The sequence below is a fragment of the Zingiber officinale genome, chromosome 1A, assembly GCF_018446385.1.
Source record: "Zingiber officinale cultivar Zhangliang chromosome 1A, Zo_v1.1, whole genome shotgun sequence".
Classification (NCBI taxonomy): domain Eukaryota; kingdom Viridiplantae; phylum Streptophyta; class Magnoliopsida; order Zingiberales; family Zingiberaceae; genus Zingiber; species Zingiber officinale.
The window spans coordinates 173027418-173099506 of record NC_055987.1 but is presented as its reverse complement, the minus strand read 5'-3'; the positions used below and the strand labels follow the sequence as shown (position 1 = coordinate 173099506).

General features: G+C 39.2%; 1 protein-coding gene, 2 long non-coding RNA genes and 1 other non-coding gene across 8 annotated transcripts in view; 2 read left to right on the top strand and 2 right to left on the bottom strand.

Moving 5' to 3' along the window:
* Positions 1-3664, top strand: part of LOC122038436 (probable WRKY transcription factor 47) — an 18342-nt gene extending 14678 nt beyond the window's left edge. For both annotated transcript variants that reach the window (XM_042598186.1, XM_042598185.1), the window contains one exon: positions 2575-3664. In XM_042598186.1, the coding sequence (XP_042454120.1) occupies positions 2575-3156 (582 nt within the window). In that variant the 3' untranslated portion in view covers positions 3157-3664. The remainder of the gene's footprint in view (positions 1-2574) is intronic.
* Positions 3665-24979: 21315 nt separating this feature from the next.
* LOC122039189 lies at positions 24980-25086 on the top strand. The gene has a single exon (XR_006128075.1). It is a non-coding gene; the product is annotated as a small nucleolar RNA R71 (small nucleolar RNA).
* Positions 25087-31799: 6713 nt separating this feature from the next.
* On the bottom strand, positions 31800-33764 carry LOC122012482. The gene is made up of 3 exons (XR_006120230.1): positions 32532-33764; positions 32367-32438; positions 31800-32252 (listed from the first exon to the last, which is right to left on the bottom strand). It is a non-coding gene; the product is annotated as an uncharacterized LOC122012482 (long non-coding RNA).
* Positions 33765-50457: 16693 nt separating this feature from the next.
* LOC122038435 lies at positions 50458-59296 on the bottom strand. Of its 4 annotated transcripts, none has more exons than XR_006127869.1 (6): positions 58982-59281; positions 58800-58894; positions 57119-57213; positions 56656-56729; positions 56003-56101; positions 50458-51326 (listed from the first exon to the last, which is right to left on the bottom strand). It is a non-coding gene; the product is annotated as an uncharacterized LOC122038435 (long non-coding RNA). The 4 variants fall into 4 exon arrangements; XR_006127870.1 differs by lacking the exon at positions 50458-51326 and having other exon boundaries at positions 55697-56101; positions 58982-59096; positions 59176-59296; XR_006127868.1 differs by lacking the exon at positions 50458-51326 and adding an exon at positions 55697-55894.
* Positions 59297-72089: the final 12793 nt, after the last annotated feature.

Sequence of the window (72089 nt, the reverse complement as noted above, 5' to 3'; positions counted from 1 at the left end):
TTGGTAAGTTGCGCCGGCGTTCTTCAATCCGAACAGTATGACGTTGTAGCAGTAGGTCATGTCGGCCGTAATAAAGTTGACCTTCTCTTGGTCTTCCTTGGCAAGCGACATTTAATGGTAGCCCTAGTACACATCAAGCATGCAGATCAACTCGTAGCCCGTCGTGAAGTCCACCATTTAATCAATACACGGCAGGGGATAGAAATCTTTCTAACAAGCCTTGTTCAAGTCGCGGAAGTCGATGCAAACTCACCACTTGTTGTCCGGCTTGGAGGCCAGTACAACGTTGGCTAGCCAACTAGGGAATTGCACATCGCGAATATGACCAAGCCCCTGTGAGAAGGCACTTACTAATATCTCCGAGGTGACCGATGGGATATCCATGGTCACTTGATTGTCTCCCTTGATGTAGGCCCTCAATATCTCCTTGGGTCCTTGCTTCACAACGAACAAGTTAACATTCATCTTTTGGTAATGGCGGCTACTAGCAAAATGATGTAGAAATGCTGCTCGAAAGTCCTTGAAGCTGTGGATTGATCCGTTCGGCAGGAGTCTAAACCACTTCTGTGGTGATCCATAAAATGTGGTGAGGAAAACTCGGCACTTCACTCCATCGGCGTAATGATGGAGCATGGTTGTGTTGTCAAACTTGATCAGATGGTCCTCTAGGTCAGTTATCCCATTGTACTCTCATGAGAGAATTGCTTGTTGATCCGTTCGGGAGATTCATCAATTCATGGTGCCTTTCCCTTATGTTTGTCCCGGATAGGTGCATCGTCTAAGGAAGATCTTTGTTGTTTATCCACTCGGCCTTGTTCCTCTGAAGGGATGTGGAACAACTCTTGATGAAAGGGGATAGATGCATTTGGTGCATCCCCATATATACCAGTAGGCTTCCTGTTTGGTCCTGTGAGCTGATATATTGTTCGCTCAATCTCTATAGCCGGCCTGTTGTCCCACTGCTGGCGTTGTGGGTTCATTTCCTTGGGGCTCGGCCATCGCCTGCTGTTGCTGCTCCACCATCTTGGCCGCCCGGGCTTGTATCAGTATGTCCAACTCCTTCGTCAATGTCACAGTCGTGAGTCATCCAATGTCCTCCATCTCCACATCTTAGATACAAGTTAAGTTCCCACAGACGACGCTAATATGGTCCTGTTTGAAAACGGTGAAGACAACTGGCTAGGGATGTGGCTCAGCAGTTGGCATTGTGAAGACTTCGCTTCACTCTATAAAACCAAGAACGTCAGTGCCGAGCCGAGGAAGGGGTCCTCGACATTGGCCATCCGATGCTCAAGTCAGTCATCGAAATAGTATAAAGAAATGTTGCAACAACAGGAGCTTAAGCACAAATAACGCATATCTCCGCCGGTGCATGAACCTCCTTTATATAGTCCTCTAGTAATAGATGTGCATGCTTTCCAAGGAATATGTACGCTTTTCCAACTATTATATGAAAAACACATCAAGAAAGTGTCTCTGATACCATTCCTTAATAAGGCGTGTAAATCCCTGACATGACAGTGGAAGCTTCCGTCGTACGATTTGCCTATTGACCACGCCCTGCTATCAGTGGTACTAACTCCCAAAAAGGATGTAATGAGCTAAGCAAGAGGTCACACTATTTGGCCGAGGGGAGAGTCGCTCGGCTGGGATTCCCTGCCCTGTCGATCAAGGCTATTCTTCTCCATGGTCACTTGGCTCAGTAGGTCGTTCCTCGCCCTACCGGATAGGCGGTCTAGTCAGACTATCCTTCATTTGATCATCATAGTTGTGAGCATCTAATGTCCTCTTTATAGTCGTCTCTGCCAGATGAGTGATCTGCTATGAGCCTCCAGGCTAGTTAGACCCTTCCGGCCCGCTTGGCTTGTTGTCACCCGCTCTACCAATTCCGGTGACCCAGCGATTTCTTGCCTTTAATTACCTTGACTTGACATCCACGTCGATTGATGTTTTTGCCTGTGATTCATACTTGGTGGGTTCCCTTCTCCACCACATCAATCATATTTTAGTTACGTTGGACCAATTGATAACCATTAAAGTATGTTTTAAGACTCATAGACCATTTTAAAACAACTCAAAATAAAGTACCTACTAATGATTTAGACCTCCTAAGTTGAACATGGATAATCTTTAACACATAATATGGAAATGAGAAACTTGACTAAGTTATCTTACTACAAGTCCAAACAAATATAAAATTAAACTATCTATGTAATCTAGACTCAACCTAATTAAATATTTTTTCTATTTAATTATATATGCAGATCTAATATACCTTCAAAGATAAAATATAGTTCTTATAGGCTCTTTAAGGTAATATATTGGTATGAGCACAAGTTCTAAGCTTTACTTGTTTTCAATTGATTCAATCAAGTTTAACATCTTTAAAAAATCCACAATGAATATTAGAACAATAAATCAAGCCACACCTTGTATAAGAGATATGTTAATCTTCAAAATCCACACAAACATGGTTAGAAAATCAAGGGAGATTTTACCTTTTGAGCATCATATATTGCAAATGGATGTATGTTGGACTAGCTAATTACTTGTATTTGTGCATTGGTAAACAAGGTACAAAGATGCTCCAACGACAAGAGCGTTCTGGTGACCACCTACGAGGGCATCCACAAACACCCTCTCCCTCCAGCGGCCACCGTAATGGCGAACACCACCACCGCCGCCGCCGCCATGCTCCTCTCTGGCTCCACCACCGGCAACACCCACCACTCGTCCAGTTCTCTTATGGCATCTGCCTCCGGCACTGGCTTGATGCACATGCACTACCCCTTCGCCTCCCTCTCCGCTTTGACTCCCATCCCCACCGTCACACTCGACCTCACAAACCCGTCCGACACCCCCTACTCTCTCCAACACCAACTCTCGTCGCTCTCTACGTGCAACCTGTTTCTGCCACAGCCATCTCTAATCCAATTCGGGCCACAGCCGCCACCGCCACAGTCATCGTCAGTGATGGAGACGGTTACGGCTGCAATCGCGACGCACCCAAACTTCACAACGGCATTGGCGGCTGCCATCTCGTCTATGATGGGGGTGACTTCTGGATTCGCCAATGGGGAGGGTGGCGGAGGCACTGCAAAATCGAGTGGATCTCCTCGACTTGCAAAGTCCTGCACCACCTTCTCCGTTAACTGATACAAGCAAATTATACCACTGTAAATACTTTATCGTTCTTATTTTTAATTACTCTCTGTTAATTTCATAATTATATAAAAGGATATATATATATATATATAAAGTGGAAAACAGAATATATTTACATAATTACAGGAGAATTAAATCGATTTATATTGTTGAAAATCATCCGTTGGTTGTATTTATGTTAACATGCACAACCTGCCACTTCAAGAGACCGACTTGAGTGGATTATGATTTTTTTTTTCTTTTTTCCTTTCTTCAACAGTTTGATCTTCCACCACTTTTAGCATTATTTATTTTTCTAGAATTGTTTGTTTAATTAATTTTCATATGAGATTTTTGTAATGAAAAAGTTTCTCATGTGGAGGAATTTTACATATATATAGGAGAACTATATATGCTGCATTTGGACTGATTAGAGATCAGATTGAGGGAATTATATTTGTGTAAGATATATTGTACATTTGAACCGTTTATAATGGGAGCTAAGCCTTCAAGAAATCTATCTCTAGATGTATATAATGAGTTCTTTCTTTTAACAGAGTTAACATGTTGTCTCTCAATTACTAATTACAGCTAATTAATTACATTAAGTAGTATATTTTATCCTGTGAGTTCTGGTGCCTTAAATTTCATTGCATTATCAATGTTCAATATAAATTTCCATTGCATTGCAATGTAGATTAATAAACTGAAACGATTGAGTCAGCACTCACAGTGCTCTTGTAATGTCAACGAGGGTGGTTGTCACTTCTCAACCCATGGAGGTTAAAGATATTAATAGAGTTGAGTGCATTTAGTGAATTAGAGTCCTGGTGCAAGGTGAATTTTAGGGAACGGAGTTGTGGGTAATTTAACATTCGGAGACGAGAACGAGAGATTATGAAAGTGCATTAATTATAATCTTAGGCTAGCTGTTTGTGCAATATCATCGTAATGATATATTAACTAAATCGGAATAGATAACCTATGGTTTGCTATGAAACCCTCAATCAAAAATCGAACAGTACTATTGGTTGCAAGTTGTGGTTTACTAACTTAGCTCGATCTCAAGACTATTGACATGCGAAATTCTGAATAGGTCCTTAATCGAATACTTGGCATGTGAAATTAAGTTCAAGCATATCAAAAGTGAGCACATGCTTGATGACTAAAAGTCTTGGTGGGTGTAGATAAACGAACACTTGGCAAACAAGAAAGACCTAGAGGAAGAGCCTCTTGGCCCATGAAAAACTTGAAAGCAGAGCTTGTTGGCAAACAAAGAAGTCCTAGAAGTACTGGGACCTATTGGCAAGTAAAACTTGGTAAGTTTTGATTTCAATAGTGAAATGAACTTGTTATTTGGGATTTGTCTAGAACTTGACTTAGAAGAACACTCTAACTTAGAATTGATCTAATCCAAGGATTTAGTTGACTGAAGGATAGTATCAATCGATTGGTAAGTAAGTCAACTAAATAGTTAGCTAAGGTTGATCAACCAACAAAAATTATTTTTGTTCTTCATTGCTGAATCAACTAGGTAGTACATTACAATGGTTTTAATCGACTAAGCAATTGGGTTTCTTTTATAACAAGATGATTGTTGGGGTGAATTTGATGATGATTGGATATACAAGGTTCACTACAAAAAAATACTGTTATTTAACGATGAATATTTGCGACGAAAATTTTTCGGCACTAATTTATGATAAATTTTGCAACAAAAATATAAATTGTCGTAAATTAGTAACCAATTTTGCGACAAAAATATTTTCGTCGTAAATTAGCAACAAAATGTAATTCATCGCTAAAGTCATTGAAAATTAGCAATGAACTTCAATATTCATCATAGATTTTGTGATGAATTCTATATACATCATAGATTTGGTGACAAATAATGGATTCGTAGCAAAATTTATGACAAATCTAGGATTCGTCACTGAATCTACGACGAATCCAAGATTAGTCGCATAATTCTAATTTTTTTAATATATATTTAAACTTTCTGAAGCTAGTTGAGGAACTTAGATAGCTTGGAATGACACGAAAGTAGTTCCTATGAGTTTATATAAATCTCTTGATTATATAAATATCCTCAAATATTAATTTTACCTAATATATCGAGATCGATGATTTTTTGAATGCTATTTAGATTTTTTTTATACATATTAGAGTTTAAAAAATCACCGATTAAGTAAATTTTTTGTTTGAAGAGATTTATATAATCAAGTGATTTATAGGAACTCATAGAAACTGATTTCATATCATTTTAAGCTTTGTAGGTTCCTCAACGGACTTTGAAAGTTTAAATTAAAAAAATATCATTTTGTGATGAATTTTTGGATTCATCGTAGATTTGTGACTACTCCATGGATTCGTCATAGATTTGTGATGAATCCATGGATTCATCGCAGATTCTGTGATGAAACCAAAAAATCGTCACAGAATGTCATTTTTTAATTTAAACTTTTCGAGCCGGTTAAGGAACTTAGAGAGCTCGGAATGATATGAAACTAGTTCCTATGAGTTCCTATAAATCTCTTGACTATATAAATGCCTTCAAATATTAATTTAACATAATATATTAAGATCAGTGATTTTTTTAACATGGCTTAGATTGTTCTGACACATTCATGATCAAAACATCATTAATTAGGAAATATTAGTTTTTGAGAAGATTATATAATTAGGTGATTTATATGAACCTATCGAAACTGTTTTCATATCATTCTGAATTCTCTAGGTCCATTAATCAGCATCAGAAAATTTTAAATTATATAAAAAATATTTATCCATTCTACGACGAATCTAGAATTCATCGCAGAATGACCTTTTTTTTTAAAAAAAAAAAATCCGAACTCGGTTGACGGACCTAGAGAGCTCAGAAAGATATGAAACAAATTTTTATGGGTTTATATCAATCTCCTGATTATATAAATATCCTCAAATAATAATTTGACTAAATATATTTTTCTTCCATTGGTAAATCAATTACGTGTACTTAAAACTTAGCAAAATTCCTATAAAAAGTTATGCATTTAACAAGTTAGACTTATGTTGAAATTTTTGAAGCTGGTTAATGAACCTAGAGAGTTCGGAATGACAAAAAATTAGTTTATGTGGATTCCTATAAATTTCTAGATTATATAAATACTCTCAAATATTAATTTTATCTAATATATTGAGATCGGTGATTTTTTGAATGTGATTTATATTTTTTTTAGACACATTCACATTTGAAAAATCATTGATTAGGTAAAATTAATTGATACGGGTTATGGTGAGCGAACCCTTCAGGTGACGTGGAAGCCAAAGTCGAGAGGATGGGGTGACACCCAAACCTAGTCGAGCATAAGGCTCTTTGTATATGTCCGAACGGGAAACACTGGTCGGGTCCAAAGGTGCTTAGCCTTACCAAGTCTGTGTCACACGAAAGGGCATGTAGAGGTAGACGAACTGAGGGATTTTGTGCATGTGCTCAGACGGACATAAATCTGCCGAGACAAAAGGTATTCAACCTTATAAAGCTTACCTTACGTTCGATCGAACGAAGACAGAACAAGTGTAAGAGTCCTTGTATGCGCTCGATCGGGCAAAGCCGGGCCGAGCTTAAAGGCACTCAGTCTTATAAGTTTCTAACATACGTTCGGTCGAGCAAAGACTGAACAAGTGTGAGGGTGCTTGTATGCACTTGAATGGGCAAAGCCCGGCTGAGCTTAAAGGCACTCAGCTTTATAAAGTTCCTAGCATACGTACGGCCGAGCGAAGACTAAATGAGTGTGAGGATGCTTGTATGCGCTCGACCGGGCAAAGCCCGACCGAACTTAAAAAGCACTCAGTTTTATAATGTTTCTAGCATACGTTCGGCCGAGGGAAGATTGAACGAGTGTGAGGATGCTATTAGAACCCCAGGATAGTGTTGATGTGGTCAACCAAGTTCAGTTTGGTCCTGTTGTGTTTAATCCTTATATCTGAGTGTGCAGGAGCTTAGGAACACAAGTAGTCAAATGGAAGACGCAGCTAGCGAGAAGGATGGCATGGGAAAGGAGCTGATAGGCTCGGTGCATTAGAGAGATGAGGTGTTACGAAAGAGTACACCGATGGACGAGAAGGACGTGCATGACGTTCGAGGGACAAGAAGCCTGAGAGGAATCTTGCTGAGGAGAAGGTTGGAAAATGTATTTGGGTGAGCCCTATTCCATATGGCCAAAATCACCCAAGCGAGTAGAGTAGTGGAAGAGCCAAAGGAGAAGTTTGGAGCTTGGTAATAGCTGTTGAAGGCGCCTTCAATGGTATTGAAGACGCCCTTGCACCTTTCGGGAGGAAGGCACCTTCAATCCTTGAAGGCACCTTCGAGCCTCGATGGAAGGCATCTTCAACGCCTTGAAGGTGCCTTTAAATAGTGATCATTGCGAAGATAAATTTTATCTTCGCACGGATAGAATTCTCCATGCTGGAGGTGCCTTCCACCTTATTAAAGGTGCCTTCTAGCCTTGGATAAATTTTTCCAAGGGCTATAAAAAGACCCCTGGACGTAGGAAAAATATAACAACTTCAGTATTAACTTCCTAACAACTTTCTAAGCTTTTTAAAGAGTGTAAGAGTTTTCTCCATCTTCATTAAAGGAGATGTTTTTAGTAGAGCTTTGCAACTGTCTTGGATTAACAACCACCTAGGTTGCAAGACGATTTTTAATAGACCCATTCTTCTATTATTGTTTCTTAATTAGAATTGTGCTACTAATACAAGTCAAAAGAACAGGAAGCAGTTTTTTTTTTCTTCTTACAAGCAATTCATCCCCTCTTGTCAGACCAACTTGGTCCAATAGATGCTTGTATGCGCTTGACCTGACAAAGCTCGGCTAAACCTAAAGGCACTCAATCTTATAAAGTCCCTAGCATACGTTTGGCCGAGCGAAAACTGAACGAGTGTGGGGATGGTCATATGTGCTCAACCGGGCAAAGCTCGGCTGAGCTTAAAGGCACTCAACCTTATAAAGTTTCTAGCATACGTTCGGCTGAGCGAAGACTGAACGAGTGTGAGGATGCTTGTATGCGCTCAGACAAGGAAAACCCGACCGAGTTTAAAGGCACTCAGCCTTATAAAGTTTCTAACATACATTCAGCTGAGCGAAATCCAAATAAACATAAGGGTGCTTGTATGTGCTTGACCAAGCAAAGCCCAACCAAGCTCAAAGGTACATAGCTTTACAAGACTTTTATCATATGATCGGCTTAATAATCGACCGGGATATATTTAACAGAAGGTGTTCTCATGATACGACCGACTTAATGAATAGCTGGGATATATTCAACAAGAGGTATTCTCAAGATTCGACCGGCTTAATGACTGGCCAGTATATATTTAGCTGACTAGCAGTCAACAACTTCATAACAGTCTGGTAAACTTGCCGGAAAATATTATCTTGAAGCTTCTTCATTAATCAATTACAATGATAAACTCCTTCGCATATGTCATCAGGGGTTCAAGTCATAAACGACAAAGAGGATACATCTAGGTAGAAAAAGGATTCCTCGGAAGATTATTGCACGAAGTCTAGGTGGTACTTCTCTCATCTCCTAACAAACTCTATCAAACTGGGTACGGACCACCTCACAATCGCGGGAGTCATGTGAGGTGGTATAAAAAGGGGAATCCTCTCCACTGGCAAGGTACACAAACACAAGCACTTGCATCTGAAACCTCGCTTCTGGCATTTTTTGTTATTGTTCTTCTTCCACTTTCCAAAAGAGAGGAGACTGACTTAAACGTCGAAGGGCCTAACCAGGGATTCCCACCCCAAACTTAGGTTACTAACGCTTTGTTGGGTTGTCTGACTGTTCGTAGAATTGTTGAGGGGTTTTCTTCAGATCTCAGGAAGTTTATTGTGTTGCTGCAACATCCCTCAGGTCAAGGTTGACCTGGGTGACCAAGCTGAGTCTTGGTTTGAGTTTAGATGTTTGACAATAAGAAATTGATTGAAGAAGAGTCAAGTAGGTCAAGGTTGACCGGATACTTGACAGGGAAGTCCTGGTGAGTGAAACCAGGTGAAAACCCTAGTGAGTGAAGCTAGGTGAAAGTCCTGGTGAGTGAAGCCAGGTGAAAGCCCTAGTGAGTGGAGCTAGGTGAAAGTCCTGGTGAGTGAAGCCAGGCAAGGGAAAATCCAGATGGATCAAGGATGATCGGACATCTGGTGTTGGGAAGTCCAAGTAGGTCAAGGGAGTGACCAGATACTTGGCATGAATAGAAAAGTCTAAGTGGGTCAAAGGGATTGACCAGACACTTGGTGGGAAGTCCTAGCAGGTCAAAGGAGTGACCAGATGCTAGGCATGATGTACCAACAGGTCAAGGTTGACCGGATGTTGGTTTGAGAGGCTTGGAACTTGGTTTTGGGCAAAAACCAAGTGTTGGATCGATCAGTGGATCGATCCAGGCTTCTCCTAAGCGAACAGAGAGCCTCTGGATCGATCCGTGGATCGATCCAGATGTTCCAATCGATCAGTGGATCGATTGGGACGCGGCTGCTTCGCGCGATAAGCGCTGGATCGATCCAGGCGTTTTTCCAGAGCACAGAGGCGCTCTGGATCGATCCGTGGATCGATCCAAAGCCTCCCCGATCGATTGGGAACATTCGAATCGATCGGGATCCGACCATTGGCGTCGATAAAGGCCGCAGGCGTTCATTTCCTTCGGCATCTCTTCTCCGATTCACTCCAGATTTCTCGCCAGCTCCTCCACAGCACTCACAAAGCTCAGATCGCCAGTTCTTGAAGGATCTTGGAAGTTTTCCAAGTCAAGAGGCGGATCAAAGCCAAGAAGAGAAGCTAGGGTTAGGGTTTATACTCATTGTAAGCTTGTAAGCTTGTATTTCTTGTATCCTTTCCCTCTCTTCTTGTATTGAGTCTTGTAGGGCTTCTCCGCCCTTGGTAGTTACCATAAAGGAGAGTTTTATTTAGTGGAGGGTGTGTGTGTTGGTGTGGATCCTTGGATTAGTCACCTCTTGTGAGGTGGATACCAAGTAAACCAACCGTGTTAGCGTTGTGTGATTGTTTCTTTGTATTTCCGCTGCACATCTTTGAAGGAACAAGCAACGCCGAGCAACGAGCGAACGCGATGAGCTATTCCCCTCTAGCTACTTTTGGTCCTAACAAGTGGTATCAGAGCGAGGCCGCTCTTCACCGGAATCATCGCCGGAAGGGTCAAGCATAACAAGAAGAGCTAGAGGGTGAAGAAGTTGAAGCAAAGTTGTCAAAGTCAAAGAAATTCAAAAGCTCAACTTCTACAATGGAATTCCGAGATGGGCTCGGATTCGACACGAGGGTGGCTCCTCCTTACACTTCCACGAGCTTCGATTCTTGGAAATCAAGAATCGAAAATTTTCTTATGATGGAGATAGAGCAATGGTTTGCTCTTATGGAAGGCTTCAAGACTCCAACAAACTCAAAGGGCAAAGTTCTCAAGAGGAGCAAGTGGAGCCAAGAGCAAGTCCAAAGGTGCGAGGCCAATGACAAAGTGACCAAGCTTTTGGTCAACTTATTGCCAAGCACCATCCTTTGTAAAATTGTAGAATTTGAAGATGCAAAGGAACTATGGAGCAAATTGGCCAAGCTTCATGAAGAGATCCCCTCCACTGTACAAGATCATGAAGAATCCGGAGAGGGTGACTCTTTGGAGCAAGATCAAGAGGAGGACTCCAAGGTTGAGAGATGCTCAACCTCCGAAGAAGAAGAAATCCAAGAAGCTTCATCCTCAAGGGAATGCAACGAAGGGAACAAGGAGGGAGCATACTCCTTGTTTCATATTCAAGATGATGAAGCCTCCACCTCTAGGATTGAGGGGGAGCAATCCTTGGTGACGCCGGATCAAGAAGAAGGAGAAGCTTCTACATCCGGGTCAAGAGATGAAGAGATTGAAGAAGCTTCTACCTCCACGAGTCAAGAAAAATCAAATGGAGGAGAATCAAGATCGGATCAAGAGGAAGCTTCTACCTCCGGATCCAAAGGGAAAGATGCCACCCCTACAAGCAAAGGTATAAATATTTCAATTAAAAATAAAAATCATATTATATGCTTTGAGTGTAGGGAACATGGGCACTACAAGAGCAAGTGCCCTAAATTGGCCAAGAAGAAGGGCCAAGTGGCACAAAAGGGCAAGGCGAAGCCCAAGGAGACCATCCCCGGAACAAAGAAGAGCAAGGAGCACATTGTGTGCTTCTCTTGCAATCAAAAAGGGCATTACCGAAGTCAATGCCCCAAGGGGAAGAAGATGGTCAAGGCTCAAGGAGGCATTCGTCAAGGGGGAGCCTCCAAGGTAAAGAAGAAGGTAACATTTATTGAGCCTACCCCCTTACATTATGGTGAAAAGCATGATAGTTCTAACTTTTATCATTTTAATGCAATTTACCATAAGAATAGAAAGCATGAGGGCTTTAAGGAAAAACATGTGGCCCTACATGCCAAAACTACCCAACCTAAGGTTAGGATGGTAGATAGACACTTGGGCAATAACTCTAAAGATTTTAGATACAAGCCCAAAAATAAATATGCTCATGAATCAAATGAAAAATCTAAAACTAAGGACTTAGTGATAGAAAATCAAGTCTTGAGGTCAAGACTTGATAAAATGGAAAAGACCCTAAAAAGGATGGAAAATATCCTATTAGGGCAAAATGAGCATAACCTAGGTTTAGGGGTACAAAAGTCATCCAATGGCCATAGAGGTTTGGGATACAAACCAAAGGCTAAGAAGGATGTGCCCTCTTACCATAGAGTTCCATATAGTTATGGAACAAGCCCTAGGTCTAGTGGTCAAGCCAAAAATACTAGGGAAGTCATCCCTAAGAGTATTTTTGCAATAAATGTGACTAAGACTTCTAAGAAGTCTAAGAAAGTCACAAACAAGGTCACAAGGGAGGTTTTCCCTAGAGTTGACCTAGAAAGTGTGACCAAGGCTTCTAAGAAGCCCAACAAGGTCACTAGGAAGTTATCCCTAGTGAGTACCTAGAGCATCCAAGGAGCACCAATAGGTGTTGGGTTCCTAGGAGCATCTTCTCTACCCCATAGATGGGTTAGAGAGTGTCAACTCCGATTAGAAGGGTAGTTAACCCAACTTTGAGGAAATTGACACTCAAGGAGCATTTTCAAGGTTTTAGTTAACCTTTGAAAATGAAATGGACCTATTGATTACTCCTTGAAAGAGTAAAATGTGTCTAATGGTGAAAAATTGATTTTATCTTAAAATGACACAAATTGGGAAAACCTTGAGAAATACCAAGTTGGGATTTTGGTATTCTCTTGGAAATTTAAGGCAATCCGGGCCTTGATTTATGTAATCACTCTTGAGGAAAAATGGAATATGCCAACATTTGAGGACATGTTTATTTTCAATTGGCATACATTAAATCAAGGAAATTAGAAATGCCAATTTAGGCTTTGGCATTCTCTTGTAGCACTTTAGGGCAATCTAGGTTTAAGGTGTAAGTTTAGCTAAGACTTTAAGGATACTTAGATAGTTAATCTAGGTATATTTTATTTATGCTAAATCTTGCCATGATTGTTTGCCCATCATATGTCATGACATCATGTCTAGTTTTGCATTCATGTTTTATTATGAAAAATCCAAAAATACCATGTCATGATATTCATACATCATGTAGTAATAGGATATTTTCTTTTGAAAATTATTTTCTTTTGATGTATGCCATAACATAATCATGCATTAAGTTTAATTCCTTGTAATTAAGGACGAATGGCATTTAACGACACTTATTGACAAGTGACATCCTAGGTGGATGTCTAATATCTCTAGAATGCCTAGATAGATATGCATGATCCCTAGATTAGGGAAAAATCAAAATCCCACATCTCACAAGGACTATAAGGTGACTTGTCTGTGTTTTAGTGTACATTAGATACAAGTGAGATGTTAGGAAGATGAACAAAACTCAAGATGTTGATTTAGTGCATTCTTTTGAGTTTTAGGCTCATCAAAACACATAGTTATGTGTTTTCCCATCATTGGGAAAGCTAATGTACAAGTCATGTGCATTATGCCCAAGGAACATGATGGGATATTGGTTTTGAAAATGTTTTTAAAATGTTTTTGGAAAACCTTGGTGAAGGCTATCTTTTGATAGTAATCACCATTGAATAGTTAGACACAAACTTGAAGAAAAACACTAAAGTTTTTGCAAGTTTTCAAGTTTGTGTCAATCTTTGAAAATATGACGTATTTTCATAGAAAGCTATTTTTCCATGATTAAGTATGCCCTAAATAATGTCTACACGAAATTTCATGATTTTTGGATTTTTGTAGAATTTTCTAGGGGTTTCTGAAGTTGACTGAAATGGAATTTCAGCAACTATCAGAGCTCCGATCGATCCATGGATCGATTGGAGTGCCCGAATCGATCCGTGGATCGATTCAGAAGGCAAGTCTCCCGCGAGCAGAAGCTCGCTGGATCGATCAGCCGATCGATCCAGGTAGTCTGAATCGATCAGTGGATCGATTCAGAAAGGTTCAATCGATTGGAACCCAACTCCAATCGATCCAAGTTGCTGATTTTGGCTGGGAAGGCTTGATTTCAGCATCTTTGAACCTCTTTGAGTCTAGGTAACCATTCCAAACCCCTAAAATACATTTGTATACATACAAAGGGTGTTTTCATGTGAAAACAAGGATGGATTGGTTAAGGAAGGCTTCATTGAAGTTTAGGTTGAGGTTTGTTTCAAATTTTGAGTATTTGAACCTCAAAACTTCTAAATTTGGGTTTCCTAAAGGTTTAGGGATTCCAAGTCATTGTTGGTGCAATGACAGAAGTCACCACCATGTCTTTAGGGGAGGGACTCTTTAAAGACATGAAAAATTACTTTTCATGAACCTTGGAAGGTGGTTAACCTTCTTTAAAGAAAATGCTCATGTATGAGCTTTTGAACTTGAAATGGGGAGTGGATATCCTCATTATTTCAAGTGGGAACTCAAGTGGTTAGATAATGCTCAAGGTTGGGTATTTGTCTACATTGAGGAGAAGTTAAGGATAAATGAAGGGTATGGGACCTTCATTATCGTGTTGATCACAACGAGTGATGTTGTGAACAATGATGAGTAACTCTTCAGGGGGAGAGTCGTCAACAAATGGATTTGTTGATGTGTACCCAAAATTGGGGCATGGGTTGATGTGTGCCCAAAGATGAGTTGATGTGTGCCAATAGGGGGAGAATGAAAGGACCTATGAATGGGTGTAAGTTAGGCTTTCATTACCTAGAGGGAGTGTGCCCTCGTAGGGGGAGAATGAAGAGCTTAATTTATATGTTCATTACCTAGTGGCATGAAGATTGAGGCTATAGGATTAGCCTAACTTACATGTGGTATTGTAAGTGTTATTGTGGTATTGTCAAACATCAAAAAGGGGGAGATTGTTGGTGCAACATCCCTCAGGTCAAGGTTGACCTGGGTGACCAAGCTGAGTCTTGGTTTGAGTTTAGATGTTTGACAATAAGAAATTGATTGAAGAAGAGTCAAGTAGGTCAAGGTTGACCGGATACTTGACAGGGAAGTCCTGGTGAGTGAAACCAGGTGAAAACCCTAGTGAGTGAAGCTAGGTGAAAGTCCTGGTGAGTGAAGCCAGGTGAAAGCCCTAGTGAGTGGAGCTAGGTGAAAGTCCTGGTGAGTGAAGCCAGGCAAGGGAAAATCCAGATGGATCAAGGATGATCGGACATCTGGTGTTGGGAAGTCCAAGTAGGTCAAGGGAGTGACCAGATACTTGGCATGAATAGAAAAGTCTAAGTGGGTCAAAGGGATTGACCAGACACTTGGTGGGAAGTCCTAGCAGGTCAAAGGAGTGACCAGATGCTAGGCATGATGTACCAACAGGTCAAGGTTGACCGGATGTTGGTTTGAGAGGCTTGGAACTTGGTTTTGGGCAAAAACCAAGTGTTGGATCGATCAGTGGATCGATCCAGGAGCTGGATCGATCAGTGGATCGATCCAGGCTTCTCCTAAGCGAACAGAGAGCCTCTGGATCGATCCGTGGATCGATCCAGATGTTCCAATCGATCGGTGGATCGATTGGGACGCGGCTGCTTCGCGCGATAAGCGCTGGATCGATCCGTGGATCGATCCAGGCGCTTTTCCAGAGCACAGAGGCGCTCTGGATCGATCCGTGGATCGATCCAAAGCCTCCCCGATCGATTGGGAACATTCGAATCGATCGGGATCCGACCGTTGGCGTCGATAAAGGCCGCAGGCGTTCATTTCCTTCGGCATCTCTTCTCCGATTCACTCCAGATTTCTCCACAGCACTCACAAAGCTCAGATCGCCAGTTCTTGAAGGATCTTGGAAGTTTTCCAAGTCAAGAGGCGGATCAAAGCCAAGAAGAGAAGCTAGGGTTAGGGTTTATACTCATTGTAAGCTTGTAAGCTTGTATTTCTTGTATCCTTTCCCTCTCTTCTTGTATTGAGTCTTGTAGGGCTTCTCCGCCCTTGGTAGTTACCATAAAGGAGAGTTTTATTTAGTAGAGGGTGTGTGTGTTGGTGTGGATCCTTGGATTAGTCACCTCTTGTGAGGTGGATACCAAGTAAACCAACCGTGTTAGTGTTGTGTGATTGTTTCTTTGTATTTCCGCTGCACATCTTTGAAGGAACAAGCAACGCCGAGCAACGAGCGAACGCGACGAGCTATTCACCCCCCCCCCTCTAGCTACTTTTGGTCCTAACATATTGTTCGTGGAGGGATCACCTATCGAAGCTAGCGCATCATCTCATCGCCTTCAGATATGATCAAATTTGGTGTCATCTATGGAAACATCTTGCCTGGATCTGAAGCTTTGCGATAGAAGAGGCTGGAAAACTCAAAACTATAACCTTAACACAAGAGGATTTGGAGTTGCTCATCAACGCTAGAGCGTAAAAATTACTTCAACAGTAACAACAAGCCAATATCGGTGGCATGATGCCACCACAAAATCCGGAAGCATCAACCAACGCTCTCCAAAGGGAGAGGGGGGTTCAGGAGAAAGGTCATACTTGTTTACTCCCTGTGCCTCTCTCACTAACCCGACATCCTCGAGCACTTTTTCACACACCCTTAGAGCAACTAGGCCAAGGAATAATCCCTCAAGAGTCTTATAGAGAAGTACCTGTGCAAGATCGATATAGAGGAAAAGCTGTCGCTAGTGATAGTTCTCTTGAGCGAATTACCACTCCATTCTCTTAGAGTGTATTGGATGATCCATTACCCAAGTGATATCAAAACTTGAATATTGGAGAATACTCAAGAACGACTGATCCAGAAGATCATCTCCTAAAGTTTGAGCATGCCGCCCTTCTTCAGCAATTAACAGATAGTGTGAAATGTCGTATGTTCCTCACCACAATCGGCGGAGTAGCTCAACGATGGTTCAAATGATTGCTAGACAATTCTATCCGTCGATTCAAGGATTTTCATAAGGTATTTCTCCACTACTTCTCTAGTAATCGACGATATCCCAAAACTCCTTGGAGCCTCTTCTCACTCAAATCGGGACCCAAGGAGTCATTCGAGCCTACATCAAAAGGTTCAATCAAGTGGCCATGGATGTTCCTATGGCTACCACAGAGATTCTGGTAAATGTTTTTTCCCAAGGACTTAATGATAATGACTTTTTCAAGGATTTGGTTAAAAATCCTCCAGCCAACTTTGATTTATTAATGGAAAAATCAACTGAATTTATTAATATAAAAGAAGCTCAGGCTGCCTATAAAAAGGAGGTTATCACACCCGTTCTTGCTTTCGAGTGCCCTGTAGCACCTGCTCCTCCACTTAAAGGATCTCGGGCGGGGCCAAAATATCATCATCTAGAACCACGACCTCAGGTTGTACAACATATAGGGGTTCCTCGAGAGGCTCCATAGAAGTGGTGTACATATCATCAAATAACTACTCACAGCACAGAGGAGTGTTATACTTTGCAAAATCAAAGAGAAGGTAATCCCAGATATCATCGACGTTCCCCAACCCCAAATCGCTGATTGCATCGAAGACAAAATAGCCTACTCAAGATTGAATATCGAGTGACCGAACCGCAGCCGAGGACTCTACAGCTCCCGGCCGAGCAACTTCAAGGGCTTGCCCAGGCACAATAAGAACAATCATCTGCTCGACAAGAAGAAAACTGCAATAACGCCACCCGGGGTAATATCAACATGATAACTGGGGAACCGACTGATGGTGACTCCAACTGAGCGAGGAAGTCATATGCTCGGCATTTGGTCATCCACGAGGTCGGACACAATACTGAACGAGCGGACAAGCCAGAGATAAGCTTTAGACCTCGAGATTTAGAGGGGGTAGAAGTACTTCATGATGATGCATTGATATTAAGGTTGTGATAGTCAATTAAAATATCTCTCATACTTTTATTGATACAAGTAGTTCTATTAATATTATTTTTAAGCAAGCTTTTGATCAGTTGCAAATTGACCTGAATGAGCTTCAGCCCATGTCAACTCCTTTGTATAGATTTATGGGCAATGAAGTCCAACCGCTTAGTCAGATCAAATTGGCTATATCTTTAGGGGAGGAACCCCTAATGAGGACATGTCGATCGGTCCTTATGGTTATAAATGCACCCTCAGCGTATAACATCTTCTTGGGTCGACCGACCCTGAATGAATTCCAGACAGTCATTTCAACTTTCTGCCAGAAGATAAAATTCCCCATGGATGATCAAGTGGGGGAAGTTAAAGGTGATCAACTGGTAGCACGTAAGTGCTACGTGGAAATAGTAAAGACGGAGGCTAATGCTGCCCGAAAATCCAGAGAATGGAAGTCAATGTCATTCAAGAAAAGCTGCCCATCCTGGTATACGAAGAAAAGGAAGAAGTGCAGATCTGTTACAAACCGTAAGTGTACGGTTACATTATCAGTAGTATAAAAGAATATCGAATCCACAGGGATTGGTTATAACCACTAAAGATGTCTCAAAACGAATTAGCTAAACAACTAAACAAGTAGTTATGCGAACTAAGATGTAACTAGAAAAGAAATGTAAAAGGTAAATATAGAAAACTAAGTTTAATGAAAGTTCTAGGAGATTTGATTTCTTTGTGATACTTATCAATATAATATGATCTACCAATACTATCCTCAATTGTCTTGTATTTGTAAGAAATCACCGGTAATTTCCTGCAAAAAACACTGGCAAGGGACTTTCATCTTCACCTTAAGCAATCAAATAGTTATGATTCCTATGAAGTCTGTTAGTAGGGCAGCCTATCACGACGCCTCTCGGTCATACGACATAGAAACACATCACTAATCAATTCACATCAAGATATAGGACATAGCACATCTATCTATCCCTCTTCTTTGTAAATTCTTGTTTCACCCCTCAAGGTGATCCCTTAGACGTCCGCTAACGGGGCAACCCTGTCACGACGCCCCTCGGTCATACAATCTAAAGAATTCCTCTACAAGATCATCAAGATTTAAAGAAAATCAATTAAGAATGGTAATTAGATCCAAGCACAACAATCCATACAAGATTGAATTGATACAAAACATAACAACATCATTGAATCAAGAAGTTGGCAAATCCTTAAGATCTTACATCAATTTACATCACAAATACTCCCTCCATCCTAGAACAAGGAGATCTACTCCATGATACAAAAGAAAAGATCCGAAGACAAGAAGATCATAAATATTTTGATCAAAATCAAGAAGATAGAAAAGAAATGCTTATCTAGATACGATGAGTGATCTTCGGAACCAATCCTTGTTACCGGAGTCGATTTGAGAATGGAACCATCTTGAGATCGCCAGATCAACGCCCGAAAGATGAAGAAAAACCTCAAGATTCCATCTCCCCAAAGGGAGGGCCTCCTCTCTTTCAAAGGAGGAGAAACCCTTATATAGAGAAGGGGGTTTGGGCGCCACACGGCCCGTGGCACAGCCGTGTGAATCTCATATGGCCTTGCCTACTTCCCTTTCGGCCAGAGTCACACGGTCATGTGACTCTCACACGGTCGTGCCATGCTTTGTCTCTGGCTAGTTTGCACGGTCGTGCAAATCCACATGGCTTAGCCAATCCTTGTCTCTGGAAGTGTCACACGACTATGTGGCACACACGACCTGGTAGTGCTTTGGCTCTGGAAAGGTTGCACGACCGTGTTCTGGAATTACTTCAGGGATGACACGGTCATGTGAATCCACACGGCCATGTCATGCTTCTCCTCTGCTGATGCTGTACGGGTTGTCTACTCCACACAACCAAGGTCATTTTCCCTTGGCATAGCCGTGTGGTTCATATGGCTGATGTTGTCTTCCTTCACTTGCTTGTAGAGTTGGCCACGAACATCAATTCTCTTCCAAATTTGACTCTTGTAGACAGAAAATGCACATGAGCAAATCTCCAAACAAAGAAGAATAAATATGCTAAAAGTAAAGCAAGGAGTATGAAAATGCATAGATAAAGCATGCGTAAAACATGTGAATGTGCATCAAAACATGCTAAATAAGTGTATACAATCTACGCACATCACACCCCCATACTTTAAATTTTGCTTGTTCTCAAGCAAAATGCCGCAATCTAGATTCATATGTTCTATAATACATCATAATCTCTAATGCACTTTCCTATCTCTATCCAAAAGTTTAATTGATAAACATGATCATGGAAATAACTCAAGTATGACTTAAGCATAAGTCTCTTTGTGCACAATGCAAATAAGTGGCCCAAACTTTTCAAGTTTCAATCTTCATCCTAGTCAAGTCGTCATCCAATTGAGTTCCTAATGTTTTCGGTGATAGACACTTACCTGCCACACATTTAGTTCATATTTCTCAATCAACCCAAGGTCTCAAAGGCGTGCTCGATATCAAGAGAATCATAGCAGTTATTTCCCCAGTAACCTAACTCGGTCTCAAAGGGGTAACTTTCTAGTTTCCACTCACGATAACTATTTTTTATATTCCTTATTCAACATTTTTTCCATTTCCTTTTTGCTTCTTTTTTTTTTTCATTTTTTTTCTAAGTGATTGCAAGGTGCAACAATTAAACACAAATGTATATAAGCACAAATATTGGGATATTTTAATTTTTCCAAATGACCTTACATGATTCGAGCTTCATCTAGTAACCAAAATGAAGTTTGAAAAATCACCATGGAAACTAAGTACTAAACAAATAAGATGAATCATGACTATTTCAATGATATCAACTATTCAAGCTCAAGTAAAGTGAAAGTAAGATCCTTAAGGTTAAGCCAAATCTCAAACTTATCTCCATATGATACTTAGCTCATATCATACTACTTAAGATAGAGAAAAGAGGTACACTAAACATACTAGCATCATTTACAACATCATGAATCAAGATAAAAAATATGCTAACCATTTTACTTAAAGACAAGAAAGCATAAAAGTGAAGATTGATGTTCTCAATATGTATGCCACAATGTTTCAAAAGACAATCAAATGAAAGTCAAAAACAAACTCAAGAAATCAAACAAACAAAACAAAATGCATAATGAAATAGAAAAATTGAAAAATGCAAAGAAAAATCAGGTCGTTGCAAACACCCCCCCCCCCCCAGACTTAGACTTTTCATCGTCCCGATGAAATTAATATGGTGGTGGAGGAGGAGGTGGGGGTCTACGTGGATGACCAATAGGAAAACTAGGGAAACCGGGAGTGTCACTCAGGAACTTATGATATTCATAGAGGGCACTAACTTGTTGACTAGTAATACTCATGCCCTGCATGAATTCTCTCATCCTAGCTTGATCAATATCATAGTCTTGAACAAACTCGACCACTTGACCCTGAAAATTCCTCGTAAACTGGAAATGATCTTGCACCTCTCTAAACTTCTCATCCGATAAAGAGAAACGGACCATCCAACATCATACGTTAGGCCTCCTGCTTCTCATGAAGTGAGTCTAGAGATGCACAAAAATCAGAAAAAATAATTCTGGAATGACCCGTACCATAGGTGAAAGAATGCCTAGCAGGTTCCGGATGTCTGGAGGGTTGCGGGTGTCCAAATGATGAGGGCTCAAGGTGGGGCTCTGTGTCCTCGAATAAAGAAGGGGCATTCTCAGGATCTACATCAGTGATCACCCAATTAGCAGAGTTGCGAACAGAAGTACGCTCGGGATAAGGAAGGGGTAGTGGAAAACCATCCCTCCTAGAAAAAGCAAAATCATTCTCATCCCGACAAATCATTTTCATAGAAAGACATGTATCAATATCAATCATATTATTGTCATGAATGATCTCTAGTTCATCTATATCACAACCCAAATTTATAGCTACTTGAGTAATCAAACCACCAAAAGTAATCGAACCTGAGGATGTCTTTTTGGCTCTCACCAAGGTTTACAAAAAATGGAAATCGGAATCAAAATCAACCTTATGTAACATAGCCCACAAAGCATAAAGCTCCACCTTTCTAACAACTTCATCGCTTTCCCCTCTACCAAAAATAGTTTTACTCATAACTCGATGTAAGTACCTAAAATTGGGGTTTTGCATATGGGAAGCTTTAGCTCTAGAGGGCTCATAAGATTGATCGAAACCAGTAATCGAATTCCAAAAATGATTCCAATTGAATCTTGAGTCGAACCTTCGAGAGCTACCGGTGGATAATCCAAAACAATTATTGAAGTCACTAAATGCCCACTAAAATTCTTGATTCATTAATCTAAAAGTTATTTTTCCAATGTAATCATCTTCAAAAGAAAAGTGAACATCTAGTGAACTCAAAAACTCCAATATGATACGAGGATATGCAGATAGATGTGTGTACATGATATCATTCCAATCAAGAGACCCAATCATCTAATCTACATTATCTCTAATTCCTAGAATATTCAAATAACGTGTACACACAATTTTCTTATTGACAAGAATATCAAATCTAGATTTATGATCTTCATTTCTAAAAATAATATTGTATTCATTGTCGTTACCTTTGTCGCATGAAATCATCTTTCCCTTGCCCTTTGTGACCTTTTCCTTTCCTCTTTCCTTTGTTGGCTCCCTTCCTCCGCTTGATCCACCACTTTCTTTACGAAGTTTCTTCAAAAGATTAGACATGATGTGAAGATCAAAGTAGGGAAAGGCTTTGTGATTTGAGAAGTAAGGTCTCAAGAGAATAGATCTTCAGAAATGAGATCTTAAGAATGGAGGTAATTAGATCTTGAAGATAGGAGGAGAAAATTACTATTTAGATCTAAATCTGAGATAGTTTGTGGAGAAAAATAGAATAGAGATCTAGATCTGGGAGTTTGAATAAGATAGGTTGATGATTAGAAAGGGTTGAGAGAGGAGGGTGTGTAGCCAACACCACCTAGACACGGCCGTGTCTTATAGACACGGTCGTGTCTTATAGACATTACCAAGGTAGGGTCGTTCCGCACGGCCGTGTAGATCTACACGGCCCAAGGTGCCTCCTTCTCAGGTATGTCCACATGGCCATGCCAAATGGCATGGGCAATGCAGGCTTCCTCTCAGCTTCTTTTGCACGGTCGTGTGTGATGCACGGTCGAATTCTTTTCCTTCTTGATTTAGCCTCACATGGTCGTGTCTCAGACACGGCCGAATCCTTCTTCTTCTCGGGAATTCTTACACGCCCGTATATGGGACACGGGCAGTGCAGATTTCTTCACTGGAATCTTCACAAAGCCGTGTCTGGTACATGGTCGAGCATGACTCCTCCTCTAGTAAGTTCACACAGCCTGTGTATGGCACACGGTCATGTACTCCTCTTCTGTAGACTTAACACGGTCATGTCTGTTACACGATCGAGCTCTATTTAGCTCAACTTAGATGATTTTCTCCATTTCCGACTTCTCCCATGCTTCCATGCCCATGAAGTAATCACGGCCAGCTCATGGAAGCAAAATACAACCTGAAAACAAACAACAACAACGAAATAAAAACACTAACTGATGAAAAGAAAACTTGAATTGAAATTAACTAAAGAAACCCTTGGGTTACCTTCCAAGAAGCGCTTGTTTAAGGTCTTTAGCTCAACCAATCCCTGTTTTCTTTTCATTTTCTTGCCCTCAGAGGGCAGATGTATTTTTCATTTTTTATTGGGAGGCCTTCTCCCAGCATCACTTGCTGGATTACGTACCTCGTCCGGCGGCCTCCCGTGAGGATGGAAATTCTAATCCTCTAGCTTGTAAGCGTCCGCCCTACTGCAAACACTTACTAAAAGAGAAGAGACATGGTTAGAAGAATTAGATAAATCATACTCCAACCTTTCCTTACCAATTATCAATGAAAGCTTATGATTTTTGACATCAATTATTACTCCAGCTATTGCAAGAAAAGGTCTTCCTAATATGATTAGGATCTTTGGGTCTTCAACCATGTCGAATACCACAAAATTTGTGAGAATTATGATCCCACCAACTTCTACCGGCACATCCTCTATAATACCCATAGGATACCTGCAAGAATGGTTCGCTAATTGTAGTGACATGGTAGTAAGTTTAAAATTTTTAAGACCTAATTTATTACAAATTGAATATGGAATGAGGCCAACACTTTCCCCCAAATCACAAAAAGCTTTTTCTATAAATTCAGCTCCTATATTGCAAGGAATATAAAAGCTCCCTGGATCTTTAAGCTTTGGGGAAGTGTTCTTTTCAAATAAAGCACTACATTCCTCGGTTAGAGCAATGGTCTCAATGTCTCCTCTTCTTCTTTTATTTGACATGATGCCCTTCAGGAATTTGGCAAACTTAGCTTTAGCATTTGTAAGATTGCATCAATTAAAGGAAATTCAACACAAATCTCCTTAACTTTTTCCAAAAATTTATAAAACTCTTCATCTTTTTTTAACATAACTAATCTTTGAGAAAAATAGACTACTTGATTTTGTGGGTTAAGTGGAAGAGTCTCTTCAACCTTATTGGTACTCTCCTCTTCATCTTGAATATCAATAGGTTCAAGTGCTGCAGGAGAGAGCTCTTCTTCAGTTTTCATCCCTTTTGGAGCAGTCACTTGAGGATACCCCAAGGTCTGTCCGCTCCTAAGTTTAATTCGATTGCAGTGCTCCATTCGATTAATATCAGGATTTCCAAGAAATTGTCCTGGTGCTCTTGAGGATGATGAAGCTAACTGGGCAATTTGACTATCTAAAATCTTTTGATGCTTGTCAGAATTATCCATTCTCTGAGTTAACTTCAAGATATCTTGCTTCATTTCATTTGGACTAGAAATAATTTCCTCAAGCATTTTCTCAATATTAGAAGATTGATAGCCTTGAGAAGGTAGTTATTGTTGGAAATTTTATTGCCCAGGCTGAAAACTTGGTCTTGCCCCCATAGATGGTCCTTGTTCTTGATTGTTCCTATAGGAAAAATTAGGATGATTCTTCCACCCAGGGTTGTATGTGTTTGAATATGGATTGTTCTATCTCTGATTATATCTCATGATAACATCACATTGTTCTAATTGATTGATTTGTGCTGAGATAGTTCCTAGAGGGCATGAGTCTTGAGCATGATCAGAACTCCCACATGTTTCACAACAACATACAATGACATTGACTGCACTAGTACTTGTTCCCATATTTTCTAGCTTCTTTGTAAGAGCATCCAGTTTTACAGACATCATAGTGATTGTATCTACATCAAATTTCCCTGATGCCTTTGTTTGGTTTGAATAAGAATAGCCCCACTTCTTTCAGTTGCCCATTGATGATGATTCTGTGCTACACATTCAATGATATCTTTGGCCTCATCTAAACTCTTATTCATAAGTGCCCCTCCAATAGCTGAATCTAGGGGCACCTTAGTATGGTAGTTGATGCCATTATAAAATGTGTGCAACACTAACCACTTCTCTAATCCATGATGTGGGCATTGTCTGAGCATATTATTGTTTCTATCCCATGCTTCAAATAAGGATTCTAAGTCTGACTGTCTGAATCTTGCAATAAGATTTCTCATATGAGTTGTCTTGCTTGGAGAATAGAACTTGTCTAAGAATTGCTGCTCACATTGCGCCCAAGTGGTAATGCTATTTTGATCTAAAGAATTCAACCATTGTTTAGCTCTATCTTGAAAAGAAACCCCAAATAATAATAATCTCACAGCTTCTGAAGGTACACCATTCATTTTCATGGTACCGCAAATTTCATAGAAATTAAAGTTTCCAAGTGCTGATTAGGATCTTCGTGCGGTCCTCCACCAAATTGATTCTATTGCACCATAGTGATTATTGTAGGCTTTATCTCAAAATTATTGGCTTCAATAGATGGTCGAATAATACTTGAATGAAGCCCTCAAGCATATGGTGTTGCTGATGTGCGTAAATATTATGATCGTTTATGCATGTTTTAATACACATTCACTTGCTTTATACGTATATATTATTTCCATGATCGTCTCTTTTATCATGTACTCATCGTATATATTCTTTTGTTCAGATATCTGCTCTTTGTTTGATTTTGTGTTAACAGCGACAACTTTCGGAGCAAAAACAGCGATTGTCGACGCACCGGAACAAGCTAGAGAACACGGTCGTGCAACTTGTTGGTTAGTCCTAGGAAAATCGTATCGGCACCACTGTACAAAAATTTTGTACAAGTGTCGAACCTTTCCTTAAATAACCTATTGTGTTCTTTAGAAGTTAAATTAGGAATCGCAGACGGAACTTAACATCATTGATTCCAAATTTAACTTATCTGTTCTTAATGATTTAGATTTGAATCGCAAGCGGAACTTAACACTATTGATTCAAATACACCTAAGTTATTAATTCCATAAATATTAATTTCCAAAATCGACTTCCAGGACTGCATGGCGAGGCACATGGTCTTCTTGGATATGGGAGCAACCACCACCGCCTAGGCAAAGCCTTTTAAGGAAAGCTAATATTTATTTCCTTAAATAACTCTAGATTAACCAAAAAGAACAATCGAATCACAAATTCGAAAAAAAAGAAAACACAAACTCGAAAAAAAAACTATTTCGAAAACTCTAGAATCATATGCCTCTTGTGTTTGGTATTTCCAAAAATAACAATACAAAGAAAACTAGTATGATGCGGAAAACAATTACTAGTTATACCTTTTTTTGTAAGCAAAAATAACCTCTTGATCTTCTACCGTATTCCTCTTCTAACCTCGGACGTTGTGTGGGCAACGATCTTCCGAGATGAGAACCACCAAGCACCTTCTTCTTCTTTGCAAGGTTCGGCCACCACAAGACTCCAAGAGAGGATGAGGTTCGGCCACCACCACCAAGCTCCAAGGGATGCAAGAAACAAAACCACCTTTCTCTCCTTCTTCTCCTAGCTAGAACCGGCCACCATCAAGAGCTCCAAGAGGGGTTGCCGTCGGCCATAAGAAAAAGAGAAGAGGAAGAAGCTAGGGTCGGCCACCAAGGAGGAAAAGAGAGGAGAAGAATAATAGAGTTGTTCACCATGAAGGCACCTCTACCCCCTCTTTTATAATCCTTGGTCTTGGCAAATAAGGAAATTTTAATAAAAACTTCCTTAATTCTTTTTCCATGAAAAGGAAAATTTAATTTAAAAAAAAATAATTTTCTTCTCATTAAAATAATGGTCGGCCACTTCTAATTCCAAAACAAGGAAAGTTTAATTCACACAAGAATTAAAACTTCCTAATTTGTTTCTAGAAATTTATAAAAAAAATTCTCCAATAATTTTTATCCCTTCATGATTGGTTAGTAAAAAGGAAATTTTATAAATTAAAATCCTTCTTTTAAACATGCGGATAATTTTCAAAAAGGAAAGTTATCTCTAAAAATTAAAATCTCTTTTCAATCTACAAATAAGGAAAGATATCAAATCTTTTCTTAATCTTTTGTAGAAATTAATAAAAGAGAATATTTAATTTTTAAACTCTCTTTTAAATCATGAACATGGTTAAAAAAGGAAAATTTTCTCAAAATTAAAATCTACCTTTCAATCTACAAATAAGGAAAGATTTCAAATCTTTTCTTAATCTTTTGTAGAAAGCTATAAAAGGAAAGATTTAAATTTTAAACTCTCTTTTAAAACCATGGAATCCACATAAGAAAAATTTATAAATAAAATCCTTTTTAATATGATGTGGCCGGCCACCTAAGCTTGGGCTCCAAGCTATTGGTCGGCCACCTTAAGGCTCAACCTTTAGGCTTGGCCGGCCCTAAGCTTGAGTTTCAAGCTTGGCTTGGCCAACCCCTATTGGTTGGGTAAGAAGGTGGGTATGCGGTGGGTATAAATCTCTATATACAAGAGGCTACGATAGGGACCGAGAGGAGGAATTGGTTTTGGTCTCCTAATGAAATTAAGCTTCCCGTGTTCGCCCCGAACACACAACTTAATTCCATCAATAATAATTCATTCCACTAAAGAACTATTATTGAACTACCGCACCAATCCCAAATTACATTTTTGGGCTCCTTCTTATTATGAGTGTGTTAGTCTCCTTGTGTTTAAGATGTCGAATGTCCACTAATTAAGTGAGTTACTGACAACTCATTTAATTAATATCTTAATCCAAGAGTAGTACCACTCAACCTTATCGTCATGTCGGACTAAGTCCACCTGCAGGGTTTAACATGACAATCCTTATGAGCTCCTCTCGGGGACATTATCAACCTAGATCACTAGGACACAGTTTCCTTCTATAATCAACAACACACACTATAAGTGATATCATTTCCCAACTTATCGGACTTATTGATTTATCGAACTAAATCTCACCCATTGATAAATTAAAGAAATAAATATCAAATATATGTGCTTGTTATTATATTAGGATTAAGAGCACACACTTCCATAATAACTGAGGTCTTTGTTCCTTTATAAAGTCAGTATAAAAGAAACGACCTCTAAATGGTCCTGCTCAATACACTCTAAGTGTACTAGTGTAATTATATTGTTAAGATAAACTAATACCTAATTACACTACGACCTTCCAATGATTTGTTCCTTTCCATCTTGGTCGTGAGCTACTGTTTTATAAAGAACCGATAACACGATCTTCTGTGTGTGACACCACACACTATGTTATCTACAATATAAATTAATTGAACATCTACATTTGGTATATATAAATGTAGACACTTGACCAATGTGATTCTTATAAATGTTTATACAAAAGCTAGGCTTTTAGTATACACTCCAACAAGCTCCCATTTATACTAAAAGACTATGCTGCCATACATCTGATTCCCATCCCTTCAACATGTCCATCAAAAGCTTTTGCCTTAAGGACCTTAGTGAAAGGATCTATAGGTCATTGCTTGATGCAATCTAGGCAGCAACAACTTCTCTTCATTTATACGATTCCTCGTATTGGGTGGTACTTGTGCTCTATGATGTTTACTTGCCTTATAGACTTATGGTTTCTTCGAGTTTGCTACTGCACCATTATTATTACAATAAATTGTAATAATCTTTGGACAAATCAGAAATCATATCTAAGTCTATCTTGAAGTATCTGAGCCATACAACTTCTATGACTGCCTCAGAGGCTGCCACTTACTCAGCTTCTTATGGTAGAGTCCGAAAAAGCACCTTTGCTTATCACTCTTCCATAGTTATGACTTCACCTCCTAAAGTAAACACAAAACCCCGAGGTTGACTTACTACTGTCCCTCTCTGATTAGAAGTCAAAATCCTTGTTACCCACAGGGATCAAATCATCTGCCTTGTAAGCTAGCTTATAATCTCTTGTACCTCTAAGGTACTTCAATATATGCCTTACCACAGACCAATGCCCTTGTCCAGGGTTACTTTGATGTCTGCTAACCATGCACACGGTAAAACAGATATCTAGTCTCGTACACAGCATTGCATACATTAGGCTTCCCACAGCCGAAGCATAATGAACTGTCTTTATGTCTTTTATCTCCTTTGATGTCTTTGAAGACATCTATTTAGATAAAACTACTCCATGCCTAAAGTTCTGCTTGCTAAACGAGCAAGGATTGTATGAAGCTCGGGATAAGCACAACATTTTTTTCTTGCGATCCCTTATGTCTTTGATCCCAAGAATGTGTGCACATTCTCCTAAGTTCTTCATATCGAATTGTTTGGACAACCATACCCTTACTTCTGACAACACTTTGATATTGTTTCCAACTACCAAAAATGTTATCTACGTATAGTACAAGAAATACCTGTTAGTTAGAGCCCTAGAGCCAATCATTTGATGATTGTATGGACTCATTGTATCATATTCTTGTATATTAATAAAAGCATTTGTTTGGTTATTATACTTATTGTATTAGTTCCAAATAGACTAAGTATAATAGTGTCCTTGAGTAGAAGGTTCATACCTATATCAATCGATTAGTTGAATCGATAGTGAGATGATATAGGGAACACTACTCTGAATCATTCCTAGTCGTGTATTAACATTTAGGGACAATATTAATGCAATAAGACTAGCATGTAGGTCAGCTCGATGACTTAATCTCACAAGTCATGGATATAGAGATATCAAGCTGACACATGGGTATACATTGGAGAATGTATACTGAATGACCCGCCATGAGAAAGTATCATGGATCGTTATATGAGTGTCATATACTTTCTCATGTGGCTATTAGTATGACTATTAGTCCTTAGACCTGAAGTCACCATGGATCCCTACATAAGGAGTTATGTACTTTGGTTTCGTCAAACGTCACCCGTAACTGGGTGGACTATAAAGGCGATTACTGGGTATATAACGAATTATGTAGAGGGATGTGAGTGATGTAGATGGGATCTATCCCTCCCATATGACGGGAGCGACATCGGTATTCTTGATAGAGTGAGACCACTAAGTGCATGGCCATTCCCAAATGAGTCAACATTAGATGTTGAGCTCATTTGATCGAGTGAGTCTACTTGGAGTTCAAGATTTAGATTGATTAGAGGATGACACGGTCTATGCCTCATATTGATCAATCTAGATGTCTAGGATAGAAGGACAATGTCATATATTGTGAGGAGTCACAATTAGTAGTCACAAGGTGATGTCGGATCTCGACATTCTTGTAACTTGGGTAGTAATGATGTGTTGCTAGATACCGTTCATTACTTATGCTCCTAAATGGGTTTAGGGCATTGCCAACGTTACAAGAACCTATAGGGTCACACACTTAGGACAATTAGATGGAGATTAGGTTCATATGATGAACCAAGAGGATAAGATTCATTTGATGAATCAAATTGGATTAAGAGTAATCCTAATTGGGCTAACTTGAGTTCGACTCAAGTTGATTCATGTGTTCAATGAGTCTAATTTAGATTTTGACTCATTGAATCAATTTAATTAAATGAATTAGATTCATTATATTAAGTTGGCTTGAATCAAATGGTTAGATTAGATCAACCATGGAAGAGATTGGGTCAAGTTTGACTTGACTTAAGAAGGAAGACCAAAGGTTAATTTTGACTTGACCTTTTGCCATCTCATTGGTGAGTTGGCATTAGGTTGACCAATGATGATGTTCCACATCATCATGGTGTGCCACCTCATGGGAGTTACTAGTGAGTGCCACCTCATGGAGGTTACATTCTCTCTTTGATGACAACTTAATGCATTAATGAGGGAGTTACAATAGAGGTGGCCGGCCACTTTTGATTGAATGAGAAATTCAATTTTGCTTATTCAAGTGATTACTCCTTCTTCTTCCTCAAGCTCTCCCTCTCCCTCTCTTCCTTGCTTGGCCGAATCTTACCAAGGTGCTAGCACACCTTTGTGTAAGGTTTTCTCCACCTACGTGTCTGTGTGGATACTTCTAGAGGACCGACGTTTGACGGTCTTGAGATCCGGCAACTCCTTGGACGAGCGGGAACGCGAAAGGGCGCGCAACAAGGGTAAAGCTCTCAACACATATATTTAGGAGTAGATCTAAAGTTTTTGAAACTCATATTTGTATTTCGTTCGATTTTCCTTGCACTGATCTACGGCTTTGGGTGATTCGGGGTTTCCGCGACGCGAAAAGCGGTTTTCGCGGCCCGAAGAACCCAACAGTGGTATCAGAGCCACGTGCAAGGCGAATACGAGTTTGTTTTTTTGGTTTTATGAAAACTAAAGTTTCTGTAATTTTCTGTAAAATTATGTTTTTTGGGTTTTTATGAGTATTTTTCTCGAGTAATCGAAGCACAAGTGTTTAGACGCTTATAGGCTTCGACTACCGGGAAGATTTTTCCAAAACGGTGATGTTTCGACCCAAATCCATTTGGGACAGCGAGCGAAGGTACTGTAGGATCGCTTAGGAGCAACTCACGATGGTTAGATCGTGGGTAGGGGCACTCCCACTACAACAAAAATATTAAAAGACAACGGTTAAAAACCGTTGCCGTAGTCCTTTAAACCCGTTGTAATTGGCAGTGTTGTTAAAAGTGGGGGGCTACGACAACGGTTTTAAACCGTTGTCTTTGAATGAAAAGACAACAGTTTTGTAACGGTTTAAAACCGTTGTCTTTGAATGAAAAGACAACGGTTTAAAACCGTTGTTATTTAGAGCATTTTTCTGCCAATTACAACCGTTTTTGGGGCTACGACAACGGTTTTTAACCGTTGTCTTTGAGGGTGATAGACAACAATAGCAGTTTTAAATCGTTGTCTTTTAATTTATTATCTTTTAATACCAATATATCATATATCAATTTAAAATATAATAAAGAATCATAATCAAGAAAGAATATTTCCCACATCAATATCATTCAAAATGTTAGTTATACAAGAATTACAATCACAAAAGAAGAAACATATCTCATGTTCAAATAAAATTTATCCCAATACAAATAAATAAATAAACTCTATTTACAACTAATGAACGATAGCCAAACGACTATTTCATGATGATTCAGTCACTGCCTATTTCATGATTTGAACCACTGTGGTAAAGTTCTTCTAGTTGAGCTGGATCTCTACCCTGCTGGCAGTTGCAGCTACAAGATGTTGATCCCCTATCAAGTGCTACCTCAGTTTGAGTACAACTCATGGTGGCCTGGCTGGAATATTCCTCTAATCCGAGAGTCTGCATGGGGTGGATGACTGAATCATCATGGTTCAATGTCAAGTGAGGTGTGGAACCATGACCATTTGGATTTTCCATCGAGGGCAGTAACCATCTCATCCAATCCTCTCGTCTTCTAATTTCCTCTGCTTGTAGATGATTGCAGAAACATGTTTTGAAGAAAAATACCAAAATGAATTATTTAAGAAACATAGCTGATAAGAGTAGAATCAAGAGGGGAAATGATGGGGGTGAAGTACCTGTATTTCAAGTTCTGTCGAATCTCTTAGAACATTCAATATCACCGCTATGCTCGTGGTCACCCTTTTGACCTGCATATATTGTGATGTGTTAGGAAGTAGAGGCAGTTAAATTTTTTGAACATGGAATTACTCCTCATATCCATAATCACATGGATTACTCACCATGTTAAAGGTAGCAATCAATGAGACGGGAACCCAACCTTGATCATCCATCTTGCCACGAAGAAAAATATCCTTACAGAGATCATCCACGCTGCAGCAGAAACAATTTAATTTATTAACTGCCTGAAAAAAAATACCTTACAGATATTAAGGTACCTAAAATAGTATTCAATATCTGCCGCTTCAATCTCAGTTTCTGATTGTCAACCAGACAATGAATCCTGATTGTGGAAGGATAAAATCCGTTATCTTTTAACAGTTTTAAACAGTGGGAAAATTAATAATACCTTAATCCAATGATAGACTTGCTGAACTAGTTTTTCACTTTTGTTCTAAACACCAAGAAAAGCTGGAGACTATAAATGCAAGAAGAATGAAGTTTTAAAATGAAAGATTTCATTTTGGTATTTTATTTCTCTTCTTCCAAAACCATCGGATAGCATGAACTGCTCCAACAGAAAAATCAAGCATAAAACATTATGCCATGCAAGAGAAATCAAAAATAAAAACAAGAAATAAATTTCAGACTTAAAACTAGAAGACATTATTTCCTTTATTTATTTATGTTCTAGGGAAAAGGAAGTCACATAATATATATTACTTGTCCGGTTCTTGATCAGCCAACCATTCCCCTGCAAGAAAAATGCCCATTACACATCTAATGGGAAACTATATCCATCACATTTGGCTGCAGATTATTACCTTTAACTTATAATAATCGAGCTTGATTTGATCCATCAAAGGGGAGCATTGCAAGCTTTCCAACACAAGTTGGTAATTTTAAGATTATTATTTTGTTTTAACCTTTAATAATAGTACATTTTCACTATAGCACTATAGAACTGTCTTATATTAATTATGTATTTCCCTTTTCATTGTGCTTCTTGTGCAAGTAGGTCATCAGTATTACTTCGCCCACAACTACAGAGCGTCCAATTCTTTAAGAAGAAGGCAGTTGAACAGAATCTTAGAAGCAGTTGCAAAAGTCATGACCAATTCAAAAGTTATCAATTGGAAAGGGAAAACAAAATTTAATCCTTTTCTAATCGATCTTGATAAAGTAAAGTAGTTGAACGAAGCATGATGGTAAAAGGAAGTCACACAGTAAAGGCAGATACATCAAACACAAACTAATTACCTGACAGGGAATTAGTTTAATTTATCTTATCTTTGTTGAGCTCAAAAGCACCAAACATACATTCTTTAATTTATTAAAGTTTCTACCTTTCATTAGAGCATAGCATGGTGAAGGTAACAGAACAGAAATATAAATCTTAGGCCAAAAATACCACAAATCTTAGGCTTAAGAATTATATAATAATAATAATAATTATATTATTATTATTATTATTATTATTATTATTATTATTATTATATATAGCAAAATTTCAAAATAATCAATTTGCTTAATCTACTATGCATGGAATGTATGAGCTGGGCATGAAACCAAACAAAAAAAGAGTACCTCTAAATAAAATGAATCTGAAAAACCAGACATGATGCGACAGACACTTTGAAATTCTTCAGTATCTGGATTGTAGCACGCCACGAGGAAAGGACTATACTTGAACAATGGAATCCACAAATATGAAATATCCTTGTGAAATGTCAAATGCCATGGATTTCATAAAAAATGACAGCAGAACAAAAAACTCAAAATTTGTACCATCCAACTTTTCTTCCATTTCCATGCCAAGCACTAATAAGAACAAGATCAAGACTGTCACCTATTCCTTCAACATAATCACGCTTTACCTAAAAGAAAGAAAATTAAAGAAAATTAGTAAAATGATTGTCTGTATAGAACAGTTAGAAACTAGGATACCTTCAGCCATGCCTCACAACATTTTGATGCAGAATACCCAAATCATCTAGAGTCTTCACCATAATTCCTTCACAAGAAGAATTCCGTGCTTATTCAAAGAATAAATTAGTAAAAGGGTCAAAATAAGCACAGAAGCAAAAAAAAAAAAATAGAGTCTACGAGAAAATCTTACTCACAAATGTCCATAAAGGAAAAGAGATCAGGTATGCAATGCACAGAGGGTTTAGGTGCAACAAACTGCCTATTCTTAAGACACTGACCACAATAGAATTACACAAGCACCAAACAGTTTTCAAGCAAATGCACCGTGATCCAATACATCTGCAGCTTTACAGAACAATGCCATACAATTTTCTTTGTTGATCCAATAATCTATTACGAAACATCATTGAAAAAAAATTCAATAGAACGAAAGAAAATAGCAGGATAGAACATAGAAGACAAAAGATAGTCACACGACATGGACACATATACCAAGAAAGGAGAAGTAAAAATTTTAAACAAGAAGTGTAAGAGAAAATTCAAGATTGACCTCAATGGACTGAAAGTTCCGATCTTGAACTCCCAATCTAACTGAATACTATGAGAAAAACTAAAGGAAAAAGAAAAAAAAATCTACTCGAACAGTTTCCAGTGGAAACATCTCACAGAAACGAAGTAAAACAACCGATTTAGTAACCCTAGGTTGGAAAATACAACATAAGATCAGAAAGAGAAAGAAACGTTTACCTGCTGAAATTGAAAAGGAATCAAAGGAGCCGGGAGGAGAGTCGACAAAGATCGTAACTTTGGTACTCGTAGAAGAAACAAAGAGGAAAAAAAATCAGTACCCGAAATCCAAAGAAACCCTAGAGACGGATGGATGTGGTGGGAGAAGAGGCCACGAGGCCCCTTGTTGTAGTAGGAAACGCCGAGGAAGGTGACATCATAGAGGAAGAGGTTGACGGGGTTGATTGTGTCACGGATGATGGACCGGGAGAAAGCAATGAGGAGCCCATCCTTGATGACGCCGGCAACGTTCATAGTGAGAGAAGTGGTCTTCACGTCTAGCAAGAAGATGGTGAGGTTGAGGGTGAAGGTGTAGAAGAAGTTTGTGCCAAAGATGAGAAAATCGGAGTGGAAGTCAGTCTAACCATGGATGAGGGGCAACTCGATCAGAGACCAAGGAAGGAGGAGGAAAACAGCAAGGGTTCATTGCATGAAGAGATTTTATAAGGAAAGGGAAAGAAAAATAGGTTAGGGTTCGAGAAGGCTAGGGGGGGAAAAGATGGCGCTAAAAATTTTTGGCAGAAAGGGAAAGTAAAACACAGTTGCAATAAAAATGTGAAGGGGAAAACAATGAAAGAATAAAGTCAAAGACAACGGTTTAAAACCGTTGTCTTTGACTATATAAAACAATATAAAAACACAACAGTTTATAAAACTGTTGTCATAACCCCTAAGAAGTATTTAAAGACAACGGTTTTAAATAACCGTTGTAAAATGTGTCGTTGATTTAAAATAAAATCGCTCAACAACAACAGTTTTATCAAAACCGTTGTCTTTTATATTTTATGGGAGCTCAAAGACAACGGTTTTGTCAAAAACCATTGTCTTTTATCAAATTCACAACAGTTTCTTCCAAAACCGTTGTCTTTGCAGTGTTGTCTTTTGACATTTTTGTTGTAGTGTCTCCTAACCCCGCAAGGGGATTTGCTTCGCGATTGCGCCCGAAATCGCTAATCGGGACCGCCGGGAAAATTCTTCTCAAAGGTTTCGTCCCAAATTGTTTTGGGACAGCGAGTTTAGGCGCTGTTGGATCACAAAGGAACCCTCGCAATGGTTAGATCGCGGGTAGGGGCGCTGCCCCTAGCCCCGTAAGGGGATCCGTTCCGCGATTGCGCCCGAAACCGCTAAACGGGACCGCCAGGAAATTTTACTCGTAAAAATTGTAAAAAATTAATTTTAAAATTATAGAAAATTATGAAAATATATAATTTTGAATTATATATTAATTTTGTGATAGTCATGGCCCAAAAACCCAATATGATTGGATTGTGTTGTAATTCATAATACGGCCTGCGTGCCGTTATGTGTTTGCGCGTGTTGTATGTTTTTATTTTTCCGCGACCTGCGCGTCGTGCCTTTCTCATATATTCTGGTTATAAATTAGATTTAGACTCGAATGTAACTCGAGTTTCAAATTGTAATGTACAAATTGGAGCAGTGGAGGGTCCACACGAGACGGAGTTCCGAGGCGGGCACGAGCAACACAAGGTGGTCAAAGGGAGTAGCTTGAAGAAGCTGTTGACCCTAGGTTGACCATTCGATCTTCTCATTGGCTTGAGAAGATCGTAGTAGGGCCATGACTAAATCACAAATAGATTAATTAGTTAATTGCTTATGTATATGATGCATGTTTAATAAGTAATTAATTAATTAGTGCCTTACGATTAGATTAGATCTAAGTCGTGCACATGATGCACCCTTGCGATTAGATTAGATCTAAGTCATGCACAAGATGCATCCTTTTCGATTAGATTAGATCTCGATCGAACCAACTCTAAATGCCTAAACCGTGCCGTGATACCTATCACTACCTCGATCACATGTATTGTTGAATTTGCCAAAGCAGAGCAATACATATTATCTTGGTAGGGTACGGAGGGACAATCTTGGTCCCGCCTATCAACGCATGGGTGAATACAAACTCAATTAGATTGAGTATTCCTAGTTGCTCGGTTAGATCGAGTCAACTATAGGCATTCTTCCAACGGTTGGAAAAGATAGGTCAAAATCACATCTATATTAACTCTCGGGCGTATTAGCCAAAGCTAACTCGAGTTTTAATATAAATGCGGATATTGATTTTATAAACAAGAGTTGCATAGAGATGTAATTGGTAATCGTTACCTACCGATCATACTAAGCCTTGGGCGTATTAGCCAAAGCTAACTCAAGGGTTAGTATGATGTGGATCTTGTCCCACAAGAATTATAGAATTCAGTGGGAGCATCATTTAATTAAAGGCCTAATTAAATGATTTTAAAAGAATATGATATTTATTTCTGCAAATTTTCTGTTGTAGATAACCATGACGTCGAACACGAATTCCTTCTCCCTGCGATCTGTCCTTGAGAAGGACAAGCTCAACGGAGCAAATTTCCTGGACTGGTACAGGAACCTGAGAATAGTTCTCACTCAGGAACGTAAACTGTACATTCTGGAGCAGCCCATTCCGGAGGCTCCTCCTGCCACTGCCACGCGAGCTGACCGGGATGCTTACAAGAAGCATCAAGATGACGCATTAGATGTGTCCTGTCTAATGCTCACAACCATGAACTCTGAGCTTCAGAAGCAACATGAGTTGATGTGTGCTTACGATATGGTTGAACATCTTCGTCAACTATATCAAGGACAAGCAGGGCACTAGAAGAGGAACTTCACAAGATACCTGGAAGATCTTAATAAGATTTCTACTTCAGGTATAAATGTTATAGAAGTCAACCTCTCTATTTCTTCGTCGTGGGTAATAAATACCGGATGTGCTTCGCACATTTGTACTAATGTACAAGCACTGAGAAATAGCAGAGCATTGACAAAGGGCGAGATAGACCTACGAGTAGGCAATGGAGCACGGGTTGCTGTAGGGACTTATTTTCTATCTCTGCCCTCTGGGCTTATACTAGAGTTAGACGATTGTTGTTATGTGCCTGCATTGACTAAGAACATTATATCAGTTTCTTGTTTGGACAAGAAAGGATTCTCGTTTATAATAAAGAACAAATGTTGTTCTGTCTATTTAAACGATATGTTCTATTGTAGTGCACCTCTAATGAACGGACTCTATATTCTAGACCTTGAGAGCTCTATCTATAACGTTAGTACCAAGAGATTCAAATCAAACGATATGAACCACACCTATCTCTGGCACTGTCGCTTAGGTCATATAAATGACAAGCGCTTATCCCAGCTCCATAAGGATGGTTTGCTGGACTCATTTGATTTTGAATCATATGAGGTATGCGAGTCATGCCTACGAGGCAAGATGACCAAGACTCCCTTTAGTGGGCACAGCGAGAGAGCGATTGATTTGTTAGGACTCATACATAGTGATGTATGTGGCCCTTTCAATGTCGCGGCTAGAGGCGGTTATAGGTACTTCATCACATCTACTAATGACTTCAGTAGATGTGGTTATGTGTACTTGATGACACATAAGTTTGAATCCTTTGAAAAGTTCAAAGAATTCAAGAATGAAGTACAGAACCAGCTTGGCAAGAGTATTAAGATACTTCGATCCGATCGAGGTGGAGAATACCTTAGCCATGAGTTTCGTGACTACCTAGCTGAGTGTGGGATTCTATCCCAACTCACTCCTCCTGGAACACCACAGTGGAATGGTGTATCCGAAAGGAGGAATCGTACCTTATTAGATATGGTACGATCTATGATAAGTCACACAGATCTTCCGACATATCTATGGGGATATGCTCTAGACACGGCAGCTTTCATTATCAACCGAGTTCCATCCAAGGCCGTGATAAAGACACCATATAGGATATGGACTGGGAGAGATGCCCAGGTGTCTTTCATGAGGATTTGGGGCTGTGAGGCTTACGTACGACGTCAAGTCTCAGACAAATTAGGACCCAAATCCGACAAGTGATATTTCATCGGATATCCCAAGGAAACTAAGGGATATTACTTCTACATTCCCAGTCAGCACAAGGTAGTTGTGGCAAAGACTGGGGTCTTTCTAGAAAGGGACTTTGTTTCTAGAAAGACTAGTGGGAGCGCGTTCGATCTTGAAGAAGTTCAAGATGCGAACAATAGCACTGATGCCTCGATGGAAATTGAACTGTAACCACAAAGTGTTTTGGATGATGTTCCACAAGGAGTTGAGGAACAACAACCAGTTCAAATAGACATTCCTCTTCGCAGGTCTGATAGGGTACGTCGTCAGCCTGAGAGATACTCATTTCTCTTGTCTGACCATGATGACGTTGTACTCATAGAGGATGAGCCTACCACCTATCAGGAAGCTGTGATGAGACCAGATTCCGAGAAATGGCTAGAGGCCATGAGATCCGAGATGGAATCCATGTACACCAACTAAGTTTGGACTTTGGTTGATCCACCTGAAGGGGTAAAACCCATAGAGTGCAAGTGGGTCTTTAAGAGAAAGACTGACATGGATGGACTTATCTATAAGGGTCGCTTGGTAGCTAAAGGTTTCAAGCAAATTCATGGTATTGACTATGATGAAACCTTTTCTCCAGTAGCGATGTTTAAGTCCATTCGGATCATGCTTGCTATTGCAGTCTACCATGACTATGAGATATGGCAGATGGATGTCAAAACCGCGTTTCTGAATGGAAACCTGCTCGAGGATGTGTACATGACACAACCTGAGGGTTTTGTAGATCCACAGCATACTAGCAGAGTATGTAAGCTGCATAGGTCCATTTATGGACTAAAGCAAGCTTCTCGGAGCTGGAATATTCGATTCGATGATGCAATCAAACAGTTTGGTTTCATCAAGAACGAAGATAAGCCTTGTGTCTACAAGAAGGTTGTAGGGGATATAATTGTCTTCCTCATATTGTATGTGGATGACATACTACTCATTGGGAAGGACATCCCTATGCTTCAGTCTGTCAAGACCTGGCTAGGGAGTTGTTTCTCAATGAAGGACTTAGGTGAGGCATCCCACATTCTAGGGATACAGATCTATAGAGATAGATCTAAGAGATTGCTTGGCCTAAGTCAGAGTACATACATTGACAAGGTACTCCTTCGGTTTGTCATGCAGAACTCCAAGCAGGGATTTCTGCCGATGTCACATGGCGTGAGTCTTTCGAAGACTCAAGGTCCCTCTTCTAGAGAGGAGAGAGACCGCATGGATCAGATCCCTTATACCTCAGCCATAGGATCGATCATGTACGCCATGCTATGTACTCGACCTAATGTCTCGTATGCTTTGAGCATGACGAGTAGATACCAGTCAGATCCAGGTGAAAGTCACTGGATAACGGTCAAGAATATTCTTAAGTACTTAAGAAGGACTAAAGAATATTTCTTGATATATGGAGGCAATGATGAGCTAGCTGTAAAGGGTTACAGTGATGCTAGCTTCCATCCACCGTGATGACTATAGATCACACGGGTTCATATTTTGTATTAATGGTGGTGCCACCTGGAAGAGTTCAAGCAGATACGAGTCGCTTCTACAGTATATTGCCGCATCGAGGCAAAGGAGGCGCTGATCCGTAAGTTCATCATCGAACTTGGGGTGGTTCCTAGCATCGCGACCACTGAGCTCTATTGTGACAACAATGGAGCTATAGCAAGGAACCTCGCTCACACCAGCGGACCAAGCACATACTACGGCGCTTCCATCTCATTCGAGAGATTATCGATAGAGGAGATGTGAAGATTTGCAGAGTACCTACAGAGGCTAACATCGCAGATCCCTTGACCAAGGCTTTGGCACAGAGAAAGCATGATAGTCACACTAGGTCATTAGGCCTTAGAGCCTATACTGATTGGCACTAGTGCTAGTGGGAGATTGTTAGTTAGAGCCCTAGAGCCAATCATTTGATGATTGTATGGACTCATTGTATCATATTCTTGTATATTAATAAAGGCATTTGTTTAGTTATTATACTTATTTGTATTAGTGTCAAATAGACTAAGTATAATAGCATCCTTGAGTAGAAGGTGCATACCTATATCAATCGATTAGTTGAATCGATAGTGAGATGATATAGGGAACACTACTCTAAATCATTCCTAGTCGTGTATTAACATTCAGGGACAATGTTAATACAATAAGACTAGCATGTAGGTCAGCTCGATGACTTGATCTCACAAGTCATGGATATAGAGATATCAAGCTGACACATGGGTATACATTGGAGAATGTATACTGAATGACCCGCCATGAGAAAGTATCATGGATCGTTATATGAGTGTCATATACTTTCTCATGTGGCTATTAGTATGACTATTAGTCCTTAGACCTGAAGTCACCATGGATCCCTACATAAGGAGTTATGTACTTTGGTTTCGTCAAACGTCACCCGTAACTGGGTGGACTATAAAGGCGATTACTGGGTATATAACGAATTATGTAGAGGGATGTGAGTGATGTAGATGGGATCTATCCCTCCCATATGACGGGAGTGACATCGGTATTCTTGATAGAGTGAGACCACTAAGTGCATGGCCATGCCCAAATGAGTCAACATTAGATGTTGAGCTCATTTGATCGAGTGAGTCTACTTGGAGTTCAAGATTTAGAATGATTAGAGGATGACACGGTCTATGCCTCATATTGATCAATCTAGATGTCTAGGATAGAAGGACAATGTCATATATTATGAGGAGTCACAATTAGTAGTCACAAGGTGATGTCGGATCTCGACATTTTTGTAACTTGGGTAGTAATGATGTGTTGCTAGATACCGCTCATTACTTATGCTCCTAAATGGATTTAGGGCATTGCCAACGTTACAAGAACCTATAGGGTCACACACTTAGGACAATTAGATGGAGATTAGGTTCATATGATGAACCAAGAGGATAAGATTCATTTGATGAATCAAATTGGATTAAGAGTAATCCTAATTGGGCTAACTTGAGTTCGACTCAAGTTGATTCATGTGTTCAATGAGTCTAATTTAGATTTTGACTCATTGAATCAATTTAATTAAATAAATTAGATTCATTATATTAAGTTGGCTTGAATCAAATGGTTAGATTAGATCAACCATGGAAGAGATTGGGTCAAGTTTGACTTGACTTAAGAAGGAAGACCAAAGGTTAATTTTGACTTGACCTTTTGCCATCTCATTGGTGAGTTGGCATTAGGTGGACTAATGATGATGTTCCACATCATCATGGTGTGCCACCTCATGGGAGTTACTAGTGAGTGCCACCTCATGGAGGTTGCATTCTCTCTTTGATGACAACTTAATGCATTAATGAGGGAGTTACAATAGAGGTGGCCGGCCACTTTTGATTGAATGAGAAATTCAATTTTGCTTATTCAAGTGATTACTCCTTCTTCTTCCTCAAGCTCTCCCTCTCCCTCTCTTCCTTGCTTGGCCGAATCTTACCAAGGTGCTAGCACACCTTTGTGTAAGGTTTTCTCCACCAACGTGTCTGTGTGGATACTTCTAGAGGACCGACGCTTGACGGTCTTGAGATCCGGCAACTCCTTGGACGAGCGGGAACGCGAAAGGGTGCGCAACAAGGGTAAAGCTCTCAACACATAGATTTAGGAGTAGATCTAAAGTTTTTGAAACTCGTATTTGTATTTCGTTCGGTTTTCCTTGCACGGATCTACGGCTTTGGCTGATTCGGGGTTTCTGCGACGCGAAAAGCGGTTTTCGCGGCCCGAAGAACCCAACAATACCATCATGTTTCCATCACACTTCTTGTATACACAAGACTCATTCGATTATTAAATAAATCCATAGGTCTGGATTACTTTATTAAATCGAATGTTCCAAGACCTTGAAGCTTTACTTCAGTCCATAGACTGATTGAGCTTACATACTAGATGCTCTTTGCCCTTTGCAATGAACATCTCTGGTTGCTTTATATGGATGCATTCTTCAAGACTTCCATAATGGAAAACTGTCTTGTCATCCACTTGCCAAATCTTATAATAGATAAAAGAATCCGGATAGACTTAAGCATGGCTACCGGTAAAAAGTTTCATTTTTCCAACAAGCCTTGCTTTGAAAGTTTCTACCTTCCTGTCTATCCCTCTTTTCCTATTGTAGACTTATTTTCACTAAATGGCTTTTACACCATTTGGTGATTCTATAAGCTTCCAGAATCTATTAGAATACATATATTCTAATTCTGTATTTATTGCTCTTTGCAAAGAAACTTCCTCTTTATCTTGGAGTGCTTCGTCATATGTCCGGGGATCAGATTCACGTCTACCAGCGACCAAGTCCAAAGAAGACTTTCCCAAAGCATGAATCTTTTAGGTTGCCTAAGAACCCTCCTACTATGACGAGATACTTTCTGCAATTGTGTATCATTTGTGATATGTGTTGCAGTTTCTTGTGATATTTCATCTTGTACAGTTGGTACTAGATTAGACATATCCTTTATTATTTTCTTAAGAACAAATTTTCTTATGGGCTTATGGTTCATAGTATAGTCCTTTTCGGGTATTGGTGCCAACAATGGCCTTCCGATTTTAAGGACTACAAACCTCTTTTCATTTTTCTAGGATAACTCACAAACAAGTGAACTCATGTCCAACTTTTCAGTGTCTCTCACGTGCTAGACCACCCAAACCCAAATATGCTTCAGACTAGGCTTACGCCCATTCTGCAATTCTGTGGGAGTAGAGAGTTCTGACTTAGAAGGTACTATGTTCACTTCCGTTTTCAGTGTATATCCTTAAAACGAATTTGGTAATAACTCATCATCATTCTAATTATTCCATAAGAGCCTTATACCTTCTTTCTACTACACCATTCTGTTGGGATGTACCAAGTGCAGTTAGTTGGGATTGAATCCCTACTTCTGATAAGTGACTCCTAAATTCTCCCAAGAGGTATTTGCTACTACGATCTCACCGTAGTGTCTCGATATTTTTACTTTGATATTTCTCTGCATCAGCCTCGTACTATTTTAACTAATCAAAACACTTAGACTTGCGGTGTATCAAGTAAATCTATCTGTGTCTCGAATTGTTATTTATAAAATAGACAAACTATTCGAAACTACCTCTTGTCTGGATAGTCATAGGACCACACAAATCAGAATGAACCAATTCCATTATATCTTTGGCTCCATATCCCTTAGACTTAAAAGCTTATCGGTTATTTTTCCTTCCAAGTAAGACTCTCAGGTTGGAAAGATTTCCACTACCAATGAACTCAAGAGTTCATTGATTACCAATGAATCCTACTCAAGTTAATATAACCTAGCCTTAGATGCCAAAGATATAATTGGTTCATTTCCGAAGGTTGCTTTCTCTTAAAGTTAGAAGATGTGTTATTTATTTCATCGTGGGAGTTATTGGATTTATAAATTGTCAACCAATGTACTGGAACAGATAATTTTCCTATTTTTCTTGATAACAAGTTTGTTATCAAAATAGACAGAATATCTATTCTTTGAATAGTTTAGAAACTGAAATAAATTTCTTTCTAAACTTGGTACTTAAAAATAATTTCTTAAAATCCATGTTTTATTCCTATCAAAGGATAAATATCTCCCACTGCAACAGCTGCTACTTTTACAGCAATGCCCATGTGGACGGTGATTTTCCCTTTCATATAGTGGTTCCTGTATCTACACACCAGGTATCGGTAGATAACACCACTAAATATGTTTCAACAATACACTGTTATTGTTCTCAGTTTTGTGAGGACAGTCTACCTTAATGTCCAAGTTTTCCAATCATTATAATTGGGACTACTAAGTCTATTCTATAGTATAACAACTAGGGGATTGACTAACCTTTGAAATCCTAAGAATCACAAAAATATTTGGTCAAGACCAACATCTCAAAATCCCCGTGAATTTTGTATGCCACGTTAGTGTGGACGTATACAAATTCTAAAAAGAGATTTTATCCATTAATTTTATTATCTTGTCAACCTATGACAAATAAAATTAATAGTTGGTCTGTCTTTGATCAAATATATGGTCAAGACTCTAAATTTAAAATAATATTGATTCCTCAAACAATACTATTTTAATTTACCAACACCTCAAAACACCGTGAGTTTTGCATGTCACGTTAGTGTGGACGTATATAAAATCAACATTTGTAAGAGGAGGGTTTTACCCATTGACTATCTTGTCAATATAACTTTTTGACAAATAAAATTACCTCAAAAACCATGAATCTTGTATGCCACGTTAGTATGGACGTATACAAATTCAAACATTTGTAAGAGGGGTTTATTAATTTTATTATCTTGCCAATCTAGTTTTATGACAAATCAATAGTTGGTTTCCCTTTGGTCACACAAGTGATAGTAGTGACTCCGTTGGGGAGGATACTATTAAATGTGTCTAAGTGCATACCATTACTTGATACTAAGTCCATTAAATAGAATTGTGCCCCTTCAGTTGGAGAAGATCACACACATCCTAAATAACTTCCTATAACCATCCATTAAGGAAGTTTGATCTAGTGATCAGCAAACAAACTCATCCGTTGTGGAGGGAGGCACTCAGAGCCAACACGCAAGCTTGTTGCATCACTTACAAACCAGTAATGGAGACCGTGGGATTAATATACTAATCCCTCTCCCACTTAGTTATTTAAGGTGAAGAATTTTAACCTAATCTAGCATTCATCATATGCACACACACCACAGTAAATAAAGCAATAAATATGGAAATTAATTTTCTAACTATTATGGCTTCTTCCCTCACTGTCCTCCGTGTGCTTCAACCCTAGCTGCTGCCATTTTTAGCCACCGCCATCAGGTCGAGTCGTCACATCAATCTTGCTTCTTATTCCGCTGCGCCTCTGGTGCTCCAAAAGTACCACGCCTCGCAAGCATCCGATCCACGACAAATATAGAATTTTATATACATCGATCCTATATTCCATAAAGGAATGTACATGTATTCTAGATCGAACAAAAATGTAAAAACCTAATAACTAATACAGCTCCTGCTGTATTTAATTACATACAATCATGCACACACAATTAAATGCTCTTGACATGTCCAAGGGTCCAATCACACAATAAAAATATGTCATAATAGTTGGAGTCTGCAACCACAAAGTTAGCATATCCTACTATTAACCTGCCTAAATTATGTATGACATGTGCACAACCTAATTTGAAAACCAAACACACCGAGGCAAACCCTAGTTCTGATACCAATTGTTGGTTAGTCCTAGGAAAATCGTACCGGCTCCACTGTACAAAAATTTTGTACAAGTGTCGAACCTTTCCTTAAATAACCTATTGTGTTCTTTAGAAGTTAAATTAGGAATCACAGACGGAACTTAACATCATTGATTCCAAATTTAACTTATCTGTTCTTAATGATTTAGATTTGAATCACAAACGGAACTTAACACTATTGATTCAAATCCACCTAAGTTATTAATTCCATAAATATTAATTTCCAAAATCGGCTTCCAGGACTGCATGGCGAGGCACATGACCTTCTTGGATATGGGAGCAACCACCACCGCCTAGGCAAAGCCTTTTAAGGAAAGCTAATATTTATTTCCTTAAATAACTCTAGATTAACCAAAAAGAACAATCGAATCACAAATTCGAAAAAGAAGAAAACATAAACTCGAAAAAAAAAACTATTTCGAAAAGTCTAGAATCATATGCCTCTTGTGTTTGGTATTTCCAAAAATAACAATACAAAGAAAACTAGTATGATGCGGAAAACAATTACTAGTTATACATTTCTTTGTAAGCAAAAATAACCTCTTGATCTTCTACCGTATTCCTCTTCTAACCTCGGACGTTGTGTGGGCAACGATCTTCCGAGATGAGAACCACCAAGCACCTTCTTCTTCTTTGCAAGGTTCGGCCACCACAAGACTCCAAGAGAGGATGAGGTTCGGCCACCACCACCAAGCTCCAAGGGATGCAAGAAACAAAACCACCTTTCTCTCCTTCTTCTCCTAGCTAGAACCGGCCACCATCAAGAGCTCCAAGAGGGGTTGCCGTCGGCCATAAGAAGAAGAGAAGAGGAAGAAGCTAGGGTCGGCCACCAAGGAGGAAAAGAGAGGAGAAGAATAATAGAGTTGTTCACCATGAAGGCACCTCTACCCCCTCTTTTATAATCCTTGGTCTTGGCAAATAAGGAAATTTTAATAAAAACTTCCTTAATTCTTTTTCCATGAAAAGGAAAATTTATTTTTTAAAAAAAATAATTTTCTTCTCATTAAAATAATGGTCGGCCACTTCTAATTCCAAAACAAGGAAAGTTTAATTCACACAAGAATTAAAATTTCCTAATTTGTTTCTAGAAATTTATAAAAAAAATTCTCCAATAATTTTTATCCCTTCATGATTGGTTAGTAAAAAGGAAATTTTATAAATTAAAATCATTGTTTTAAACATGTGGATAATTTTCAAAAAGGAAAGTTATCTCTAAAAATTAAAATCTCTTTTCAATCTACAAATAAGGAAAGATATCAAATCTTTTCTTAATCTTTTGTAGAAATTAATAAAAGAGAATATTTAATTTTTAAACTCTCTTTTAAATCATGAACATGGTTAAAAAAGGAAAATTTTCTCAAAATTAAAATCTACCTTTCAATCTACAAATAAGGAAAGATTTCAAATCTTTTCTTAATCTTTTGTAGAAAGCTATAAAAGGAAAGATTTAAATTTTAAACTCTATTTTAAAACCATGGAATCCACATAAGAAAAATTTATAAATAAAATCCTTTTTAATATGATGTGGCCGGTCACCTAAGCTTGGGCTCCAAGCTATTGGTCGGCAACCTTAAGGCTCAACCTTTAGGCTTGGCCGGCCCTAAGCTTGAGTTTCAAGCTTGGCTTGGCCGGCCCCTATTGGTTGGGTAAGAAGGTGGGTATGTGGTGGGTATAAATCTCTATATACAAGAGGCTACGATAGGGACCCAGAGGAGGAATTGGTTTTGGTCTCCTGATGAAATTAAGCTTCCCGTGTTCGCCCCGAACACACAACTTAATTCCATCAATAATAATTCATTCCACTAAAGAACTATTATTGAACTACCGCACCAATCCCAAATTACATTTTTGGTCTCCTTCTTATTATGAGTGTGTTAGTCTCCTTGTGTTTAAGATGTCGAATGCCCACTAATTAAGTGAGTTACTGACAACTCATTTAATTAATATCTTAATCCAAGAGTAGTACCACTCAACCTTATCGTCATGTCGGACTAAGTCCACCTGCCCCCTATGACTTGCACGACCGTGCCCCCTATGACCGCAGCCAAGCAGTTTATGGTCGTGCAATCCTGCATGGTCGTGTCCCCAGAGCCGAGCCCCAGGTTCACACGGTCGTGCAAATTGGCACGGCCGTGTAGCGTGCAACCAGAGACAAGAATGGGCACGACCGTGCCATCCTTTCATGGTTGTACCGCCGCAACCGCGCCCTAGCTTATAAAAGGGTTTTAACCCTTTTCCTCAAGGGAGGGGAAGCTGGGGAAGCGAGCCGTCAGGGAGAGAATCGACTTGGTGTTATTCTACACCATCCAGGACCTCCATCCAGCGATTCTTCATCGCCACATCAACTCCAGAAGGAATGGATTCAATCTGAAGATCACACGTCGACGTTGGATAAGCGTATTTTCTCTTTCTCTCTTCTTGTTTGAGAATTGTATGCTTAACATTATGTCTTCGGATTTTTCTCCGGCGTCTATGGAGTAGATTCTTTGTTCTAGGATGAGGGAGTAGTTGTGGATTGGTTTAATGTAAGACTCATACTTTTGCCTCTATTTCATTGGATGATTTCGCTTGCTTTGTTTCGACTACTCGATCTCTATATCGTGTCAATTGATTGTGTAGGAATTGCCTATCTCGTAGAGAGAATATCCTAGATCGTACACTCGAGGGGTCCTAGTGATAGGGGTAAACCGTTCACGGACATCTAGAGTACTTCCTTGAAAAGAGAGACACTGCCTCCACAAGGAAATAAGAGATCAAACTAAGCTCCTTATCTCTATCCTTAGTGACACCAATTAGAGTAGTGTTCTTGTGATCTACCGAGGTGCCCTAGTGATAGGGGTTAACTGTAACAGGATTTCATAGGGATCTTCTTTATTTGGTACCTAAGAATAGATACTTCAGCTTCCGGCCAAAGAATGTTGATGGACAATGAGTAAAGGATAGAATGTGATACATTAATACCACCATAATGAAACCAAACTCCTAGGACTCTTCATAAACCAAGTCTATTACTTCTTCCTTGCTAGTTCTCGTTTCCGCTTCTCTTTCTCTCTTCTTTAGATAACTTACAACCATCGGTAGTTTAGCTAATCTTAAGTGTGTCATCGCTAGTGCTTATAACCAGTCCTCGTGGGATCGATAATTTTTATTACTGACGACGAATCTGTGCACTTGCGGAATCGTAATAGCTGCATAATCTTTAAGTGGTTTGTTCGCCATGTTTAAGTGTTCTTGTTCTTCTTGTTATCTTTGCGAGGTTTTTCTTCTATGAAAGGTTCTACCAATTTCAGGATCAAGAGGAAATAAATCTCCTGCAAAGTTAGATCTTCGCATACACAAGAACAAGATTGCAAAATTTGATTTACAAAGAAAAGAATAAAGAACAAAAAGAATATGATTCACAAACAAAAAGAATAAAAGAATACAATAAAAGAATGCAAAGAAAAATTAAAGAACAAAATTAGAAAACTAGTTACAAGTTAGATGTAAGAAGAACAAAGAAAAGTTTAGACTAACTCAAATGATAATCTCTAATTTTATAGACGCAGTCCCTGGCAATGACGCCAAAAACTTATTACGAATCACAAGTGTACTGTTACGTCATCAGTAATATAAAAGAATATCAAATCCACAGGGACTGGTTATAACCACTAAAGATGTCTCAAAGCGAATTAGCTACACAACTAAACAAGTAGTTATGCGAACTAAGATGTAACTAGAAAAGAAATGTAAAAGGTAAATGCAGAAAACTAAGTTTAATGAAAGTTCTAGGAGATTTGGTTTCTTTGTGATACTTATCAATATAATATGATTTACCAATACTGTCCTCAATTGTCCTGCATTTGTAAGAAGTCACCGGTAATTTCCTACAGAAAAACACCGGCAAGGGACTTTCATCTACACCTTAAGCAATCAAATAGCTATGATCCCTAAGAAGTCCTTTAGTAGGGCAGCCCTGTCATGACGCCCCTCGGTCATACGACAAAGAAACACATCACTAATCAATTCACATCAAGATATAGGACATAACACATCTATCTATCCCTCTTCTTTGTAAATTCTTGCTTCACCCCTCAAGGTGATCCCCTAGACGTCTGTTAATAGGGCAACCCTGTCACGACACCACTCGGTCATACAATCTAAATAATTCCTCTACAAGATCATCAAGATTTATAAACAATCAATCAAGAATAGTAATTAGATCCAAGCACAATAATCCATACAAGATTGAATTAATACAAAACATAAAACATCATTGAATCAAGAAGTTGGCAAATCCTTAAGATCTTACATCAATTTACATCACAAATACTCTCTCCATCCTAGAACAAGGAGATCTACTCTATGATACAAAAGAAAAGATCCGAAAACAAGAAGATTATAAACATTTTGATCCAAATCAAGAAGATAAAAAAGAAATGCTTATCTAGATACAATGAGTAATCTTCGAAACCAATCCTTGCTACCGGAGTTGATTCGAGAATGGAACCATCTTGAGATCATCGGATTAACACCCGAAAGATGAAGAAAAGCCTCAAGATTCCATCTCCCCAAAGGGAGAGCCTCCTCTCTTTCAAAGGAGGAGAAACCCTTATATAGAGCAGGGGGTTTGGGCGTCACACGACCCGTGGCACGGCCGTGTGAATCTCACATGGCCTTGCCTACTTCCCTCTCGGCCAGAGTCACACGGCCGTGTGAATCTCACACGGTCGTGCCATGCTTTGTCTCTAGCTAGCTTGCACGGTCGTGCAGATCCACGCGACTTAGCCAATCCTTGTCTCTGGAAGTGTCACACGGCCATGTGACACACACGGCCTGGCAGTGCTTTGGCTCTGGAAAGGTTGCACGGTCGTGTAGATCTACACGACCTTGTTCTGGAATTGCTTCAGGGATGACACGGTCGTGTGAATCCATATGGCCATGTCATGCTTCTCCTCTGCTAATGCTGCACGAGCTGTCTGCTCCACACGGCCAAGGTCATTTTCCCTTGGCATGGTCATGTGGCTCACATGGCTAATGTTATATTCCTTCACTTGCTTGTAGAGTTGGCCACGAATATCAATTCTCTTCCAAATTCGACTCCTGTAGATAGAAAATGTACATGAGCAGATATCCAAACAAAGAAGAGTAAATATGCTAAAAGTAAAGCAAGGAGTATGAAAATGCATAGATAAAGCATGTGTAAAACATGTGAATGTGCGTCAAAATATGCTAAACAAGTGTATACAATCTACGCACATCAAGATCCTACCCGGTAGACCATAAGCCACCACTCACATAGTCGTCAACCTAACTCCTAACCTCAAGGCCGAGCTGGTGAACTGCTTAACAAGCAATAGTGATGTGTTTGCTTGGACGCCCAAAGAAGTAACGGGTGTGTCTCTTATGGTCATGGCGCATGCATTGGATGTCTACCCAGACACTCGCCCGGTCAAGTAAAGGAAGAGAGATTTTGGAGTTGATCAAAACAAAATCATTAAAGAAGAGATGGACAAGCTATTAGAGGTGGGATATATCCGAGAAGTACAATTCCTAAGCTGGCTGGCTAACGTGGTCTTGATCTCTAAACCTAGAAATAAATGGAGAGTGTGTATCGACTTCAAAGATCTTAACAAATCTTGCCTAAAAGATTATTATCTATTGCCTCGTATTGATCAGGTGGTAGATTCTACTGCTGATTGTGAATTCATATGTATGCTGGATGTATATCAAGGATATCATCAAGTTCCACTCGCCAAGGATGATCAAGAAAAGGTTAGCTTTATAACTGCTGAAGGCACTTACTGTTATAATGTTATGCCTTTTGGACTAAAGAATGTAGGAGTTACTTATCAAAGGCTTATGAACAAAGTCTTTAAAAAGAAAATTGGGAAAAACATGGAAGTTTATGTAGATGATATCCTCATTGAGCCTCTTCGAGCTGCAGATCTATGTGCAGACATAGGAGAAACCTGCAGAACTTTAAGGCAGTATGGACTGAAGCTCAACCCCAATAAATGTTCGTTTAGAGCTAAAAGTGAAAAAATTTTGGGCTACATGATAATCGAACGAGGAATAGAGGCTAATCCCAGCAAAGTCCGGGCATTACAAGACATTACCCCTTCGTAAAATTTGAAGGAGGCACAACAACTAACCGGCCAAATTACTGCCTTATCTCATTTCATCTCTCGGTCAGTCGATCGAAGCCTTCCCTTCTTCAAAGTATTGCGTCGAGCGATCAAATTCCAATGGGATGAGGACTGTGACAAGACATTTGAGGAGATGAAAAAATTATTTCTCTACTCTTCCTGTATTAGCCAAATCAATAGTGGGTGAAACCTTGTGGATTTACTTATCACCTAATGAACATATTGTTGGTTCAGTATTAGTGAGGCAGGAGGGAAGAGAGTAACAACCTGTATACTTTTTGAGTCATTTATTAAAAAGAGCAGAGTGCCACTACATTGCACTTGAAAAGTTGGCTTATGGATTGGTATTGGCTGCTCGGAGGTTGCATGCATCCTTACTTTTTATCACGTTTAATTATAGTATTAACTAATAGTACCTTGGGTCGAGTACTTGTTAATCCAGAGGAGTCTAGAAGGTTGATTAAATGGGCAATTGAACTTAGCGAATATGATATGCAGTACCAGCCCCGAATGGTCATTAAAGCCCAAGCTTTAGCTGATTTTATAACAGAACTACAAAGTCCAGAGACGAAAGAAACTTGGACAATATATGTTGATGAGTTTTCCACTCGGCAGGGTAGTGGAATAGGAATTCTTCTTATATCACCTAGGGAAGATCGAATGCAACTATCTTTTCAGTTAAGTTATAGAGATACTAACAATAAAGAAGAATATGAGGCACTAATAGTAGGATTGCAGGCTGCGCAACACATAGGGTCGCTTAGATTTTAATCTATTCTGATTCTCAGTTAGCAACATAACAATTGTCCGGTAATTTTGAACTTAACAATTTAAGGCTCAAATTATATGCAGAGGCATTTAGTAAGCTAAAGACTGAATTCCAAGTAGTCATACAAAAAATTTCCCATTCAGATAATCAAGTAACAGATGAGTTAGCTAAATTGGCTTCTGCCATAATTCCTTAGAACTTGGAAAGACCTGTAGAACAGATATTATTGGTGGCTTGTATTGAACGATAGGCTGACTTGGAAATACAAAGTGATTGGAGGACACCAATCAATTTATTCTTGCAACAAGGCATTCTACTCACTGATGGAGAGCAAGTGCGTATACTTAAGAAAAGAGTTGGATGATTTACTATGATTGGGGATCATCTTTATAAAAGGGCTTTCTCTTGTCCTTTACTTAAGTGTATAGGACCCGATGACAAACAATACATCTTACAAGGAGCACATCAAGGCTCTTGTGGTAATCATATGGGAGGTTGGTCTCTTGCTAGAAGAATATTATTAGCAGAATATTTTTGGTCCACTTTGCAAGCAGATGCTTCTCAACTTGTGAGAACATGTTTATCTTTCTAGAAATATCAGAATATTCCTCATAACCCCACTAAATTATTGAAGACCTCCATTGTATCCTGCCCTTTTGATCAATGGGGTGTGGATATAATAGGATTGTTCCCTATTGCATCCGCTTAGAGGAGGTTTTTATTGGTAGCTGTGGATTATTTTTCAAAATAGGTGGAAGCTAAACCATTGGCCAAGATTACTGAACAAGCAGTAATTAAGTTCTTATGACAATATATTATTTTCAAATTTAGTATTTCACATAAACTGGTTTCTGATAATGGAAGACAATTCCAAGGCAGAAGAATTCGGTAATGGTATTTGGGATATGACATTACATAAGTTTTCACCTCTTTGGCATATCCATAGAGTAATGGGAAAGTTGAGGTAACTAACATAAAAATTATTAGAAGACTGAAAACTAAGTTGGATCACATTGGGGGCAGTTGGGTTGATGAGCTACCCAGTGTATTATGGTCATCTCGTACAACTCCCCAAGAATCAACAGATATAACTCTTTTTCATTTAGTATATGGTGGTGAAGCAGTAGTCCCGATCGAGATGGGTGTGAAATCCGACCGAATATGTTTATATGATGAGGATAATGATGACCAGCGTCTAATGGAGTTCAACCTAATAGAAGAAGTGCGAGATAAGGTGACAACTCAGCTCATGTCCTATCGCCAAAGAATGAGACAGAACTATAACAGAAGAATTATCCCTAGATTCTTTCAAGTGGATGATTTGGTATGGAAGCATGTCAAGCTAGTCGGAGATGTTAATAAACTAGAACCACAATAGGGAGGACCCTTTAGGGTGGTACAAAAACTCACCTCGGGCTCTTATTATCTCAAAGATGCTGAAGGACGAAGATTGGATAGACCTTAGAGTGCTAATCATTTACAACCTTATAGAACCTAACAAGTACGCATGTAACCTATTCATGTATTTTGTTCAACTTTTTTTGTACAATTAATGGAAAGTGAAGGCAACATTATCTATAAAGTCTATACCATCTCCCGAGCAAGTGGATATAAACTCCATCAACAGTCGATCTGTGACCTTAAGGGGTGACCGGATAAGCGACCTTAAGGGATGGCTGGAGACTTTAAACCATTAACAGTCGATCGGTCACTCAAATGGTTGGAGACTTTGAACCATTAATAGTCCATCAGTCACTTGGACGACTGGAGACTTTAAATCATCAACAGTTGATTAGTCGCTTAGATGGTCGGAGATTTTAAACCATCAACAGTTGATCAATCGCTTGGACGACCGAAGACTTTAAACCATCAACAGTCGATCAGTGACCTTAAGGGGTGACCACACTATGTGAAAATCGACAATAAACTTCGGATATTATCCGAAGTAATAGATAGATAATTACTGAAGTAGACGCACATGAAGTAAAAGGGTTAATTTTTTACTTCGCCACACGATTACTGAAGACTATCACCGGTCCAAAATCGGTTCAAAATCGAACTATTTTTGAAGTAAAAAAGTTCTATTACTTCATTGAGACGGGTAAAAATACCGAAGTAGTTGATGATATATTATCTCATAGGTTACGTTGTTTAACGAAGTAAAATATGCATATGACTTCACAATTTTTTATTGGTGCAGTAAATGTTTAATTTTACTTCTGTATAATTTGGCTTAATCAAAGTATTTATTATTGTATTACTTCATCGCAGTATAGAAGTAATAGAGTATATTTTATTACAACAAAAAATTCAATGCAACGAAGTAATTTATACGAACTACTTCACAAATTTGATTAGTAGTGAAGTAAATAATTTATTTAACTATGTCACTATTTAAATTTATTAAAGTCTTTTGTGTTTACTACTTCATCATTTATTCATAGTGTCGAAGTAATAGATCATATTTTACTACAATATAATTTTAATTAACAAAAGTGTATATTATAATATTTTAATACAACACAATATTTTTTATCACCAAAATTGAACAAATATATCACAAATATGTATCAAATACAATCCAAAAGTGTATTCATAAAAGACATTTAACCATAACCCAAAAGTTTTTGTATCCATAAATCTCTAAATACAATCCAAAATTTATATCACAATATACACTTAAGCACATATATAGAAGTAGACGAATTACTCCATTTACTTCTGACTTCATCATACTGAGATTGATTGTAATACTGTTTGTTTTTTGATGTTGCAAATTGAAACATTAACAAAAGTTTGAGGGTCAATACAAAATGACTCAATATTTCATAAAGAAGATATTTCATAAAAAAGAAATTCACCTTCATCTCCAATTGTGGATATTCATCCAAGACTCTCTCTTTCATGTACCACATTATACAATATCCACGTTCAACATCATCCTTTTGTTTTAGATTATCCTAATGAAATTGAAAATGTAATGCAATTAGTTACAAAAGAAATAATAAGAATTATTAATTGATACCTAAATACATAGTCATAATACATACCGCCAATTAGGCACAATGACATATGCATTTGCCAGAACAAGCAGAAAGGGAAGGAAACATTATGAACAAATGGAGAAGTTTTTTTAGTAGGATTAGTCATAACAAAACTATAAAAAATTATGAATGAATGGAATAATTTGATCCAAAGAAATGGGATGAACTAAAATAAGAAAACAACAAAATTGTTTCATGCGGATTTTATGGATGTTTGCGTACAGGCAAGACTAGTTACTAGTTTGAGGCTTCAAAGGCACAAAACCAAAGAACATTTATCCGATGTATGGTTGTAATCTTGAATAACATAAATAGATTGCATATAGGATTTAAAAGACGAACATTTCTAGTGTTAATAACAAAAGAGAAACACAGATAATTAAAGAGTAACTATCGAGGTCTGACAGATTGCATCACATGGAAAAAAAAAATCCTATTTAAATTCAAAATGTAGGAAACTAATGAATTACCAAGATTAAAGAAATATCTGGTGCCATCTGGAAGAAGTTCGACCTTTAAAATCTTCCTTATCTTGACTTCCTCACTGTAAAATAATAATAATAATAATAATAATAATAAAGATTGCACTTAAGCAAAGACACTGAATGAGTTACAGTTGGAGTAGTCTTATAGATTCTCATGAATTATGATGTTAAGCTAGGATATCGTTACCTAGGGTCAGAAATATCAAGAAACTAATTAGTGGAATGTGGAAGTGCATGAATATGAAGATACGCTAACTAACAAATATTATTTGATCAAATAAAGCTGTGCATTAGAGAAAATCATATATAACTAGACACATAAAAATGATGTTAAAAAACTAAAAACACATTTTAGAACAGTTATCACATCCCTATTCAAGAACCAAGATAAACTACACAATGATTTTGATGCATAGAGCAAATTTCTTATCAAGGTTCAAAATATTACTTTCTTCCCTTGAATGGATCATGAAAAAATTCACAACAATCCATTGCACTGAGACTCATCAGATGGCCAATTTCAGGTATGGACAAAGAAATGACCTGCATCAATAATGAAAAATAGAAAAAAAAAATTGGCATATGTTTGTATAAAATACCACAAGAAAGAAAACAAAGATGCCAAAGAGAACATGGAACTTGCCAGCAGAAGGGACAAAAACATGTTCGAAATTAAGGACCCAATAAGTTGTATGAACAAACTAATTGTACGTTGACTAACTAATTATATGAACAAAGCACGCCAACAATAATCATAATGGAGCAACATTGACTATGATATTTGTAGCATATCGACTTAATTTCATCATTAACTCAATAATGAAGGATCAATCTTCCAAAATCATTGAACTAAATTTCAACATGGGTTAATTGAGTATGATTAAAAAAAAAATCAGTGAAGTCCTACTGGACTCAAAACTTTATGGGAAAAAGTCCTAGAAAGGTTCCTTTTAATTCAAAAAGCCATATAAAGGTCTCAATTTTGCAAAATACCTTATGGAAGACCTTTTCTAATTTTTTCTTATAATGATATCCATACCCCTTCGCTAGACTCTATAAGGTGTTGGTTGGAGTCTTGTCAACCATCAGCTTCAATGGAGTAGTGTCCATCGGAAGCCGTCAAAAGTCTAAACAGAGTCACTGTCTTGTCATTAGTTTCACTCATACTATTTTGTTTGAGTTTTGACATTTCAAAGTGAAGAACCATATTTTGTCAAATGATATTATATATATGTGTGAAAATCAGAACATTCAGACACGTTCATGGTAAAGCATGGCTATGCACCCTCCAATTGTCAAAAAAATATAGTTAGCAGCATAAATATAACAAATGGTGTTCCATTATATCTCTCTAAAAATTAGAATGTTTGAACACCATAGGAACTATGTTCTAACAAAATATAATTTTAACTAAGAGAAAACTACATGAATGCAACTAGTGACGTCTCATTATGTTTCTCTATGAACATTAGGACTTTTGGACACCTATGTGCCATAAAATTGTCTAGAATTATGATTCATCAATACATGGTTCTTCACTAACCATGTGAAAAACTTAGAAGAAATAACATGAACTATGGTTTTTACATACCCATGTTGGACATAACCATTCTTTTACCAGGGATGGTTTCACACATCACTATGTCATATGTATCAAGTTTCTATGTTTGTAAAGGAGCTATTTGCTTATAACAAGGTCAAATGCTCAAATTTTAGCATCGTTAACGGAAACTTCTTATTTTTATATAAAATTATAGCTCCAATGGGACACTGATAGTCTGACTAAGGCTCTAACTAGTGGCAAGTATCATGAGAAAGATTATAGAAAAGCCTTTTTTCTTCATCTTTTGCACGACTTATGACAAGATGGGAAGGATTGCAACTATCTAAGAGTCATGAAATTACAATCACACACAGAGAAGGATAAAAAAACAATTTTGCATACTTGCTTTTTGATCTAATCGTATTGTCGAGTACCTACAACAAGAGCAAATTAGAGGAGACTAAATTCTTCCTTAGATACTTTGTAAGCTCCAGACTGCAACGATATGATATAAAACCACCATGTTGACTACAAATATGAAAAAACCAAATTTTGACGAACTTTGAGTAAAAACTAAAAAACTCACTTCAAGAGGGGTGAATTCAGGGGCTCATGGATCCACTGTGAATGTTGTCTTCCCTTTGTAAATGGAATAACCGATGAACACCCTCAAATTCAATGCTACAAAGAAGCAAGACGAAACAAGAAAGATAAGAAATTTAAAATAACGACAAAGTTAACAACCATAAGCGAGGAGAACATGGGCACCTCCAGGGGGTTGTGGGTAGAAAGAGGCAGGTTCCTCAAGCAGCAATGATACCAGTTAAGCGACGGTGAAGCAAGCAGAGAGGAAAGGAAAGAAGGGGGCGGAGAGGGAAGAAACCTAGCATGTAGAGAGGAGAGGAAGTGAAGGCACCTCAACGCGAAGGCTTTGCATCAAGGAAAAATGAGAAGATTAGCACCTGGGGGAAAACGTGAAGGAGAAGGCTATCGTTTGGGGGGGGAGGGGGCGCGAAGGCTAGCGGGATGCAAAGAAGAGGCTGCCATCGCCACGGGGAGAAAACACAAAGGAGAGAAAAACCTTTCAGCAGAACTTAGGTTTTAGTTTTAGTAGAGATTTGGTGTAAAAAATAATAAACTGGTTCAAGCGCAAAGAATTTTAACTCGTTCAACTTATTACCACAATACTTAAACATATAAATTTTATTTTATAACTTATTACTTCATCGAATATATATTTTGAAGTAAAATACCAAATAAAATTAGAAGTGAGGTCCATATTTTTAAACCTACATAGTCTAAAATCATATTTACTGTATCAAATTTAGTACCGAAGTTTATAATCATATATTACTTCGTAATTACTAATTGTTGAAGTAAACAGTAGCGAACTCTATTGCTTATTTTCACATAGTGCTAAATAGGGGACCTTAAGGGGCAATTGAAGATTTTAAACCATCAATAGTCGATTGATCAGTTGGATGGTCGAAGACTTTAAACCATCAACAGTTGATCGGTCGCTCGGACGACGGAAGACTTTAAAACATCAATAGTCAATCGGTCGCTTGGACAGCCAGAGACTTTAAACCATCAACGGCCAATCGACGACCTTAAGGGGTGATCAGATAGGCGACCTTAAGGGGTAACCGGAGACTTTAAACCATCAATAGTTGATCGATCACTCGGATGGCCGAAGACTTTAAACCATCAACAGTCGATCGATAGATTGGGCGATCGAAGACTTTAAACCATCAACAGTCGATCGGTCGCTTGGACGACCAGAGACTTTAAACCATCAACAATCGATCGACTACCTTAAGGGGTGACCGGATAGGTGACCTTAAGGGGCGACGGGAGACTTTTAACTATCAATAGTCGATCGATCGCTTGGATGACCGGAGACTTTAAACCATTAATAGTCGATCAGTCGCTTAGATGGCTAAAGATCGATCAACGACCTTAAGAGGTGACCAGATAGGCGACCTTAAGGGGTGACCGGAGACTTTAAACCATTAATAGTCGATTGATCACTCGGACGACCGATGACTTTAAACCATCAACAATCGATCAGTTGCTTGGATGACCGAAGACTTTAAATCATCAATAGTCGATCAATCTCTTGGACAACCGAAGACTTTGAACCATCAACAATCGATCAGTCGCTTGAATGGTTGGAGACTTTAAACCATCAATAGTCGATCGACGAACTTAAAAGGTGACTGGATATGTGACCTTAAGGGGCGACCGGAGACTTTAAACCTTCAACAATTAATTAGAGAATTCATTATCAACTCTGCTTATATTATGTCCAGCTGGCTTATTTCATTTGGGATCATATGTCTGATCGGTCTATTACTCAGTCTGGGAACTCATTATCAACTCTTCTTATATTATATCCGGTTGGCTTATTTCGTTCAGGATCATATGTCTGATCAGTCTATTACGCAGTCTGAGAATTCATTATCAACTCTCCTTATATTATGTCTGGCTTGCTTAATTATTCACGATATATGCCCGTCTTGTTTATTATGCAATTCATGAGTTTATTATAGAATGTTTGTATTATATCCGACTCACTCATTTTGTTTATCCCTATATGCTCGGTGATTTATGGTTCAATCAGGAGGTCATCATTGACTTCTTGTATAATATTCGGCCTACTTATCCCACCTGATGATTTATATTCGTCCTGTTCATTATTTAATTGGGAAACTCTATGCATGGTTGTTTGTTTAACGACCAAATATTTAAGATTTCCTTATGTTGTCAAGAATTTCTTTATGAGGTTTATCTATAAACATATTAAAATTCCAATTGGTATCTTAAGATATGGGTGGTTCTGAAGACACATGAAGGTATATAGGACAACAGGTGACAGGAGGTATTCTCAAGATACGACTGGCTTAATGACTGACTAATATATATTTAGCAGCAATCGATAATTTGATGACAACCTAACAAACTTGTCGGGAAATATTCTCTCAAAACTTCTTTATTAATCAGTTACAATGATAAACTCCTTTGCATATGTCATCAGGGGTTCAAGTCATAAACGATAAAGAGGGTACATCTGGGGTAGAAAAAAGATTCCTCAAAGGATTATTGCACGAAGTCTAGGTGGTACTTCTCTCATCTCCTAACAAACTCTAACAAATCAGGCACCACCTCACAATTGCAGGGGTCATGTGAGGTGGTAAAAAAAAGGGGAATCCTCTCCGCTAGTAAGTTACGCAAACACACTCGCTTGCATATGAAACCTCACTTCTGTCATTTTCTATTACTATTATTCTTCCACTTTCCCAAAGAGAGGAGACTGACTTGAGCATCAAAGGGCCTAGCCAGGGATTCCCACCCCAAACTTAGGTCACTAATGCTTTGTTGGCTAGTTTGCCTATGCGCAGGATCGTTGAGGGGTTCTCTTCAAATCTCAGGAAGCTTATTGTTCATGGAGGGATCACCTGTAGGATCTAGCAATACATCTCATCGCCTTTAGATAGGATCATTAATGTTTGAGGAGATTTATATAATTTAGAGATTTATAGGATCCTACAAGAACTGATTTCATATCATTTCGAGCTCTGTAGGTATCCTAACCGACTTTTAAAAGTTTAAATTAAAAAATATATAGCATTTTGTGACGAATTCTTAGATTTGTTATAGATTTATGATGAATCCATGGATTCGTTGTAGATTCTGCGATGAATCCAAGAATTTCAAAGTTGGTTGAGGTACTTAGAGAGCTCAGAATGACATGAAACCAATTTATATGAGTTTCTATAAATCTCTTGATTTTATAAATGCACTCAAATATTAATTTTATATAATAATTGAGATTGGTAATTTTTAACGTGTTTTTGATTTTTCAGATGATCTTGTCTGAAAGCATAACGAGATGAAGAGCTGGGGACGGCGGATGATGACTCCGGAGAAGGCGAATAATAATGGATATGAGAAAACCAAAGCAGATCCCGAAAAAATCCAATCAAAAATACCTTCCAACGACGAGAATAGCAGGTTGAAGCTAGATCTGAGAAATCCAAAGCAGATCTAGGGACGACTCCGGCAAATTAGGGCACCGTGACGAAGAAAACCACAGCTTAATGTTCCGGTGGATGTTGTCGCCTCCTGCACACTATGGAACCAACCAACAAAGCGTTAGTGACCTAAGACCGGGGTGGGAATCCCTAGCTAGGCCCTCTGATGCTCAAGTCAATCTCCTCTGCTCCAAGTGGGAAGAAGAAGAAGAAGTACAATAAACTGAAATGGAACTAGGGTTTCAGTGGTGATGTTGCACGTACCTTGCCCATGGAGAGGATTTCCCTTTTTATACCACTTCATATAACCTCTATAGTCATGAAGTGGACCCCAGTTTGTTAGAGTTTGTTATGAGATGATGTAAGTACCTACAATAATAGTTTAAGGAATCTTTTTTGTACCCTAGATATACCTTCTTTGTCGTCTAGCGCACTTACAAAAGTTTCTAGAAGCTGTTTCCCGCTAAATTAACCAAATCGTCATATGATCATATATTATTCTCATACGTCACATATATTTAGTTATAATACTCCTTACTGGCTATGTTTATGAGATTTAATAAATGTGAGTGTTTTTATGCCCGGCCAGATTTTGCCAGGTCAATCTCATACTAATAGCCTTATAAAGGTGCGTGTTGATATACCCACCCGGGATTGTATTGCCTAGCGCATTGTGCCTATGTCTGACCGGATACTTCCAAGCCGAATCCCTTCTGCCAACCTTGGTTTGTATGTCTTGTCGATCGCCCGAGATTACATTGTCGAACGAGTTATGTGTATACTTGATTGGGCTTCTACTACTGAACGTGTTATACCTATGTCTGACCAGATATTTCCAAACTAATCCCCTTCTGCCAACCTTGGTTCGTATGTCTGCTCGATCGCCCAAGATTACATTACCGAACGAGTTATGTGTATACTCGACCGAGCTTCTACTACCGGGCGCAATATGCTTATATTGTGTTGATGCCCGCTCAGGCTTTGCTTATTGAGTCATGTTGGACCTTATGATGTTCAATCGATTTTCGCTTGACCGACTACCAAGATTGCTTAGGGATGTACGCCTTTAAGCTCAGCGGGGTTTTGCTTGCTAAGCATTCCTAGGTTCATTGAGCCTTTGTTATTTTAACTTGCCCGGTATTTTATGCTCGGTCGAACCTCCCCTACCGAGCGTATTTGAACGCGCTAATCCTTTATCTATTTTAGTTCAGTCGGACTCATACTCTCGACGGGACTTATATTCTCAATTGGTATTTCCTGCTCGATCGAGGCTTCCTTGTTGGGCGTAGATGCGCTTGCTAATACTTCACCCATTTGGGTTCGTCCAGCACTGTATGCTCGGCCAAGCTTTGTCTGCTGAATATACCTACTTGCATTGTACGTTCCATTAGTTTTATCCCAATCAGTCCTATATTTGTGATCGAGATTTGCTTACTGACCGCAAAAGGTATTGCGTTGGTTGCAGGTACAAGTAAGACCAAGGAGTATAGGAACAAGCGCTGGACCGAACCCGAGTCCGAAGATGAATCAGACTCAGAAGATGATGATGAAATCACCACCGAGCTCTTTAACCTCGTATGAAAACTATGCAAAAAAAAAAAAGGACACAGCAAGCCTGAATGTCCAAACCAGAAGCAAGGAAAAAAGGAAGGCGTTCAAGGCAACGTGGTTCTAGTCATCAGAAGAGTCAGACCAAGAAAAACAAACTCAAGCAAGCTTTCTTGCTCTACCCACACAATCCCATGTTGCCGAGACTGAATCCGAGTCTGAGATAGAATCGGAAACTGAGTCTGAGCAAAGCCATGGATCTGTATCTGACTCAGAAGGTTCTAAATCCATTGTAAGTAATTCTTTAATTAGATCTCATAATTTAATTTCTTACTTATAAAGAAAATTAGCTAAGTCTAATATTTGGGTCAAGATACTCCTAAAGGAGATTGAATCCGTTAAAGAGGGGACTAACCCAAGTCATTTGACTGATCTAGTTCAAAATGGAAATTCAACCCAAGTTTAACGACTTGAGGAAGAAAATTCCAATCTGAAAACTCAAGTCAAAGGACTTAAGGACACGTTGGAACTGTTCACCTTGGGTTCCAAGAATCTTGATATGATTCTTGGAAAACAAAGGGTCATATACAATCGAACCAGACTTGGGTACAAGGCTAGACATCGATTCAAATCTTACTTGTCTTTAGTGAATCGATCAACTAAGAACCTAGTCCAAGCATGGGTCTCCAAGTCTAACCTAACTAATCAAGTTGGAATTGATCAATATTAGATCTCCAAGGATCAAATCCACTACCTTGATAGAACTTAGCAAGGTCATGATCCAAGGAGAGCCAATAAAAAGATCATCTTTATTATTAGATAAACCTAATTGATCTATGATTTACCATTTTCCTTATACATGCTAAGTTTAGGATAGATAACGATGTAAGCTCGATCAACACTTGTTTAGTTAGACCAAAGATTCTCAGAAAGAAAATTAAATATTTAATTTCTTTAAAAGACTTTGTTTAGAAGTAGTTGTTGTTCCAATATCCAAGAAGACCTAGTGTCTCGCCACAGCCTGAAAGCTAATTATTGAAATGAGTGTTTAATTAACTAACTGTTAAAACTTAGTCTAACCCATGTGTAAATCAATCTTTAGATTTGAATTTAAATTGAAGATAAAATCAACCATCTCACAAAATAAATAAAGTTACCTGATTGACTATCACGCCCCGAGGATAAGGTTGTCCAACGAAAATCGAACAGCACCTCCCTTGTAGCAGTGACAAATGAAACATGTATACAATACCACAAGGCTACTCACAAGCTATTAATAACAACCCAGACGACTGGAATACACAACCATATAGTTATATACACAACCCACACGATTGGAACAAAAAGAGCATAACCACACAGTTGTATAATAACCAACCCACACGGCTATAACAAAACACAGCGAAAGTCACAAAATAACGAACGAAAAACCACAAAACGACTAATTACAAGCTAGATCGGCTTGACAAACCACATCAAAATAATTATAGGAAGTCACAAAGCAAAACACCATACAAAAGATACATATACACGAACAAGTCCAAAGCCAATAATGTGAACGAAAGCAATAAAAGAAGAAGTCACTCGATGTGACATGGGATTGGAGGACAGGATCTCCAGATGACTCCATAAATTCTTTACTTACTACCTAGCAAAAGTATAGAGTGTAACGCCCCGCCTCCTACTGTCTAGGCTGTAAGGCCGGGGGTTACATTATGCTAACTATTCTTGTGCGGAAAAGAAAAAAACTGCACTAATTAAAAGTCTCTGCTATTACTATGAACTCTGGAAATTATTCTTAGAGTACACTTCTGAATTTGTACACATGCTAAAGAAGGGAACTTAACTTCCTATTTGGTCAAAATATGAATTTTGGCACTTCTAGCTGAGATCAGACATTCCAATCGATCGGCTGATCGATTGGAGTTGTCTGATCGATCCACTGATCGATTCAACTCGCTATTGTGCACGGGGCCAAAACTGGATCGATCGGCTGATCAATCCAATCTGGTCAATTGATCCAGAGATCAATTCAGAAGCTCTCTGTTCGCGGGATTAAATTCCCGATCGATCGGCTGATCAACCCATGGCCGATCGATCAGCTGATCGACTCATCAGCTCTCTGTACGCGACAGATCGCGCTTCGATCGATCGGCTGATCGATCGAGGCTTCCCAATCAATCAGCTAATCGACTCACTAGCGTTCTGTACGCGGGGACTTCTCCCAATCGATCGGCTGATCGATTGAGGACTGCTCAATCGATCAGCTGATACAGAATTTTCAGAAATTCAACTACAACCACCACACTACTACTGGGCATGCCATTACTCATGGTTAGCTATCTACTATCATGACAAATAACAATCTAAGCATAACATAGTGCATATTTCATGAATCAAGACACTTAACATCTAAAAGTGCAGCAAAGTAATACTATCAGAAGTACTAAGTTCTTAATTTGCTAATTTCCCCAAAGGATCTTTATTCCAGATTCCTTCTCACACAAATCTTCATCGCATTGCCTCCAGCCTCTGCTATTCCATCTTTCATTTACCTTTATCTGCAGTATAAGGAAAATGCAACTATAAGCTTGGGAGCTTAGCAAGAAATCATTTACCTCACAAAAACATGCATTTGCAGAAATCATGCTTTTTAAAAGATACTATGCTGATATGCAAGCTGAGAATCATACTAGAAATGCTAAAACATGGCACATGAGCATGTAAATCATGGCAATCAAGAACTAAACATAAAGTTGTCTGCTATATCAATAGAAAACTGAACTGAAGCTAAGCTAAATTCACTTATCTGTTTTGTGAAGTTTGAAAACTATTTTCGTAAATAGGTAAAAATACTAAACATGCTGCTGATGGGCCCGGCAACTGTACTTGTTGTGCGCGCATCCCTAACTAGGCCCGAGGTAGCAAATCCCGAATCTAGTAGGGTTACTAGGTTATCTAAACCTAGGGACGACTATGGGAGCCCAACCCAAGGACAACTGAAGTCCAGTACAGTGCCACTGATAAAGTAAAATACTATTTATAACTGATTTATCATATCTTACTTTTTACTAGGTTATCTGAACCTAGAGCTAGGTTATCTGAACCTAGAGGCGACTATGAGAGCCCACCCATTGGACCGTAGTCCCATATAAACTGAGCAAGACTAGTATACTATTTAAAATGAATCTATGGTGTTTAACTGAACTAGTAAAAATGCCTACTGTAGCATATAACTGTGCTAGGCATTTTATCGAGCACCTGGTGTGCTCTAATTCTGCATATGGCTGCACTAAGAACATAAGAGCGAACTAAGGACATAAAAGCATGCAATTAGCTACTTATACTGCAGGTGACGGGTTACTCACATCTTGCGCTAATTTTTCTTACAATCCGTTCGCTAGGTTTCCGGAGAAGAGATCTCTTCGGCGATCTTCCTACGTCTATGCGTTCTTCTCGCAGAGAGGAGCGTCCTCGTATCGGAGACGTCGCCGTAAGGTGCTCATATGACCCTAGAGGTGAAACCCTACGTGTTCTTGGACTTGGGCGCCAAGAGGGTGCGGGAGAAGAGATGGCGTCAGGTGAGGGTGAGGGAAAAGAGAGTTGTCGTTTAGAAAATAATAACTCTTCTCTTAATTCCCTATTTATATTAAGTAATTAATACATCCCAACTAAACCTTAAGTATAATTGTTCTCCTTTCCTTTCAGCACACCCCTGCTGGGGCTCCTTGGTTACTAAAGTCATCTATAAGGCGTAGAGTCTAATAGGTCTCGGGTTCGATTCCCGCTTAAGCTATTTTATGTTTTTATTTATTTTTGCTACTTCGGCTATTCTAAAAATTCCATAAAAAATATTCTAAAATTCCAGAAAAATGATAGAATATTTCTAAAATTAATTTGAGAATTTTCGGGCGTTACAATCCCCCATACCTTATAAAAAGTTCATCCTCGAACTTAGAATAACTCTAGGTACTTCTGTCTCATACTAGCTTCTATCTCCCAAGTTGCCTTTTCTGTTGTGTGATTTTGCCAAATGACTTTTACTAATGGTACTTCCTTGTTCCGCAATTTCTTAACTGCTCGGTCTATTATCTGAATAGGCCGACTGTTATAGCTGAGGTCTTCGCGGACCTGTACCGATTGGGGTTCAATCACCTGGGTGGCATCTGGGATATGCTTCTTCATAATAGAGACATAAAATACGTTATGGATAGCTGACATCTCCTGGGGTAGCTCTAGCTCATATGCTACCTTGCCAACTCTTCTAGTGATAAGGTATGGTCCCACATATCTAGGACTTAATTTGCCCTTCTTCTCAAAACGCATTACTCCCTTCATGGGAGCCACTCGGAGAAATACTGTATCCCTAACTGAAAACTCTAAAGGTCGACGCCGTGTATCAGCATAGCTTTTCTGGCGGTTCTGAGCTGTCTCTATCCTCTGGCGGATCTGCTGTATAGCTGCTGTGGTATTTGCTACTAGATCTGTCTGAAGTTCTAGTTCTTTCTGTTCCTCACTCTCATACCAGCAGATTGGAGATCTACACCTCCGCCCATAGAGAGCCTCGTAGGGTGTCATGCCAATGGTGGCCTGATAGCTATTGTTGTATGTAAATTCTACAAAACACAGATGTTTGCACCAACTTCCCTTGAAGTCTAGGGCACACGCTCGGAGCATATCCTTGAGTACCTGATTTACTCGTTCCATCTGACCATCTGTTTGAGGATAGAAGGTTGTGCTAAACTTTAACTTGGTGCCCAATGCTAACTGTACACACTCCCAGAAGTGTGATGTGAATCTACTATCCCTGTCTGATATAATAGTCTGTGGGACTCCATGCAGTCTGACAATCTCCTTGAGATATAACTGAGCTAGCTAATCCATGAAGTAGGATATCCTGATAGCTAATAAGTGGGCTGATTTAGTCAATCTGTCGACTATTACCCAGATGGTATCAAAACCATTCGTGGTTCTGGGTAGTCCCACTATGAAATCCATAGAAATATCCTCCCACTTCCATTCTGGGATCTGAATAGGCTGTAGAACTCCTCCTGGTCTCTGGTGTTCTACCTTGACCCTCTGACAGGTCAGACAGGTACTGACATATCTAGCGATGTCTCTTTTCATCCCAAGCCACTAAAAACGTTTCTTTAGATCTTGGTACATCTTGGTGGAACCAGGGTGCATCGCATAAGGAGTCTTGTGAGCCTCATCTAGAATCTTCCTCCATAGTTCCTCCTGATCCGGAACACATAGTCTGTCACTAAAATGTAATACCCCACTATCAGATATTCGAAACTCTCCACTTTCTGACTCTGCTAACCCTTGCTTGATTTTCTGAATTTTAGGGTCCTGATCCTGAGCTATCTGGATATCACCAAGCAGGGTAGACGCTAATGTCATAGTAGAGAGTTGTCCAACTATAAGTTCGAGACTGAAATCTGTAATCTCCTTTTGTAGGGGTGGTGACATGGCTGCTAGGGATAGTAAGGTAGCACTGGATTTCCTGCTAAGGGCGTCTGCCACCTTATTGGCCTTTCCTGGATGGTAGAGGATGTGTATGTCATAGTCTTTGACCAGCTCGAGTCATCTGCGCTGTCGCATATTCAGATCCTTCTGGGTGAAAAAGTACTTCAGACTCTGATGATCTGTATACACTCTGCACTGAGCTCCATACAAGTAATGTCTCCAAATTTTGAGTGCGAAAACAACTGCTGCAAGCTCAAGGTCATGAGTAGGATAGTTCCTCTCATAGTCCTTGAGTTGTCTGGAGGCATAGGCGATCACCTTACCATTTTGCATCAGTACTGCTCCTAGTCCCAATTTAGAGGCATCACTGTAGATATCAAAGCTGTCTGTGTTTTCTGGTAGAGTCAGAATGGGTGCACTGGTCAATCTTCTTTTGAGCTCGGTGAAGCTGTTCTCACAGTCCTCTGTCCACTGAAATTTTCTGTTCTTCCTGGTAAGAGCTGTCAGTGGGGAGGCTATCTTAGAGAAATCCTCTACAAATTTTCTGTAGTAGCCTGCTAGTCCCAAAAAGCTTCTGATTTCATTAGCGTTCTTAGGTCTCTTCCAGTTACTCACAGCTTCTATCTTACTGGGGTCTACCATGACACCATCCTTGGAGATGATGTGACCCAGAAAGGATACTTGATCGAGCCAGAATTCACATTTCGTGAACTTGGCATATAGCTGGTTCTGTTGAAGGGTCTGCAGTACTATCTTCAGGTGCTCTGCGTGTTCCTCCTGAGTTTTGGAATAAATAAGAATGTCGTCGATAAACACGATAACAAACTTATCTAAGTATTCTCTGAACACTCTGTTCATGAGGTCCATGAAAGTAGCTGGAGCATTCGTCACACCAAAGGGCATGACTACGAACTCATAATGTCTGTATCTGGTCCTGAAAGTCGTCTTGGGTATATCACCCTCTTTAACTTTCACCTGGTGATATCTCGATCTGAGATCTATTTTAGAGAACACTGCCGCTCCCTTTAGCTGATCGAACAGGTCATCTATCCTGGGAAGAGGATACCTATTCTTAATCGTGACTTGGTTTAGTGCCCGGTAGTCTATACACAGGCGCATGCTCCCGTCCTTCTTCTTCACGAACAATACAGGCGCTCCCCATGGTGAGTGACTAGAGCGTATGAAGCCCTTGTCGAGCAGCTCCTGTAGTTGCTCTTGAAGTTCCTTCAGTTCTGCTGGAGCCATGTGATAGGGTGCTTTGGAGATGGGATTTGTACCGGGAATAAGTTCTATCTCAAATTCAATCTTCCTGTCTGGTGCTAGGCCTGGTAACTCCTCAGGGAAGACTGCTGAGTAGTCACATACAACTCGGACCTCCTCTAGCTTTTGGTCCTTGTCCTGACTGGTATTGACTACATGTGCTAAGAATCCCGTACATCCTGAATCAAGTAGTTTCTGTGCTTTTAGAGTTGAGAGAAACTTCTTGGCCTTCCTTTTTGGTTCTCCGATGTACCCAAATTGCACTCCTGCTTCGGGTTGGAATATCACTCTCTGTTTACGGCACTCTATGAAGGCACCGTACTTGATCAGAAAGTCCATTCCCAAGATGACATCATAGTCAGCCATATCTAGCACTATCAGATCACCAAAAAGCTCTCTGTCTGCTATAATGACTGGCACTGCTCGGAGCCAGTGCGTGGATGTCATAATTTCTCCTGAAGGTAGTGTTGTCAAAAACTGACCACTGAGTACCTCTGGAGATATTTCTAGCTTTTCGGCGAATGTCCTGGATATATAAGAATGGGTTGCCCTAGTATCGAATAAGACAGTTGCACTTTGCTGTAAAATACTGATCTGGCCTGTAACAACTGTCGAGGCATTCGCTACGTCCTCTCTGGTGAGTGAGTAGATCCTCGCATTCGTCGTGGCTGAGGGGGCTTCTAGTCGGCCCTGACTGATGTGTGGACCATCTATAGCAGCCTGTATCTGGTGTAACTGTGCTGGGTTACCTCCGTATTGAATCGGTTGTGGTAGGGGAACACTAGTCTTGTTCGGGCATTGCTTAGCCATATGCCCTTCTTGGCCACATTCGAAGCATCCTTGTGTGCCCTTGCGACAAACTCCGGGGTGGAATTTCCCACAAGTAGAACACTTGGGATAGCTAGGTTGTTTACTAGCTGGTCCTCCTTTTGGGTAACTCCCTGGTTTACATTTATGGTTGGAGTTCTCTTTCCAGTTAGAGCTGTGGCCCTAGTGTTTCTGAGTACCTGAGCCTCCTTGGCCTTTAGACTCTGAAAAGGCTTGCTTCTGCTGCTTGATGCTGTTCTGGTAATGCTCGGTGGTCAGAGCACTACTTACTAGTTCTTCTGTAGTTTGCGGCCTATGAACACCGCTGGCCACGTTCATTGCGATTTCCGGCCTTAACATTTTGAGCATCAACTGGACTCGTTCTCTTTCAGTGCTGACTAGTTCAGGGCATAGACGAGCCAGTCTGTTAAATTTCTTCACAGCCTCCTCAACTGAAAGGTTGCCCTGACGAAATTCAGTGAACTCGTCGTAGTGGCGGTTTGTGACCCGCATGTGAAAGAACAACTCGAAGAATTCTCTTTCGAAGTTGGCCCATGTCATCTGGTTCACTGGCCGCTTCGCTTAATCCTCTCCCACCACATACGTGCGACTCCTGTTAGGCAGAATGAGGCGCATTTCACCTTTTCAAACTCTGGCCAGTCCAGAAGCTCCATCGTACTCTCCAGCGTTTTGAACCAGGCTTGGGCATCCCATGGTTCACTGGTGCCTGAGAAGTTCTCTGGCTTGATCTTCTTCCA